Source organism: Dasypus novemcinctus, chromosome 9, assembly GCF_030445035.2.
Source record: "Dasypus novemcinctus isolate mDasNov1 chromosome 9, mDasNov1.1.hap2, whole genome shotgun sequence".
In the NCBI taxonomy this organism is placed as follows: Eukaryota; Metazoa; Chordata; class Mammalia; order Cingulata; family Dasypodidae; genus Dasypus; species Dasypus novemcinctus.
The window spans coordinates 129,698,877-129,768,653 of record NC_080681.1 but is presented as its reverse complement, the minus strand read 5'-3'; the positions used below and the strand labels follow the sequence as shown (position 1 = coordinate 129,768,653).

Below are 69,777 nucleotides of genomic sequence, written 5' to 3'. Positions count from 1 at the left end.
GTACGCTGGAGAAACCTCCCCCGGTACCCAGCTGTCCACGCACATCCCCTACCCAAGACCCACAGCCACGGGCTCCCACCACCCCGCTCGGGCCAGCGCCGTGGCAGGGCAGGCTTTGGGGGTCGGGCGCTCACATTTCAGTTCCGCCGCGTGGTTATCTTGGGGCACACCGTCTAACCTTCGTGAGTCTCAGCTTTTGGAAAACAATACTCAGAGACAGGTGATTTCCATGTATCAATACTCTCGACGGTACGTGGTAGTATCAGAGCGTTACCCCACACTGCCCCACACGCCCACGCCACGCGCAGCAGTCCCGCTCCCAGGGCCGAGCCGGCCTCCTCTCACGCCAGGAGAGGAGCAGGGGAGCAGGGGAGCAGGAGGCACATCTCCGTCCTGGCTTGTGCACCGGGCACTGGAGGCGCGGGGACATTGGCGATTTGCCGATCGCCCCGGCCTCTCCGGGGACGGGCCTCTGCGCCACAGTCAGGCCGGGCAGGCCTGGCCTGTATTCCTAGAACTAGAGGCCTCGGGAGGGCTGCTGGGGAGGCATCCAGTCCCAAGGGGCAGGCCTGGGGGCGGGAGGGCAGATCTGGGGAGCACAGACCCGAGGGGGAGAGCGGACACTCCCAGCGGCACCTGTGGCCCCGTTAGCCGCTTCCTCTTACGCTGAGGTGAGAAGTCTGGCACATGGAAGGGCCACAATCAAACCCCGTCGGGGGCACCGGGGCCAGCACCTGCTCCCAAGACCAAGTTACACAAGCCAGAGATCGCGTCCTCTGCTCAGGCGTCTCCCGGCCGGAGCCCATGGCTCTCTCGTCCTTTCTTTTCTGGTGGAAACTCGGGGTCCAGCCCCGGGCGGGGCAGCTGGGGTCTGGGTGAGCCCCTCTGGCCATCCGCTCTGGCCGTGAGCACACAAGCTGAGGCCAGACGAAGCCTGCGTGCCCGGGCCTGCGTCCCCCAGGGGCCCTGCCAAAGCCAGCCGGCGGCCAGCAGCCCCTGCCTCTGCTCTCACCGCTGCCAGCTGGCCCGTGGTGGAGGAACAGGCTCAAATCTCAAACGTGCGGTCAACTTCCTCTTGCCAGATTCTGCTCTGCCTAGAGTCTGCCTGGGTTGCTGGGGGCTTCTCAGGGGGTTCTGTGTGAAATTCCCACTCTGCCCCTCTGCGGGGCCTCCTCGGTGGGGGGTGGGCCCAGGGCACCACAGGCCCCCGTGTCCCCAGAGGAGCCCAGGGCCCAGACCTGTCCATGCAGGGGGCCTCACCGCCGGGGTGCAGCAGCTGGGGGGACGGGGTCCTGAGCAGATCAGCCTGCACAGGATCCCAGCCCCTCCCCAGCCCAACTGGGACTCCTCGGAATTTTCTGGACAGAGCCGGGGAAGGGGTCTGTGGGAAAGCGGCCCCTCTGCTCCCCGGGCCTCGGCTCTCCATTCGTAACGTGGGGTCAGCGTGGCCCCGAGGTTGTTTGACGGAGCGAACCCGTCCGAGCTCCCGGCTTCTGGAAACACCTGGTCGATACAGCCGCGGTTGTGTCGGGAGCTCCCGGGGCTGCCCTGTCCCCTGCGCAGACGCTCCGAGGGCTTTCGCTAAACCCCGGCCACCCGCCTCTGAGGCCCCGGGGCCGTGGGGGACAGCAGCAGGGGTCAGGGTGACCCACAGGGGAGATGCGTGGTCGTCGCTGGAGAACGATGGGGCCCGGCTTCTCTCCAACAGCCCGAGGCGGATGTCCGCTCCGATGTCCCTGCGTCCAGAGCCGCGCCTCCCGAAGGGCCGCAGTCAGGGCCCATGCAGTGGCTGAGCGCGGCACCCATGCCAACAGGGGCCGGGTCAGTCCACGAGCAGCTGGCTCCCGCCTCCTGCCTCGGCAAGTCACGCAGTGGAACCTACCTGCAGCCGGGGAGGGCCGGGCCGGACAGAGGGGGCTGCCCCTGGGAGCCAGCACCATCCACCGTGGGTCAGAGGCACCAGGGGTTCAAGCCACGCTGGGTGCATGCAAGTGCAGAGAAACAGGGTGCCGTCCCCCACAGGAGACCCCGCGGGCGGCTGGTTTAGCACAGGCTCAGGGGCTCCTGCACAGCGGCTCAGCCGCTTATCGTCTCAGCCCCTTATCAGAGGCGGGTCACGGCCATTTCCCCAAACGGCGTCCCAGCCGCTGACCAGGCAATCAGTGACCGCCCACCCTGGCGGCCCTGGATGAGGAAGGGAGGCCACTTCCCCAGGAGCCCAGAGCCGCCGGCCCCACGCCCCTCCTGCCCAAGCCTGCTGGCCTCCACCCCAAAACCCCTCCTCGACTTCCTCCCCTGCCGATCCCCGCTGGGTGTGAGGCTGGGGCTGCCAAGGAAGTGAGCAGCCCCCCAGGCAGGGACCCCCGCTCCCCCGTGCCTCACGCCACGCCCACCACGCAGGTGGGCTCCAGGGGGCAGGGGGGCAGACGGGCAGACAGACCTTCCCCTGCCCAGTGACAGAGCCAACGGTGCTAGCCTCGCCAGCCACCGAAGTCCCCCACAGCTGGGGGTCCTGGAGTCAAGTGGCCATATCAAGTTAGGGAAACGTGCCCCTCGCGGCCCCCAACATCCATCCCAGGCTGCTGGACACTGAGAGCAGATCCAGGCAGGGCAGCGCCCCCCTGCCTGCCCCCTTCCACACCAGCTCCCAGAAGGGCCATCACCGGGATGGGGACATACACCTGGAACCTTCCAGAAGGAGCTGGGCCTGGACGGGCTCTTCTGGACACTCACGTTTGCTGCAGGCTCCAGGCTGCCGGGCATCGCTGGCCTCCCAGCCTGTGTGTCCCCATGTCGCAGCTCCCAGAGGGCGCGGCAGCCCCCGACAGGGCACGTCACCAAGCCCAGCTCAGGGACCAGGCCGCGCTGACGGTCGGTGACTTCTGGCTGAACGAATGACAGGGCCCCCATCGGCCCACCCCGAACTCGGAACCAGCATCACCGACGAAGCCCCTAGGACCGTGTCTGGCACGGCGACGACACTGAACTCCACGTCATCTCAGGGCCAGGAGCTGGGGAAACAGGCCGCTTGCTGGCTGCCCTCCCACCCGGCCTGGGGTCTGCACCTGCAGGGACAGCTCCTGGGGCCAGCAGGGGACAGAGGACAGGAGGCACCTGCCCAGCAGGAGCACGGGGCCCCGCAGCCATGTGTGCATGTGAGTGTGTGAGTGTGCAAGTGTGAGCACGAGTGAGTGACTCTGGGAGTGGGGATTGTGGGTGTGTGCGCAGGTGTGTGTCTGGGTACACGTGTGCATGAGTGTGTGTCGTGTGTGCACACATAGGCTCATGGGTGAGTGTGCACGTGTGCATGAGTGTGCAAGTGTGAACACGAGTGTGTGACTCTGGGAGTGAGGATTGTGTGTGCACAGGTGTGTGTGGGTACACGTGTGCATGAGTGTGTCATGTGTGCACACAGGCTCATGGGTGTGTGCACGTGTGAACTACATGGGCACACGCGAGTGTACCATGATGTATGGTGAGCATGTGTATGTACATGTATTTGTGTGCGTGCAAGCTGACACGTGGCTGAGCTCCAGCGGGCAGGTGGGGCCACGTGCGTGAGCGTGCAAGATGGGCCTTGCACAGGTGGCCGTGTGAGAGCTCTGGCAGTGCCCGCCAGGCTGTGGCGTGTTGGGGGCGCAGCGCCAAGTGAGGGTCACCGTGAAGGTCACCGTGGGATCCCAACCCCATCCCCAGATATCCACGTGGCATCTGTGGCCGCCCTTGTGTCCAGAGGAGGGAGCACGAGCCCACAGGCCCAGCCCGCCAGCGCCACAGACTCCCACGCCGGCACCCCCGGCAAACGCGCAGCCAGAAAGGACGCAGCAGAAGGCGTGGCAGCGGCAGGAAAGCAGCGGCGAGCGCGGCTCTGAGGTTGCCCGCAGCGGCCCTGGGCTCTGGACCCAGGACAGCGGGTGAGGAAAGGTGGCCGACTGCTGGGCACTGGCCAGCCCCAGCCATGCCCCCGGGCCCCTGGCTGCAGGTACCACGGCCCAGGCCCCTGACCCCCGGCTGCGTCCAGCCCGGGCCCCCAGCCCCCCTGTCGGCCCCACCTGTGCAGGAGGCCAGGATGGGCCACACACGGCCCCCGGGGTCCTGTGGCAGCCCGGACCCTCCCCGGCCCCCGGTTCCCCTGAGAAGGCCGTGCGCCCTCCCCTCGCCGGCCCGGCCTTCCCTGGGCAGCAAACAGGCGGGAGCGGCCGGTACAGTCCAGGGAGGGGGCCCCGGAGAGGGGAGCTCTGCGGAGGGTGGCCCCGCGTCCCACTGGGGACGCCCACAGGAGTTTCCTGGGGCTGCCGGGGCAGGTCCCACGAGGCGGGGGCTTGAAATGGCAGCAAGGCGGCGCCCCCAGGGCTAGCGGCCCAAGTCCAGGGCCGAGGGCCAGCAGAGCCACGCTGCGCCCGAGGGTCCCAGGAGCCGCTCCTTCCTGCCTGCCCCACCCGGGGCCTCTCTCCAGTCTCGCCTCCGTGGCCACGGGGCCCTCTCCCCCAGGTCTGTCTCAGTGCCCAAACGTCCCTCATACCTGGGGCCAGGGCCCACCCCGCCCCCCGCCCCGTGGTGGCCTCACTGGGCCGGGTCCATCGCCAAGACCCTATTGCCCAGCAAGGGCACGTCCTGGGGTCTCGGGCTTGGGGCCTGAACTAGGTTTTGGGGGGCACAGCTCGGCCCACAGCACCTCCGAGGGGCTCTCCAGGGTCACGGCCAATGGCGCCTCTCCCCACCTCCCACCCTCCCAGGCACACAGGGCCTCCCAGGTCCAGTTCGCCCTCCATCGCAGCCCAGGACCCCTGGGATCCCCAAACACCTCGCACCAAGCCCCGCCCCTCCACCTGGGCCACCACACGTGCTCCCCCTTCACCCCGGGCAGGGCAGCACATCCCCCAGCGTACGAGGCTCAGCCAGCGCGGCTGCCACTGCCGGGAGCCAGAGACGGCTGGGCGCCCTCCTGGAGCCCACCTGCCCGTGCCTCGCGGCGGCCCCCGGGGTGACAGGGTAAGGATGCCCTAAGACCCCATGCATGGGAACTGGTTACCGCAGCCCTCGCCCCCCCCCACGCCTCCTGCCCACTGTCCATCCACTCCGGCCATGCCGGCTCCAACAGGGCTCGCGCGCGCCGCCCCGGGGGCTGCGCCTTGTTCCCCCTCCCGGGACCTCGCTGCAGACACGCATGCCCCCACCTCCCCCAGCCCCCACGCAGGCCAGAGGCCCTCCCCGCGCCCGCCCTTCCCGGCCTCTCCTCCCTCGGGGCGCAGTCCCAGCCGCACCCCAGGCGCACCGGGCTCCGGTGAGGTCCCGTGTCATCAGGCAACACCCGGGACCAGAGCCTGCTCTGCGCCGTCACCTTGCGGCCAGACACTCACGGCCATTTAGCCGCTCCTTGCCCAGGCAGGGGCCCACCTAGGGGCCCGCGCCGTCCTCAGGCTCCAGGCGGCTCGTTTCCAGGCCACGTCCAAGCAAGGGGGCTGCCGGGAGGCGGCGGAGCCGGCGCCGGCGCCGCAGCTGCCCTTGGGGCTGCACAGACACAGCCCGGGCTGGCTTCTCGCGGCCACGTGAGGCAGGTCCCGGGCTGGAAAGTCAGCGAAACGACACCCTGGAACTCCGGGGGACGTGGCTGGGCCCCCAGTCCCGTGAGCCCAGCCCTTGTGGCCGCGTGGCACTGACGGCCACGGCAGGTGGAGAACCAGCGCCTGGCAGGAACTGGCCTCTCTCCACGGGGCGGAGGTGGCGCCTTCGGTGGCGCCACGCCCGCGACCCCCCAAATCCCCGCACCCTGGGAGCCGTGTGGGGTGCAGGAGGCCCCACCCTCCATGCATGGGTGTCGGCAGCTCACGGGCAGCCCACCGCCCTCCCTCCCGCAGCCTGGCCTCTCTGGGCACCCCTTGGCTGCAGAGAGCCTGGGCTGGGCCAGGAGGTTGAGGAGAAACAAGGGAGCAGAGGGGGTGAGAAGGGGCCAAACCAGAAGACCCGGAAGGGGGCATCAGTCCTGCCTGGAGACCCCACCCCCATCACCACGCACAGGTGCAGGGAGGCGCTGGGGGCAGGGGAGCTCGGAGGACCCTCCACCCTGACCCCACAGGCAGCCCGAGGCCCTCCCCGGGCCAGGGGCTCTGGAGGCAGGGGTCAGGGACCAGGCCACCGCCAGGCCCGGGACCCCACCCAGGACAGGCGCCCGATGCGGCCTCGGAGCCCCCTCCCGCCCCATCCCCACCCTGTCACCAGCCGGCGGGTGGAAGACCCTCCAGACGCGCCGTGGCTCGAGGCAGACACGGCAAACCCTGCACGGCTGCAAGGGGAGGCTGGGTGTCCCCCAGGGGTCCTGGTAGGACCCTGCCGGCCAAGGCGGGGCCGGCTGACACCGCGGCCGAGGGCGCCAGCCGCCATCACCGTGGCCGACGAAGTGGGTGCCAGGCCCACTGCAGGCGCTTGTCCCACCGGCCTCGGCTCCTGGTGCCCCACGTCCCGCTGGGCCAGGACCGGCCCCCATCCCACCCGCTGTGCCCCCGGGGCCCAGTGAAGCCCCAGGGCCCGCCTGGGACGAGAACCTCAGGAGCAGGCCCCGGGCAGAGGGCCTGGCGGGGGGGCCGCGGCCCAGCACAATGGCTGCCGCTATGGCGCAGAGCCCACCCCCAAGGCAGGGCAGCTTCACGCCGCCACGGGGCCCTGGGGCTCGGGGAGGCCAAAGCCCGTGTCCAGCCTCCAGCCTTCCCCAAGCCACTGTCCACTGCTGGCTCGGACCCCCTGCCCTCCATCCTGACCCCACACTCACCTGCTCACCCACCTGCCCCTGTGCTCACCTGCCCCCCGGCCCACCTGCCCGAGCTCACCTGCCCCCCAGCCCACCTGTTCCTACACTCACCTGCCCCCCAGCCCACCTGTCCCTGTGCTCACCTGCCCCGGCCCACCTCTCCCCACACTCACCTGCTTACCCACCTGTCCCTGTGCTCACCTGTCCCCCGGCCCACCTGCCCCTGAGCTCACCTGCCCCCCAGCCCACCTGTCCCCACACTTACCTGCTCACCCACCTGTCCCTGTGCTCACCTGCCCCCGGCACCCCTGTCCCTGAGCTCACCTGCCCCCCAGCCCACCTGTCCCTGTGCTCACCTGCCCCGGCCCACCTCTCCCCACACTCACCTGCTTACCCACCTGTCCCTGTGCTCACCTGCCCCCCGGCCCACCTGCCCCTGAGCTCACCTGCCCCCCAGCCCACCTGTCCCCACACTTACCTGATCACCCACCTGCCCCCACACTCACCTGCTCACCCACCTGTCCCTGTGCTCACCTGCCACGGCCCACCTCTCCCCACACTCACCTGCTTACCCACCTGTCCCTGTGCTCACCTGCCCCCGGCACCCCTGTCCCTGAGCTCACCTGCCCCATAGCCCACCTGTCCCTGAGCTCAGCTGTCCTGTAGCCCACCTGTCCCTGTGCTCACCTGTCCCCCGGCCCACCTGTCCCTGTGCTCACCTGACTCCCAGCCCACCTGTCCCTGAGCTCATCTGCTCCCTGGCCTACCTGACCCTGCACTCACCTGCCCACGAGCCCACCTGTCCCTGTGCTCACAGGCCTCAGGCTCCTCCCCTAACACCCCGTGGCCTTGCCAGCTCCTTGGCCATGAGCCCGGTTCCTCTCAGAGGAGCCCCCCGTTGTGTCAGACCTCTCACTTAGGACCACCCCCACTAGACCCCTGAGCCTCACCCCTCTCCTGTACAGGAGGTAACAGCGTCATCGTAAAGACTAAACGGCCCAGAGCCTCACGCCCGGCGCCTGGTGCTCGCCCGCGTCACGCAGGCCCCCCGCCCGAGCGCCCACGCTGCAGGCGCGAAGGTGCTGGAGCAGGCAGGCCCCGCTGCCCAGCCCCCGGCCCTGGCAGAAAGGGTGAGAGCTGCCCGGCAGCCCATGGTGGTCCGAGGACCCGGGGGTCCCAGCCCGCCAGTGCAGGCAGCAGGGCAGCCGCCCCCGCCCTGGGCTCGGGCCCAACCCGAGTCGGCAGGAGACCCCTGACGGGGGGGTGGGCATGGCGGGAGGGCGGGTGGGAGAGGGGACCCCGGAGCAGGCACAGAGGCCTGAGACCCTGGTGCCAGCACGTGGCCAGGGGCCACCCTCGGGGGCCTTCCCGCCACAGGCCCTCGGGTGCCGCGGACACGCCCCCGCCCTTAGCAGAGCCCCACAGGTGGACCAGCACCAGGGGGTGCACCGCGCCTTCTCCTTATCATTTCAATGGCCTCAGCAACTGGAGTTCCTGACCGCGTGGACCCTGGAAATCCGTGTTACACAGAAAATACGGGCTTATTTCGCCAAAGCCTCGGAGGGGCATTCCCCGTTGGACGGGGCCCAGCCATGGCTCAGACCGATGGCGCCCTTCCCGCGGCCGACAGAGGGGGCGATGCCAACCAGATGGCAGCAGGCACTCACGGGAGAGGCAGCCCTTGGCGCCGGGCGGCTGGGTCCATCCGGGACAGCACCTGAGCACGGTCCGGGCCTCCGTGGCGTACACCTGCCTGAAGCCCATGTAGTAGATGGTTCTGGAAGAGAAGGAGGGAGGGACGCACTGACGGTCGTGGGGCCGCGCCGCCTCCCAGCGGGCAGGCCGAGGCCAGCAGTGGGGCTGCCCGAGGCCGCGCGGGGCAGACCTGCCCACACCCTGGTCCAGGCCCGTCTCGGGTGCCCGAGCTGGAGGGGCCAGAGCAGGTGACACTGTGCCAGCCTCTCTGCCCTCCCCTCCCCAGTGTGCCGGTGGCCTGGGGCTGCCACGGGGAATGGGCCCAGCACACGAGAGCCATGGCCCCTCCCGCCCACCCCAGGGAGCTGAGAGCCTCGCTGGGGGGACAGAGGCAACGGAGAGGACGCAGCAGGCGGGGGTCCCCGTGAAGCAGGCAGGTCATGAGTCCACGGGCTGGATCCTGCCCGGCCCAGCTCAGCTCTCCAGACAGGGCGGGACCCTCCCCCAGGCTGAAGGGTGGACAGAACCCTGCCCAGAGGGGGCAGCAGGGAGTAGCCAGCCGGGACCCCACGTGGCCCTGGGGAGATGGGGGAGGGCTGGAGAGGCACCTGTTCCTGCGGCGAAGGGCCTGCTGTTGGTCCCCTCCCCAAGTCAGGGCTGCCCCCAGGCCATGACGCAAGGCTGGGAGGAAGCCGGCTGCCGCGGGCCGCCCACTGGAGGCCACCCTGCCGCCTCCGGGGTACCCCGGCCCCCACCCCCTGGCAGCACAGCCCCCAGCGGGTGACCTGCTGGCATGGCCAGGCTGCCCTCCACTCGGCCACACCCCCACCCTCCGGCTCCTCGGTCCAGCTCCTCTTTGGCCTTCTTCTACTTCTTAAGAGAGTGGGTTGCAGCAGGCAAAGGATGCACTGGACAGTCACCCCTGCACCCTTCCAGGCCCTCTGGGAGCCGCCCTGACGCCCCTCCCTCCCCAGCCCTCCCGGAACCTCCACCTGCTCCCGTCAGCAGGGCCGCGGCTCCCTGCGCCACTCTGGGTGTTTGCGCTCACACCTGTGGCTTCCGGGAGCTTTGTGGACAGGAGGGGCAGCGCCTGCAGGTGAGTGCGGGTGGGGGGGAGATGGGGGGGACGGGAACAGCGGGACGCAGCGCCCTCGGCCCAGCAGGTGCAGCCCCCACCTGCAGGCAGGTGACCGGGGCCGACAGCCGTTGGGTCAAGGGCCCTCGAGCCCCTGGGAGCGGCGGGCGCCTGAGATGCCGTCGCCAGGTAACGCACCCGCCTCCGGGTGCCTCTGGGGGCCTGGGCCCGGAGGCACCCAGGGGAGCAGCGGTCGGCGGCAGGCCAGCTTCCGGAAGCCCGCGCACGCCCGCGCACGCCCAAAACTCCACTTTGGCTGGATTGACACCCCTCGTCGGGGGCCGAACTACAGCGGGCAGGGTAGACTAGGCCCTTCCGTCGTAATATTTACCCCTCGCAGGGCCAGGGCCACGCCGGGGGCTACTCCCAGTGCCCGGGGTCCAGGGGACAGGTGCCACCCGTCCCCCAGCAGCGGCCTCCACGTAGCGCCCCCCGCTGTGGCCTGCATCTGGGGTGCAGGGCTTGCTCACACCCACAGCTCCCTATACACGGCCCCCCACGGCCGTCCCCCGGGGCCTGGGCAGCACGTCCTGCAGCCAGCCCGGTCCAAGCCCACCGCGGCCTCTCCAGCCCCCAGGCGCTCGGCCGCCTCCCGAGGCTGACGGACCCTGTCGCATCCCACTGCTCCGCTGCCTGGAGCTCGGCCCAGCCCCGCGGGGCTGCCCACCGGCGGCAGTCGAGACCTTCGCCACGACGCTCTCTGACCCTTGCAACTCCCTTGACTGCGATGCCCTGACCTTCATGATGCCCTGACCTTCACCACGATGCCCTGACCTTCACCATGACACCCCGACCTTCACCACAATGCCCTGACCTTCACCATGGCTCCCCTGACTCTCACCGCAACACCCTGACCTTCACCATGACACCCTGACCTTTACCACGAAACCCCCAACCTTCACCGTGACGCCCCTGACTTTCACCACTAAGCCCCCGTCCTTCACAACGCTCTGACCTTCACATGACACCTTGACCTTCACCACAATGCCCTGACCTTCACCATGATGCCCTGACCTTCACCATGACGCCCTGACCTTCACCACGACTCCGACTTTCACCATGATACCCTGACCTCCACTGCGACACTCTGACCTTCACCACGATGTCCTTTGACCTTCACCACGACGCCCCCACACCCCACCTGGCGGCTGAAGGCACCATGGCAGCAGGGACCGCCCACCTCCCAGCTGGCCAGAGGCTGCCCCACAGCCACCCCGCTCCTGTCCAGGTGCGGCCCAAGCAGCCTCCGGCTGCCTCCAGAAGGAGCAGCAGCTGCTGGGGGGCCGTTTTGAGGGGTCCCAGTGGTGCCAGGCCTGGGCCGGACACCGCAGACATCCCCAAGCACCAAGGGCAGACCCCAAAAGGCATGTGGGGAGAACGGCACAGGGGCCTCGGGGCTGCTCAAGCCCCGACATGCGCCCCCATCGCAGGCCTGTCCTGGGCTCGGCACGGTGCCCCCGGCCACGGCCCACCTGGTGCCCCCAGTATGCTGCCACACGCGCCCAGGTGGTGAGCACCTCGGCTGGACGGAGCTGCGCTTCCCCTCTGCACCACCCCTGGACACACGCGTGGCCGCCCAGGGGGTCCACACCCGACACGGCCTCATGCCCCGAGGAACAGCAAAGCGCCGCCTGTTTCCTGCCACAGCCCCCCAAGGCGGGGGCCCGCAGCAGCCCCTCCTTCCCACCACATCACAACACGGGGACCCCGCCGGGGGGGGCCAGGCCTGGCCGGGCAGGGGCTGGGTGGGCACATGCCATAGAGCCCACGCCTGCGAGGAGAGGAGCGCAGCGGCACTGCCCACGCTGGATTTCAAAATAAAACATTGTGCAACGAAAGGCTTCGCGCGGGAACGAGGCCCGGGCCAGGCAGCACCAGCCTCCAGCCGGGGAGCCGGGGGGCCGAGCGCCGCGCGTGGGCCCCGCGTGGCCAGCGCCCCCCACGGGGACCCCTCCCGCCCCGCACCCGGCAGGCCCAGGGGCCAGCAGGAGAGCAGCAGGGAGGTGGGGGAGGCCGTCCTCAGACGGGGGCCCAGGTGGAGAGGCCGAGCCCGCATCGGACCCCCAAGCCGCCGCGCCTGCCCGGGCGTGAGCAGGGGCGCCCCCGCCCGCAGGGCCCCGGCACGTACCTCCTCTGGCGGCTGACGCACGCCGCCTGCCCGCCGCAGCCCGGCCTCCAGACGGGCACCGAGACGCTGACGGCCTGCGCGCAGGGCTGCCGGCGGCCCACCAGGGCCAGCTCCTGCTCGACGCACACGTGGGGCCTGGTGGGGACACGCACGGTCAGCTCCTCGGCCCCCGCCGCGGGCCCCCACCCCTCCCGCCACCTCTGGGGGCTCCAGGCCGGGGGGGCTCCGTGATGGGGGCTCCTCTGCCCACCCACCCAGGGCCACGTGCCACCCACAGCCGTGCCCTGATCCTGCCAAGACCCAGCACCCAGGGACCACGGCCCCCTCAACCGAAGGGCAAAGGGACGGCAGGGGTCGTGCAGGGGACCCTGGGGCCCCGACTCCTAAGCCAACTCCTCCCCACCCCTGGCCCGTTTTGGAGGTGACAGCACCAGGGGTGGGGGCCGTGCTGGGTGGGGGGACTCCAGGCAGGACCAGGGAGAAGGGAGAAGAGGGAGAAGAGAAAGAAGAGAGAGAGGAGAGAGGAGAAAGGAGAGACACTCCAGGGGGCACGGAGAGGGAGGGGCTAGGCGCTGAGCTGTGTCCCCTCGAGACTTGGGGAGCCCCAGCTCCTGGGGACGTCCTTGGGGGATAGCAGGGTGGGCTCCGCCCTGCCTTGGGGGAGTCCTTGGAGAAGGGCAGCCGGCCCAGAACAGAGTGGACAGCCACCAGCCCGGGAGCGCCCAGCACGGCTGGCCCCGCCGGCGGCGCCCGAGCCCGGTTGGCCTTTGTGCCCGCGTCACCCCCCACGGGCACCTGCAGCCCGCCCTGTGGGTTTCGGACTTGCCTGCCCACCACCGCGCGAGCCAATTCCTGAAAATAAATCTCGGTGCTTCGAGGGAGGCCCCTGATGCCAGGGAAATGGTAGTGGGAGGTGGAGGTGCTGCCCGGGGAACCCCCCCGGAGCCCCGGGGGCCCCCGGCACCCCTGCGCCCATACGGGGGAGGGTCTTGGACGGGGGAGGCCGCGCCCCCCACGGAGGGGCTGGTGGGTGTGACTTGGGAGCCCCCCCGGGCCACGCCAGCCAGCGGTTGCACACCCAGGCCCGGCTGCCAGGGCGCCACGCGGTCAGCGTCCACCCGCCGCAGGCTCCGGGCAGGTGGGAAAGGCCTCCTCAGGGAACCGTCAGGGAGGAACATTCCGGAACCAGGCCAGCGAGGCAGACACAGGCCCAGAGCGCCGGCCTCGGCCCTGATCTGGGGACGGGAGTGGTCGCCGGGGGGCGAATTTCAGCAGAGAAAGAGGCACCCGAGGTCTGGGCTGCGCCCCCCACGCGGCCAAGCTCGTGCCCGGACAGGGCGTGCACCCCACGCGTCTGCGCCCAGCCTGGGGGTGCCGCCCGCCTGGAAGTCCTGGCACCAGAGCCCCTCGACCTCCCTGGGGGAAGCCGGAGTCCTGGGCCGCCCCCTCCCCAGCCCCCCATCTGGGGTCTCCAGCGCCGCCAGGCAGTGTCGTGCTCCCTGGGTCCCCCCACCCCACCCCTCACCAGGCTGTGAGTCCACGACCCCAGAGAGCCAAGTTCAGGGCCAGCCCACCCAAAGCCCCCAGGCTCAGCGCTCATGTCCGGGCCCCACAAGGCTGGACCCCCGGCCCCTGCCCAGCCAGACGCCAGACGCCCACCGTATTTCCCTGTCCCTCGGGTTCCTGCAGGGGGGAAGCCCTCCGGCCAGCCCAAACCGGACCCCATCAGACCAGAGAGTCGGCGGGCAGCGCGGCATGGGCGCGCCTCCGAGGTGTGGGGATGGGGGGAAGGAGCCGTGTGGGCGGGGCAGGATGGGTGGGGCCACAGGGGGCAGGTGTGGCACCCATGGGTAGGCCTGGTGGCACAGTCGTGGCACGTGGAGATGCCCCTCATTGGAGAGCGCTTGGGCAGCCCAAACTTCGGCCTCGCTGCTGACCCCCAGCCTCGCGGGCTGCGCCCCCCACGCTCACGCCTCTTAAACACCCTCCCTCAATCGCCCTGGCGGGGTGTGCGGCTTCCGGGCCGCCCCCACTGCCGGGCACCCTGTTACCTTGGAAAGCAGAGAAGTCAGGTTGGGGGAGCCGGCACTGCACAGGCCGGCCCGTTTTGGAACTCGCTCCCTCGCGGGCCCCTGGTTCTCCAGCCGGGCCCGGCGGTCTCTCCCCAGTCTCGTGGGAACCACTCGTTCTCGGGCCCCTCGGCGGATTCGGGGGGTCTGGGTGGGCCCCGGTGTTGTTTAAACAAGCCCTCGGGGCGCATGCAATGCGGACACCCGCTGCACGGGGCAGAGGCCGCAGTGGGGCACGGCCCCCAGGGCGTCCCTGTATTTCCCACCAACCAGCTACAAACTTGGGGTCCCGCCACCCCCTCAGGTTCGATAATTCTCTGGGCCGCCTCACAGAGCTCAGGAAAACGTGCTCACGACCAGCTTCGTCTCAGCAGGAAAGGACACACGGAGGGAGAGGGGCACGGGCGGGCTGGGCGGCCTCTCCCACGGACTCGGGCACGTCCCCGCCCTGCGCCCCCGTGCAGGACCAGCGGGGGGTCTGTTTGGGGGTCTCGTTGCGTCGATGCGACGGATGGACTCTCCGCCCCCTCCCCACCCCGAAGGCCCCAGTGGCTGGTGCCGCGGGCACGGCCGCCCCACCTGAGCCACCATCCGCACGAACCACCAGGCGGGGTGGCCCGGGGCGGCGTGGGCACCTGGGGTGGCCAGGGGCGTTCTGGGTGCCGCACCCCAGCTTCAGCTGCACGCGGACCTCGGGCCCCACAGAACCACCTGGGCTGCGCCGCTTTGGCTCCGGAGCCTTCGCCATCCCTGCCTCACTTTCCAACCCTGCAGGGCGGAGGGGGGGGCCAGGGGCAGGCGCCCGGCTGGGGGCCTCTGAGCCCCCCGGGCTGCCAGGCCCTTCCTGCTCGAAGTACAGGACAGCCCAGGAAGGCAGCACGGGGATGGGTGCCCAGGCACCAATCGCCTGATGGGCCCGGGGTGGGCGGTGGAAGGCGGCGAGGCCCTGGGAGCCGCTTCCGCATCTGTAAAGTGGGGGTCAGCATGTGCCGCCCCGAATCGGGCCTGAGGGTGCCAGGGCCCAGCCCACAGGGAGTCCCTGTGCCCTGCCCGGGCGCTGCCAGCCCAGGGCCGGCCCACCCAGCACCCAGGGGTGCTGGGGCCTCAGGAGGTGACAGCCCTGGGCACCGGGGGAGGGGCAAATGGCCCACCCAGACGGCGTGTCCGAAAAGCACGCCGGGTCCCAGCCCAGGCCCGTGAAGGCCACCCTGTGTGGGGATGGGGCCCCTGGAGAGGCGGGAGTCAAGCGGGAGCCCCAATCCCATGACCGGGTCCTGACCAGAAGATGTCCGGCCACGGAGACACGGGGCGGCCATGAGAAAACAGGGAGGGCCACCTGCCGAGGCAGGAGGGCCGCAGGACGCGACAACCAGCGAGGGGCCAGGACCCACCCCCACGGGGCTGGGGGGACGCCCCCATCCCCACCGCGCCGACACCGGGGACTGGGGCTTCTTGGAGCTTCGGGCTTCCAGAACAGGAGACAACTCCCGTTGCTGCCAGACGCCCCGGGCACGGAGACGCCCCCCGGCCTTCCTCTCAGGCCCCGCCCGATACACAGCCCTGTGGCACACCGCTCAGGTCACTCCTCTGTCCCGGCCCCCCCGTTCCCCCCCGCCCCTGAGGCACTGAGTGACTGTCCCCAGTCCCCCACCTCCCCAAGAAACCCCCTCTCCCCCCGGCTCTCCCGGAGGCCTCCGGGCCACTGCGCAGCCGCCCTCGGGCCCCAGGTGCGGTCATCGTGGCCACGGAGCCACAGGCCACAAAGCCGCCCGGCGCCCGCTCCCCTGGCCACGGGAGGGGGGCTCCCTCGGGCAGCACAGCCTTTCCCACCACGTCCCTGAAAGGGCCCCCGGCTGGCCCCGAACCCCAGGGGTCCTTACGTCACCCCACGGTGCGGGAAGGGGGAAGGGGAGGCTTTCTCCTCTGGGAAGTTTCCGAATGTCACGGAGGCTGTGGGGGGCAGGAGGGCGGTGAGATGAGAACAAAGAGGAAACCTGGCCGCCCCCAAGCAGCTCCGGCAGGCACAAAACTCAAGCTCTTTCCTGGCCTTGGAAACCACAAGTCACGGGCTTTCCGAGCCCGGCCGCTGGACCCTGCTGCCCCCCGGGGGGAGCCAAATCCAAACTCCAAAGTGAAGGCAACGCCGCCGGGCGGTCACCCCAGTCCACCCAGCGTGGGGCGGTCTGCTCCCGAAGGCTGGGCTCGCAGAGCCTGGAGGCCCGGGGTGCCCACGAGAAGCGCCCCCCAGGTGTGGCTGCTGACGGGGCCCTGGACCCCGACGTCCACTTCCCGCCAGGAGCGGGGGTGGACCCGGAGTGGACACGAGGGAGGGGCCGGGGGCAGGGCGGCCGTGCCAGGAGGGGCCAGCGGGGGGGCTCCCGCACCTTACCTAAAGGTGTGCCCTCACGGGGACCCTGGCCCCACTTCTAGGTGGGGAAGCCGAGACTCTGGGGTCGGGGCCAGCCAGGTCCCTGCCCCGGGGCCCCCACGACACCGTGACCTGGACGCTTGAGGCCGTGTCTCCCAGACCCCAAGCGCCTCCCACCAGGCCGGGGGACAACAAACGGCCAGGTCACCTGTGCGGCACCAAGGGCACGTCCGGCTCACAGGGAAGAGCCCCCTCCCCTGCCCTCGCCCACCAGTGTGAGGGGGCCGCCGGGGGCCACGGGCCGCTCCGCGTGCCAGGCATGCTCCTGGCGGCCCGCAGCAGGTGGGCCACGGGGCTTCCTGGCCGGGTGGAGAGCAGTCTCGTCCGAGGGGCCAGACGAGTGAAGTACCAGGCTGCGCTGAGCCGAGAGGGGCCCAGCCCACGGGGGGGGGGGGGGGGGGCGGGTCGGGGTCAGCACAATCAGACCCAGAGCACCAGCCGAGCTCCTGGCGCTGCTGCCGGGTGTGGCCCGCCCGGAGAGGCCAAGGCCGTGCCCAGCACGGAAACTCCCCTCTGGGCCTCCCTGCCCCAGACCCCGTCTCCCGAGGCCCCGACTCTGGCGCTAACCCGGGGCCCCCTGTCTGAGGTCAGCAGCACTGCTTAAACCCCAAGGGCTCAGGAGCACCTGCCGGGCAGTCTGAGAACAGGAGCCCCCAAAACAAGGGCCACAGGCTCCCAGAAGCAGCTCCACTGCTGGGTGGCAGGTTCTCCGAGGAGGAGGAGGAGGAGAGGGTGGGGAGAGGAGGAGAGGGGAGGGGAAGGGGGGGGAAGGAGAGCAGGGTGTGGAAGGGGGAGGGGAAGCAGGGCAAGGGAGGAGAGGGGAGGGGAAAGGAGGGGAGGGCAGGAGAGGGGAGGACGGGGAGAGCGGGGGAGGGGAGGCTCTGGTCTGGCTGGAGCAGGGCCAGCAGCCGGAGGAGGCTGGCAATGTGGGCCCGCTGGGTGGGGGGCCATCCCCCCATTCCCACTGGTCCCAGCGGCGTTTCGACTTCTGGGTGCGCAGGAGGAGGTCGGGAAGGGGCCTCAGAGCAGGCCCCCAGGAGCTGGGAGGAGCCCAAGAAGGGCCGGGCACTTCGGGCACTTTTCACAAGTGCTCCAGGGCAGAGAGGCCTGCTGCCTGCCCCAGCATCACCGGGGGGTCCCAGGAGCCTCGGCTCTGGCAGGGACTTTGGCACGGGGCGCCCCACTGGGGCTTCGGGAAAGGGGGTACCCACGGGAACCCCACCAAGCACAAAGGCCAGGCTGCCTATGGCCCTGGGAGGGAGCCCCCCGAACCCAGAGACTCGGGTCCTTGGAAAAGGCCCCCAGGAAACCTCCCCTCTAGGAGTCCATCAAAACCGGGGATGGGGGGTTCCGGGGACCTGCTCCCCTCCCCCAGCTGAGCTGCGGCCACCACCTCGGCCACCAGATGCCATCGGGGTAGCCCTGGACGTCGGAGGCTGACAGTTGGGGTGGCGAGCAGGGCCACCAGGCGGGAGGCCCCTCCCAGCGCTGCGGAGGGGGCCCCCAGCAGCCCCCTGCCAGATGGGCCGGCTGGGCCACCAGCTTTCCTTTCAGGCGGGGTGGGCTGCCGGGCCGCAGAATCGGCTTTCAGCTCTGAATCCGGCCTGGCCGCCCCCTGACCCCGCTTCCTGCCGCCTAGACCGAAATTCCTTCTGTCTGCTGCAAGCGCCCGGCCGCGCGCGCTCGCCCAGAAACCAGCGCCTGCCGGGGCACCCCCGCAGGGCACCCCCGGCCCCGGCTGCCCTGAGAAGGAAGTGGAGCCGCGCGGCCCTCGCCCTCTCCAAGCCCCTCTCCCGGGTCCACCCCGCCCGGCCACGGCGCCCCCCGCCCCCTCCTTACAAAGTGCAGCCTCTGCCCCCCACCCCCACCCCGAGCTCACCCCCCGGGGCTCGGCCTCGGCCCGGGAGGAGGGGGCAGGGCCGGGGGGCGCGGGGCGCGCAGGACCCCCAGGGTCGCGCCGCCTCCCCGGCCCGGGCCCCCAGGGGGCTGCCGGCGCGCGCTACTCACATGCTGGGCCACAGCCGGGACGGGGCCCGGGGGGCGTCGGCGCCCGCAGGCAGCGCGGGGAGCAGCAGCGCCAGGGCCAGCGCCAGCGCGCGCCCGGGGGTCCTCGCCGCCGCCGCCGGGGCCATCGTGCTGCCCGCGCCCCCCGGCTCCCCCGCCGCCGCTGCCGCCGCCCCGCGAGCCAGGGCCGGGAAGGGGCCGGGCGCAGCCACAAGTGCGGGGACCCAGGGGCCGGCCGCCCGCACGCCCGCGCTCTCGGCCCGCGCGGGGAAGCCGCGGGCGCCCCGGCCCCGCCCCCACCCGCCCCGGCCCCGCCCCTGGCCCCGCCCCCACCAGGAGTCGGCGCCGACACGCCCCCATCCCGCCGCGGCCCCGCCCCCTGGTTCCGCTGGGACCGCCCCCTAGAGCCCCGCCCCCACGGCCATGGCCACGCCCCACCGCCAGGGTCCCCCTCCCTCCGGCCGTCCCTTGTCGCGAGCAGGAACCGCGCGCCCCGCACGCCTCGCAGCGGCCCCGAGGCTGCCGTGCACCGACCCCGGCCCCACTTCGGCACCACCGCATCCTGGGCAGAGGTTTTCCTATTTGTCCAGCGGCCAGGGGTCCGGTGGGCGCGGGGGTCGCACCCACCCAGGGGCGCGGCCCTGTGGCTCTGGAGACTTCCCTTCTCTCTACTGAACCCCGGCTTTGGATTGGAAGAGATGGCCTCTGGGAGGGGGCACCAGTGCCACCAGGAGGCACACCCCACCTCAGGCCCACACGCCCGGTGCTCCGTCATCGCCCTCACTGGGGAGCCTGGCGGGGTGCCTTCTGGGGACCCTCCCTCCCCACACTTCCCGTGGTCTGAGAAGGCTCTAGCCCCCCCACCCCTAACTCAGAGCAATGGCCCCCCGGTTGGAAGGGGCTTGGGGACAGGGGTTGCCGGCCGCGAGGCAGTGGCCGGCATGCTTCCCGTCTTTACTTCCAATCCCTGCTTCCAAACCAGAGGGTCAGCGCCGTGTGTTGGATGGAGGGGGCGTGAATGAATGAGTGAATGAATGAAAGCCTTTGAAAACCTCCCCTGCCAGCCACTGAACTCCACGCCATCCCGGGCGTGGCGTGGGCAGGAGGATGGCTCCTTGTTCCAGCAGAGTCTGATGGCTCTTGGGGCTGAGAAGGACCTTCCTCCGGGGAGGGGAGGGCCCAGGTTTTGTGGGGCCTAAAACGTAGCATTCTTTAAGGAAGGGAGAATAAAAATACGTTGTTTTGCTAATTTTACAAAACCGGTTCACTCCATGTACACATTTCTGGCCTCCCCACCCCCACCAGGAAGGACCCCTGAGCTCTGTCGTCCTTCCCCCGCGCCGGGCACTAAGCCAGCTGCCAGGTGGACAGTCCCCGGCACAGGTACCAGGTGGGCGGGTGCGGGAAGACAGCAGGCTCTTCTCGCCGGGGTCCCGGGGGGTCCGTGGTGTGGACGCCCGCCCCTATCAAGGTGGGGCCGGCCCTGGGAGGCGGTGTCTTCCCACCGCCTCCTCTGCGCACAGCACACAGCCCCCTCTGGAAGAGAAGCCCCCTCCCACTGACGGGGCAGGCGGCCCTGGCCCCTGGCCCACCCCCACCTCTCAGCCCCTGTCCTCCGCGCGGTGCGAAGCGGGATGACCGCACGGCGGCCGCGACATCCCACCCGCGTCCTGCCCGGGCAGCCAACGGGCCGCAGGTCGGTGTCCACTGCCCGCGTGGAAGGGGTTATCGCACGACCAGCAAGCTTTCTCGTAGAGCCTCCAAACCAGAGAGAACGCTCGTTGTCCACGTTCCTTCTCAGGTCAGCGGGGGACGCGGCGGGGGCGGGCGTTTTCCCCACTCGCAGGTGCAGTTTTAATATTGTGGAACCTTTCTGACTAAGTAAGTTTCTCATTTGGGGAGCAAAAAGGTGTATGGTTTTCCCACTCAGGAGTTCCCTCCATTGCTGAGAAAAATAAGTACTTAGCCTGGAAGTAGCCATTTCCTGCCGTTTTATTAAAATGCTCACATGCGCTGATTTCAGGGATCCACAGCGCCGCCTCGTGGAGGGGAGACCCGGCGCGTTGTTCCCTCCAGTTCCCCGGGCTCAGGGCCCGGGGGACCCCTCCCGCCCCCTCGAGCCCCCGTCCCTCTAAGTGCCCCAGAAGCTGAGCGCCGCCGGTTCTTCCCTCCTCCGCGCGAGGTCCGAGCTACTCGCTCCACGTCCCAGCAGGCGGTGAGGACGTAAGGAGCTGGTTCAGGCGTGGGCGTCGTGGTCGCTCGGGTAGGTTTTCGGTGGCCTGCTGGGGACCGAACAGCAAATACGCCCCCACTGCACCCACCAGGGCCACCGGGGGTCCTCCTCACGCTCCCCGGGAAGTTGGAAACCCCTGGCCCAGCTCCTTCCGGCCCGCGTGCGGCCTTGTTAGAAGCGCGTTAGCCGTGCTCGCGAACTGGAGGAGAGCTGGCAGGTCACGGGAGCCACACCTCCAGGGGGGCGAGGACCGGAACGAACGGAAGAGTCACTGCCTGGCGAGCGGGCAGGACGCGGCGTGGCCCACCGGCCGTGGCCTGCCCGGAGGGGCCGCCCGAGCTGAGGACAGAGGTGCTAACCACAGCTGGGGCTGGCTCGGGGGGGCTGCTCTGCTCACAGCCCTGGCCCAAAGCCCCCCGGGAAGCCCCGGGACACGCCACAGCTGGCGGCATCCTCGCTCGCCCTCCGGTCTCCCAGGGCTTGCCAGGCCCAGTGCGCCTTAGGTGGGGATGACAGAGCGTTTTGGGGTGCCCCGGCTCCAAATGGAGAGCACCCCTACTCAGGTCACAGGGTGCTGAAGTGAGGAGCCACGTGCTGGCCACAGGCCCCCTCCCACCCCCACCCCCCCTACGGCCTGAGCGGTACCCCCTTCTCGCCCTCCCCCCTTCCCAGCCCCCTCCCACCTTTCACCCCTCCCCCTTCTCACCCCCTCTCCCTTCTCATGCCCCCTTCTAGCCCCCCCTTCTCCCTTCTTGGCCCCTTCCCCCCTCCCTGTCCCCTCCCCATTTTAGCCCCCTCCCCCTTCTCATTCCCCCTCCTCACCTCCCCCCCTGCAGCAAAGGCCTCCGCCTGCAGCGCCCCGGCCCGCGAATGCTGCCGGGGTCCCCACCCGAGTCAGGCGGGGGGCCCCTCGGCTCTGGAGCCTCGGGCCGGCGCTCGAGGGGGCGGCGACTCCGCTCTCCCGTCTGGCAGGCGATCACAGGCCTGCACCAGGCGTCTTCAAAAGGCGCCGCTTCTCCATGTTTTCGTCTCATTCTCTGCTGGAAATTATGAAAATCATCTTAGACCCAAAGAAAAATGACAGGGTGGGAAGAAGGGGGCCTCCGCGTGGCTGGCAACTCGGGGTCGTTTCCAGGGCCAACCGCTCACCTCCGCGCCCGCGCTGGCCACTGACCACCAGCCGCCGCCGCCCTGCGCCCCCCTTCCGCCCGCTGGACCTGCAAGGGGGTCACCGGGAGGCGCCCACAGCGCTCCTCAAGACCCCCGAGCTGACGCCTCGGCCATCCCAGGTGACGCGGTGTCTTCGCCGACCTTCCGCCAAGCTGGGGCAGGACAGCCGCCGAGCCGGCTCCCACCCGGCCATTCTGGACCCTCGGGGCTGCACTGGGCCAGGGCCGCACGATCCGGCGTGTTTAACGACGTGGGCGCGTCTTCATCTCCTGCAAGCGTTGCCTCACAGAGGTGACGGTGGAATTCCAGTCCTTTCTGCTGCGAGCTGTGGGGCAAGGCCTCTGGAGCCAGCGAAGGGCTCCTGGAGGCCCCTCCCTGCCCCTCCCTGCCCCTTCCTGCCCCTCCCTGTCCCTCCCTGTCCCTCCCGGCCTGTCCCGGCCAGTCCTGGCGTTCGATTCCGAATTTCCTTGTTGGCCACGGACGAGAAGTGGAATCCAAGGCCCCATCGGTGGGAAAGGGCGAGGGGCCACCCTGGCCTGGTGGCCGCAAGGTGGGCGCGGACACGGGTTCTGGAGGAGCCGGCCCGGCTCCGGGACGCTCTGCCCTGACTGGCTGGTGCCTTGAGCTTTCGGGGCCTCAGTTTCCCCGTGGATGAGATGGAATCATGGAGGCCCAGCCCAGGGCCTGCTCAGCGCGCGAACAGCCCGTGTGCTCGCAGCAGGAGCCACAGCAGGCGCGGGAGGGTGGGAGCCCCGATGGCTGGGTCGACTTGCACGATGACTGTTTTAATGACTAAGTGGTAGCTGGGCAGACAGGCCTGGCGGCCCCGGCCCCTGCCCCCTCACCTCGACCCTCGCCTTTCCCCTGGGAGGCCGCGTTCGGCCTGGAGCGCGCTTCGAGCTGAGCCACGTCCTGAGCTCCTGGACTCGCCCTTATTTGGAGGCGGAATCCTTGAAAGTACTTGTAGTTCAGATGGGCCACACTGGAGCAGGGGGCCTGAGCCAAACGCCCGGGGTCCCTACAAGCAGAGGAAGTCTGGACACAGAGACAGAGGGGAAGAGAGGCCACAGATGGAGAAAGCCACGTGGTGGAGGCAGCCACGGATGGAGGTGGCCACGCGGTGGAGGCAGCCACGGGTGGAGGTGGCCACGCGGTGGAGGCGGCCACATGGTGGAGGCAGAGGTGGCGTGATGGGGGAGCACCATGGACTGCCACTCAACTGCCAGAAGCCAGGGGAGCAGCTTGGAATGGACTCTGCTGGCCGACACCACGACGTGGCCATCTCGTCTCCTGCTGGGGCCACGCGGCACAGGTCTGTGATTTTAGTCCCTGCTGGTGGTCGTTCGTTATGGTGGCCCAGGAAACGCTGACAAGGGGAGGGGGCATCAGCAGGGCTCCCTGGCCAGCCCGGGGCAGCAACGCCCCCAGCCCCTTCCGGGGCCACCACGGCAGCGGCTGTGCGGGGTCGGAGGTGTGGCTCCTCCGGGAGCTGAGTCCAGCAGACGCAGGACCCTGCTGCTGGACGAGCCCCGAGCGGCTCCCCCAGGGCGCCCTGCGCTTGGCGAGGAACCTGGGCACACAGCCGCGCATTCTGCTGCCATCCCGCCTCCTGCGCAGATCAGAGCTGGAGCCGGACGGGGCCCCAGCCCAGGCCACCTCCTTTCCGGGATCGCCTCACTCCCAACTCACCTGGCCACAGCCCGGCGCGCTCAGGTTGGAGGCAGCGGCGCCTCCTCCAGCTTGGGGACAGGCTGTGACGGAAAGGACCAGGATATCTTTCCATCTCTAAAAACTGCACGGCAGAAAAAAGAAAAAAAAAATAGCAAAAAAATGAAGAATTGAAACTGCACAAAAGATTGTAAATCTTTGGAAATGAATAGAAATGGTGAAAGCACATCAAAGTGCTTGTTTCTAGCAGTGCTAATATATGGTCTGACTGGTTGAAAGGGAAAGTCCAAGCTCTTTGTATGTTCCCGGAAGGAGAGCTAAAAAATGTAGCACGGGACTGTACGGCACAGTGAAGCCTCATGTGAGGTACGATAGGGGTGCTATTGCATATTCAAGACTGTTTTTCTTTGAAATTGAACAAATATACATTAGTGTTACAAGATGTTAATATCAGGCAAAAATACAACCAAAGCGAAACACGGACAGTGGTGTATAGTAATGTATTAATAATTTTCCATTTAAGAGTTTAAAAAAGGAATTAGCAGAAGGGGTTCACTGCCATGAGAGATAGCCCTTCTTTGGAGCTGGTGTTTCTGCGTGATGGAATTGGACTCAGAGGGGATCTCTTTTCACAAGACTTGCATGCTACTTTATTGGAATTGTAGTCGGTGCTGGGTTTAAGATATATGTAGGGGATTCGAATCTCTGGACTGATAATATGACACCCAGGCCCAGAGCCTCAACAGACTTCAGCTCCTACACTTTGATTTATTGGACTTACTCCACTCAGCTAACATGGAGTTGAAGAAGGTCAACCACCACAACATGGAGCCTAGAGTGTCTACAACTGGAAGCGGGAAGAGTGCATCCAGTACCCATGTGGAATCTAAGCCCTCACTTGACATAGGTGTGCAATGGACACAACCAATCCAATGTCCACAGAGAAAATGTGGAATGGGTGTGGGAACGGTAGCCATGGTGGCTGCTGGGTGTGGGGAACGGGAGGAAGAGATAAGATGTGGAGGCGTTTTCAGGACGTGGAGTTGTCCTGGATAGTGCTTCACGGACAATTACGGGACATTATAGATCCCCCCTGGGATCCCCCCCTGGGCCCACTGGATGGAACATGAGAGAGTCTGGGCTATGATGTGGACCATTGACTATGGGGTGCAGTGATGCTCAGAGATGAACTTACCAGGTGCAATGGATGTGTCATGATGATGGGAGAGAGTGTTGCTGTGGGGGGAGTGGGGGGCGGGGGCGGTGGGGTTGAATGGGACCTCATATTTTTCATAATGTAATTTAAAAAAATAAATAAATAAATAATTAAAAAAAAAAATAAAAATAAAAAAGGAATTATACTAAGTTAAAGAAACTAGCAAAAGGTACTATATATCATTTGACTCCATCTATACAAAATATAAATACAAAAAATTAGAAATATAAAAATGGAATAGCAGCTATGTACAGCAGGGGAAGCATAGAGAGAACTAGAAATGATTATTAAGGGGGAGAGCTTTACTTTTTTTGTTTATTATGGTTATTATTACTATTGGAATAATGAAAATGCTCTAATAACGATTGGGGTGATGGATGCACAGCTCTGTGATTATACCAAACACCACTGGTTGTAGACTTTGCATGGATCGTGTGCTTTATTAACAGTGTAGCAGAACAAAAAAAACAAAAACAGCGTAGCAATTTGATATTATTGATGGATTCCAAAAAGAAATAATGGATTATGTTTGTAAACTGGTCTTTTTCCTCTGGGCATATTAGATTCTATTGGATTCATGGGTTTTCTTGATTAAGTAATTACGTAAACCTCTTGTGCCAGTAGCGCGTTGAGTCCCCCCCCTTCACTCACAGATAAAAGGCATGGCAAAGCACAGAGTTAAGGGTTTTTGATGTTGGAGTTTTTACGTTGGAGTCTGATGCCGAAGCCTTAAGCTGGAGCCCCGGGAAGTCAGCACACAGAGGAAAGAGAAGCCAGGCCCGGGAAGAGAGGACCTGAACCAGGAGAAGAACACAAGGAATAGAGATGGCTCCTTAGACACGGCGGAAACCCCAAGGGGCAGATAGAGCCTCATAGTCTACAGCTGACCTTGTGGAGGAAACAGAGGCGCTGAGCCCAGAGGAGCCCAGGAAGCCTGAGCCCTCGCAGGCGTCGGCAGCCATCTTGCTCCAACACGTGGAAATAGACTTTGGAGAGGGAAGTAACTTATGCTTATGGCCTGGTATCTGTAAGCTCCTACCCCAGATAAATAAATACCCTTTGTAAAAACCAGCCAGTTCTGGTGTTTTGCATCAGCAGCGCTGTGGCTGACTACTACAAATGGTCTGGATGAGATTGCCGCTTCTTTCTAGTTCTCCACTGACCCGGCAACTGAAAGGCCGCACTTCCTGACCCCTGCGGCCATGTGACCAATTCTGGCCCCTGAGCTAGGAGCTCAGGTGAGTTCAGCGGAGCAGGGGGTTGCTGGTGTGAGGTCACCCTCTGGGCCTGGCCAGTGGGGCCTGGCGACGGTCAAGCTCTATCGGCACTGGCTCCAGGCGTGAGGGAGAAAATGGAAAAGTCACAAGAGCTGCTCCCCGGCTCTGCCCTGCTGAGAGCCGAGGCGCTTGGGGCCTGCCCACTTGGTCCCCGGCGCTGGCAGCGGTCCTTTGTCCGCTGGGAAGGACGCTTCTTGCTGAAGTGGCTCCACTTCCGCTGTGTCTGCCAACGCCAAAGCCCTTAGAACGGTGCCACTGGGGGCGCGCAGCAGCCCCTCGCCCGCAGCCCTGGCACGTGGGGCGCCGCCCAGGGTGAAGCTGCCACTGCGAGGGGGGGCTCAGCCCGCGCGGGGCAGGTGAGGGGCCACGCCACCCCCAGCCACAGAAGCCGTGGCCCAATTCCAGGGGAGAACTCCAGCAGCGGCTCCGGATCCCGCCCTCGGGGCTCGTTGGGCTTGTGCCCCAGAGATCCTGCTGCCCCGTGGGACAGATGTCAACAGGGCAGTACACGATGGCTTCCCGATGTGCATCTCCACCCCCCCACACAACCCCCACCCCACCCCCACCCCGCTCGGGAAGCCGCGGCCTTGGATCTCCAGGCCCAGCACAAACCCCGCCCTGCAGGGAGAAGGGAGCAGAGCCAAGCTGCCACCTGCCGAGCGGAATGGAGACAAGCTCGCAAAGGCCTGCGATGAAGAGGACAAGACAGCCCCAGGCTGGGAGAAAACAGGCGCGCAGCCCACGCCCGCAGAGGCCTCGTGTCCACAGCACACCAAGGACTCCCCAGACCCAGTAATAGCAAGCAACGTGGCTAAAAACGGGCAAAAGAGCTTAATGGGCGCCTCTCCAAAGAAGATACAGGGCTGGCAAACAAGCACGTGACAAGGCGCTCCCCTCACGTGTCACGAGGGAAATGCAAATTAATGAGGCCGCACTGCACACCGCTGGCACGGCTGAAATCCAAAACACCGACGGCACCAAATGCCAGCGAGGGCGCGGCCGCGGGAGCGCGCGGCCACGGCTGGCGGGAGGGCGGAGTGGCACGGCCCCCCTGGCAGACGGCCTGGCAGCCTCTCACAAGGCTAAGCAGAAGCGTACATACCACCAGCAGTCGTGCCCCGAGGTCTTTACCAAAGAACTTCAAAGTGCAAGTCCACGCAAAGACCTCCCCCGCGTGTTCAGGTCGCCAAAATTTGTAAGTAAGCTCGATGTGGTGAGCAGGCTGACGGATGAACAAACTGCGGCGCATGCAGACAACAGGGTATTAGTCAGCGAGAAAGAAGGCAGGGGGCGACGGCAGATGCAGGCTGCCGAGCGAGAGGGCCCGTCTGCGGAGGCTGCCGAGCGTGGGGTTCCAGCCCGCTGACGTTCTGGAAAAGGCACGACGATGCAACCTGTAAACGACACGATGCTACAACCAGTAAACGACAGCGATGACCACAGGTCCGCGCGGGTGGCGGCGAGAGGGCAGGGGCACAGGACCTTTTCAGGGTGGCGAGACGTGACACATTTCTCAAAACCCAGAGAGCCTGCAGGACACCTAGAGTGACCCGGGATGGAAACTACGGCCTCCAGCCACAGACACTGTCCCGATAGGGGCTCATCAGTTGTCACAGGTGCACCACATTAGTGCAAGATGGGGGGATGTTTGGAAACTACTTTCTGTGTAATTTTCCTGTGAATCTCAAACTGCTCTAAAAAAGCTTATTATATATTTTTTAAAATGCTCTGGGAAATAAGCAACTCCAACCCATGGGCCACCGAGCTGGGGGCCTCCAGAAGCCAGTCCCTCTGCCAACTGCCTCCCCCACCTCCTGTCAGGCCTCAGAGCAGGGCCTTTGTGGGTAACCAGAGACAGCATGAAGAAAACTTCAGCAGGGGAGTCAGGCGAACTCACATTTATCACGTCTGCAGAGGTGAGGAGCCAAGGCCAGTCCAAAGTGTCTCAGACCCGACTCCCCGGCCTGCAGTTTCACTCTTGTTTAAATACCCAAGTTACTACTTAGCATTTGCTTTGATTATACATTCGTTTTTATGCATATGGATGAACACACATAGCTGGTTCTATAAATGTATGATTAGCATGTTCAGGAAATCACGCTTGCACACACATTGCATGATCAAGAAAGGGGCGGATAACTCCACCCCCGGGTGGGAATTTTACTATGTTAATTAAACAAGTTGAAGTGAGGACAGCAAGGGGCTGCTTCTGCACAGGTCTGGCCAACTGGTTGAAGCTGGTTTCCATACTTCATTGCCTCAACAGGATATTCTTGACCACCAAAAGCAGAATTTGGCCCAAAAAGAGGGTTGCATTTCATTGCCTTCTGATTTACAGACAATTCTTTTCTTTGTGTCCTAGCAACAGGGAGAGAAACAGGTGACTTTCAGGTATTCGGTCATCCCACCTCGTCACTCCTCCAAGGCGCGCGTGGAGGGCAGTGTCTCAGCTGAGCGCTTTTGTTGCTCGTTCACCACCCACGCGGCGCTGCGGGTTTATCTAGAACAGGCCCCCTCCTCTTCTGTCCTCTTGCCACTTCCCCAGCATCTGGGCTCTCGCCAGGCCTGTGCCTGCCGGCGGCCGGGGACCCAACGCTCCTCCCATTTCTTGGTCCTGCACCTTCGGTCCAAAGCTCTTCTTCCCACTTGTTAGGGGAAGGCTCTGGTTCTGGGCTCCGGGGTCGTGGCTATGTCACATAAAGGAGTTCAAGGCCACGCTGTAGGGTAGGCGAGGGAGGACAGGGTTTATTAAGAAACGAGAAAAGGGACGGTACACGCGCGGGGCACGGGCGTTTCTACGCTAACCTGCCTCACACTCAGGGTGCATCCGCTCCTAAGACTCAACCGATGCCACCGTCTGGAACGTTCCGTGAACTCCCCTCTTCTGGCACCCCCCTCATGACTGCAGATTCCAGGCTGCCAGGGATTTCTCTTACGCTCCTTCAGCCCCCTCTCGCTCTGGGGGGCACTGCTGTCTCAGCCAGCGGGGAGCCTGCTGCTTGCCGTCCGGGGTGTGATGCTGCTGGTGCCGGCGGAAGGCTCTGGTTCTGGCTTCTAGGGTCTTGGCTCATGTCACGTAAAAGAATTTAAGGCCACGCCATAGGGTAGGCAAGGGAGTAGAGTTTATTAAGAAAAAAGAAGACTAGAAATAAGCACACAGCCTGGACACAGGAGTGCGCGTGCACAGGGCGAGATGCGGCTTGGGCCCCGTGGGGCCCTTTATGCCCTCTCCTCGCCCCCCTGCCTAGAGTTGGGGGGCCCAGCTGTCTCCTGTTCTGACAGGTCGCCTCACTTCTGCACCTGCTGGCTCTCAGAGGCCAGTGAGGAGGCCTGATGTTGGGAGATATCTGGGGTTCCCCTTCACCCTGGAAAGGGTTCCAGATGGGACCTCGTGGCCAGGGGCTCACTGGGGGCTTTCTGGCTTTGTCAGTAGCAGCAGGTTTCCGGGCGGAGTCTCACAGCCACGCTCTCTACTGCCATGTTCTCTGCCCGCCACGTTCCCTGCGGGGTCCCAGAGCCTTCCCTCTTTCCCGATACTAACCTGCCTCACTGGGAGACCCCCCACGCTCTCTCACACTCCATGAGGCCCCGACTGCTCTTTCTGGGGCTGCCATGTAACCGAAGGTTAAGAATTAACAAATAATTATGATTACTGAAACATTAGATAGATGATTTTTAAATGAGCCAAAAGGGTTAATATCTGAAAATACTGAAACTGGCTAGACTGACTTCACCCTGTGCATGTGGTGACTTCCAACTGAAAAACCTGCCATTTTAATGATTACTCCAGACGGCTCGGCCTTTGTATATGGACATTTCTATTGAAAGCGTGACCATGCAACCGTCCTGTTATCCGCATGAAAAACCTTATAAGTGACCTTTGTTTTCATAGCCCCCTCTCCCAGGTGCCTTGATCTCTGACAATGGCTGTAACTTTGTAACTCACCCTCCCCCCATCCCCATTCTGTCTCAGCCCCTTAATGTTCATTAGTGAAAGAAACTCTGCAAACCCCACCCCAATTACTCATTAGCATCCTGATGTTTCAAAATACTAGAATTTCAGTAAATTGGGGAGGCAGTTTTGGGCCATGAAGCTTACTGTGCTCTTTTGCTTGTGAAACAAAATAAATTCCGTTTTTTTTTTTTTTCTTTTGTTAAGTTTTTTCTAATTTTCTTTTTTATTAAAGATACATAGATCACACAAGATGTTACATTAAAAAATATGAGATTCCCACATCAACAACCTCTTTCATCATTGTGGCACATTCACTGCATTTGGTGAATACATTTTGGAGCACTGCTGCACAGCATGGATTATAGTTTACATTGTAGTTTACTCTCTCTCCCAGTCCATTCAGTGGGTTATGGCAGGATATATAATGTCCTGCATCTGTCCCTGCAGTATCACTCAGGACAATGCCAAGTCCCCAAAATGCCCCACATCACATCTCTTCCTCCCTCTCCCTGCCCTCAGCAACTCCCATGGCCACTGCCTCCACATCAGTGATAGTTTCTTCCATTGCTAGAGTCGCAATAATTCTATAGAACACCAATAAGTCCACTCTAATCCATATTTTATTCCTCCCTCCTGAGGACACTGAGACGGCGATGTCCACTCCACCTCTAAATCGAGAAGGGGCCTGGATCCCACATGGCTGATGGGTGGGATATAAACTCCCTTTTAACCCGTGTCTCAGGAACTGGCTTTGAAGACTCATCGGGAGGAAAGAACAGGCTTTTGCTTGGTATCACTTGCTCAGGGTAGGCCTGTGCTTGCGGCAGCCCCGAGCCAGGCGGTAACATCTCGCCCTCCAGGCCAGAGCCCCAGCTTGCTCCCAGGCTGCCCGGGAGCGCCGGGCTCCCAGGCTCAGGGGCCTCTCCCGTGACTGCGTGGGCGGCACCCATCCCGGCACATGCCTGCCCCTGTGGGGCCGGGGGCAGGGAACGGCACTCAGGGGAGTCGCCTGGGAACCAGGAATCTCGGTCTCCTGGCAGCACCATGAACCAGGCCGGCTGACCCGCGCGCTTGGAGGGGGCAAAATCGCAGCCCCTTCGCTGTGCTTGCCACACACTCCCACTAGGGCCTCAGCTCAGCGTCCTCCTCGTCCTCCCCACAGCCCCCCAGAGCCGCCGCACTCCAGACCAGTACGGCCTGGTTTCCCCGGGCCGCCAGCTGCTGAAGACGCCGCGGGGGCAGCCTCCCCGCGGCCGCGCCGCTCGCCCGCTTCCCGGCGCTGCCCTGAGCCAGGTCCCGAGGCAAAAACTTCCAGTTCACCCCGGCCCCAGATCCCACTCCGCAGCGTCCCTCAGGCTCCCCGGCGACCCCGGCTCCCGCGGGCGCTCGGCTGCGCCCAGGAGCCGCTCGGCGTCTCCTCGGCAACGCCCCGGGCCGACCCGCCTAACCCCGCCCCCTGCCCCCTCGCATAAACAGGAAGTGGACCTGAGCGCGGGGCCGCTTCCGGCGCGATAAGGGGCGGGGAGATTGTGAATGGCAGCGGAGTGGAGCCAATTGCGAAAGTCGCTCGGGAAAGAGCCAGTCATGAGGGGAGGAGGGCGGAACCTAGGGCGGGGCCTGGGGCGGGGCTGGCGCCGCGCGGCCAATCGCGGCGGCCGGGGGTGCGGGCGGGGCCGGGCGCCGGGGGCGGGACCCGAGCGGGGCTGCGGCCGGGCGGGGGTCGGCGATGCTGCAGCTGCGGGACTCGGTGGACTCGGCGGGCGCGAGCCCCACGGCGCTGCTGGCGGCCGGCGAGGAGGGCGCGGCGGGCGGCGGCCGCGCGGGGGCGGGGGGGGCCGCTGCGCCAGACCCTGTGGCCGCTCAGCGTCCACGACCCCACGCGCCGCGCCCGCGTCAAGGAGTACTTCGTGTTCCGGGTGCGGGGGCGCGGGGCGCTGGGGCTCGGCCTCCCTGGTGGGGTGCGGGGGCGCGGGGCGCGGGGGCTCGGCCTCCCTGGTGGGGTGCGGGGGCGCGGGGCCCGGGGCCCCGGCCTCCCTGGTGGGGTGCGGGGGCGCGGGGCCCGGGGCCCCGGCCTCCCTGGTGGGGTGCGGGGGTGCGGGGCCCCGGCCTCCCTGGTGGGGTGCGGGGGCGCTGGGGCTCGGCCTCCCTGGTGGGGTGCGGGGGCGCGGGGCGCAGGGGCCCGGCCTCCCTGGTGGGGTGCGGGGGCGCGGGGCGCGGGGGCCCGGCCTCCCTGGTGGGGTGCGGGGGCGCGGGGCGCGGGGGCCTGGCCTCCCTGGTGGGGTGCGGGGGTGCGGGGGCGCGGGGCGCGGGGGCCCGGCCTCCCTGGTGGGGTGCGGGGGCGCGGGGCGCGGGGGCCCGGCCTCCCTTGTGGGGGGCGTGGGGCCCGGCCTCCTTGGTGGGGGGCGTGGGGCGCGGGTCGCGGGGGCCGACGCGGAGGGTTCGCGGGCGGCGCTGACTCCGACCCCGCGCCGCAGCCCGGGACCATCGAGCAGGCGGTGGAGGAGATCCGCGCGGCGGTGCGGCCCGTGGAGGACGACGAGATCCAGGGCGTGTGGCTGCTCACGGAGTAAGCGGGGAGGCCCCTGGCTGGAGGCGGTGGCCGGGCAGACCCCGGCGCCGCGGAACGCCCAGGCTTCCCCTCGGCGTGGCCCCGCTGCCCTTCCTGATGGACCTTGGCCCAAGGGCGGGGCCCTGGGGTGGCTGACCCAGGACCGCTGTCCTTAGTGTGGTCCAAAGACCTGAGACCCTTCCCGTTTGCACGCAGGGTCGACCACTGGAACAACGAGAAGGAGCGGCTGGTGCTGGTCACCGACCAGTCCCTGCTCATCTGTAAATACGACTTCATCAACCTTCAGTGCCAGCAGGTGGTGAGAATAGGGCTGAATGCGGTGGACACCATCTCCTACGGAGAATTCCAGTTTCCAGCGAGATCACTGAACAAGTAAGTCTGTTCCAAGGACCCAGCACCCGCGAACTTGAGGGCTGAAGACGACTTTGCAATTCTTGTGCCAGCCCCCTTTACCAGGCAGGCCCCCGGGTGCTCTCCCTGTGCCGGCCATTACACAGCGTTCTGTAGAGGCAAAGGGAGGCGACCTCAGAACACAGCATGAGGTCTCGCAGACCTGGTGCCAGGGACCTCTGGGCAAGTGAGTGCATTAGAAGGAACTTGGCACCGAGTGCAGCAACGAGGCCTTTGGTAAAATGATTGACACAGATTCCAGGAATCATTCTGGGGAGCCCTGCTTGTACATTCTTCAGACAAGGGTCACACTCCCCATTTTATCCCAGGCCAGGAAAGACACGGCATCCATCAAGGCGGTTTTTGCTCAGGTTAATTTTTAGAAGAAACAAGTAGGGCAGCTCTTAAAATTTGTATATCTTGCAAAAGAACGTTTTGTGACTGCCTTTCAAGAATTGATTCTCCTGCTTTAGAATTTCCTGAAATTTAAGAAATCTACATGTTAATGTAGTCAAGTGAATTAAACAATATATTTTACAGTTTTTCCAGTACAGATTTGGTAGGGAATTCAGGAAGCTAAGAGGCGCTGGAGAAATTAAGCCAACTTTAATAATACATTAAGGAAAAGAATGTAAAGTTATAAAAATGTCACTTATTTAGCTAGATTGTCTATAATATATTCTCTATATTATTTGTTAGATGTTACCAGCTTGTAAAGACTGAGTTCAGTTTAACCAAAACAAGGTCTTAGCGTGTCAGATTTGAAAGCAGGTGTGGGGCTTCTTAGCACTCACCCGCAGTGAGCTGCTGCTGTGGAATGCCATCGGTCTTTTTTTTTAAATGGACCCCTTCTTTGGATCACGCTCTTTAACTGCCGAGGCTGCTTTTAAAATGCCTCGTTTTTCCTCCGCTGTCAGGCGAGCAGGCGTGGGGATTCGAGTCCAGTGGGACAAGCAGAGCCGCCCCTCCTTCCTCAGCCGATGGAACCCCTGGTCCACCAGCATGCCCTACGCGACTTTCACTGAACACCCCATGGCGGATGCGGACGAGAAGACTGCGTCCTTGTGCCAAGTAAGAGCACACGCAACAAAAGCACCATCTGGAACTGTTTTAACAGAATGTCTTGTATCTGTGCTGTCCAATGTGGTAGCCTCAAGCCACACTAGTCAGTGAAACTGAAAAACTAAATTTAAAAAAAATGTAATTTCAACAGGTCCGTGTGGCTGGTGACTACTGAGCTAGGTAGCTCTAGAGCAAGGGTTCTTAACCTTTTTTGTTCCATGGACCCCTTTGTCAGGTGAAAACCACGAACCCCTTCTCAGAACGTAGTAGCAGATCGTTTTACAACATTCAACATCACAGGTCAGAGAAAATAAAGTTGATTTTTCTCCGTTTAAGCTCATGGACCCCCTGAAATCTTTGGGTCCTGGTTAAGAACCCTGGCTCTCAAGCCTGGCCTCTGCTGGTCATTCTTGGAAGAAGGGCCTGGAAGGGCCTCAGGGATGGCAGCTGCCCCCTGGGCCCAGGCTCGATGGAGGCCACTCAGGCTTGTGCTCACCTGAGAGGCAGGCTGGCTGGGTGCCTGAGATCCAGGTCTAGCCCGATGGCCAGGCCCAGCCTGGGGCCCTGGCTTGTCCCTAGCTTGGCAGACCTGGTAAGGACTGACTAGGTTACAGAGCAGAACCCGTGGCGTCTACAGGCAGCGGGTGCTCGGGGCAGAGCTGTGGGCACAGGCGAGTGCAGTGGTGAGATCTGGTGCATCTGTGAGCCGCGTGAAGGTTGGTGGAGGGCGCCAGGGTGCAGCTGGGCAGGCCTTTGCTACAGGCGAGGGCAAAGGGGCTCGGCAAGTATGTGTGGCGTCTGGGGGGGATGCAGGTGTCTGAGCGAAGTTTTCATGGCAGTGGGTGGCTCCTTGTGCTTGAAGGTTAGAGCTCAGTGTTCTCTTTTCCCAGTTGGAAAGCTTCAAGGCTCTGTTGATTCAAGCCGTCAAAAAAGCCCAGAAAGACCATCCTCTGCCAGGGAGAGCCACTGGCGTGCTGACCTTGGAGTGCCCCCTGTTCATCGAGACCTACGTGGGGCTGGCGTCCTTCATCAACAACGAAGCCAAGCTGGGCTACGCCATGACCAGGGGCAGGATCGGCTTCTAGGCGGCGGCCTGCGGGCAGGGGCTGGGGGCCGTGGCCTGCAGGGACCTGAGTGCTTAGGCTAGTAAAGTGATCGTCCCGTCGCAGGCTTTGGTTGTCTGATGGCCACTAGTCACCGCCAGGCTGGAGGGCCACCTCCCGCGAGGGCACTCAGTACATCAGTGGCTTTTTGTGGTTCTCCCTGCCCAGGCACCGCAGCCTTTTGCGTCCACGTGCTCCCTCGTGGCACACACCTGAGCTCCCAGCTGTGCATCTCCAGCATCTCCAGTGCCTGTAGCTGCAAATGTTGATACTTGGTGTCAGATTTTGTATTTCAAAATGTAACCCCTTTCTTTAAACGCTAAATGCAAATGCAGCCTGTGCCTCCTCAGCTTCTGGGCAAACAGTTCTTTTGTAAATATATGTTTGACCTGAGATCACTGTTTTCCTAAAATTAATCTAAATTTAGTATTAATTCTTCTGGCATCTTTCCCAGGCCCAAAAAGTTTTACAGAAGGATGATTTTAAGAAATTTTATTACTTTTAAAGTCACCTTGATAATTCTTCACACAGAATTTTGACAACTGTTATGTATTTTTAATTTATACAATTGTATTTCTATTTTAAAAGAGTTGGTAAGTTAGCTCTACGATGCCGCACTTGCAGGAAACCACGTTAGCCTCCTGACTCGGCCACCTGGTTGGTTGTTCGCTTATGTAGCGCTGAGGCTGTGGTGACATCTGCACCAAGCATGCCCGAGTGTCAGGGAGCTTCCGGGAGCTTCAGGGGCCTGCGAAGACCTGCCGGGGGTCCCACCTGCCCAGAGCGCCTTCCTGCGGCCATGCGCAGCTTGCTTGCTTGACTGGAAGCGTTTGTTGCTAAACTTTAAACTCCGGCTGCCTGTGGTCCCTCCAGTGTCCCCTCCAGTGTAGCTTTCTGCCGGCTGGCGTGGCCAGGCAGGGGGGCAGGGCCTGCAGCGAAGGCCACCTGCAGGGCTGCCCGGGTCTGCACCTTTGCCTTGTCCGTGTGGACGTTGTTCCTCTTGAAGGCATTAATGCGGCTGCGCCAACCGAGGCGGCCGCGTATCCCATGAGTGAAGATGAAAGCGGGAGCTGCTGCTTGGAGGAGCTCTGCAGCCCTGCCAGCTTGCTGTGCAGCGCAGGCACAGGTCTTCAGTCAGCAGAGTGGCACTTACCTGGGGCTTTCTTTGTGAAAAGACAGCTGTCCAGCCTTTTGAGGCTGAGGGCCAGGCTTGGAATCCCAGTGTGCCCACCTGCTGGAAGCACCTGCGTTGAGAGTGGTGGAGATCTAGGAGCTCCCTGCAAGGCCAGCAGAGCTGGGTGGATGCTTGTGCACCCACTCTCCAAGCCGGAGGGTCGGGCCCTGGGAGGGCAGGGTCAAGCCCAGTGCCTCTCGCTTCACCCAGTAGTGTTCTTGAGCTGGCTCACATGCCTGTGGTCAGCTGAGGCCCGGGGGCTCTCTGCAAAGCCAAGGTGCGTGCTAAGGAAGCCAGGCGGCTCAGGGGCCCTGCCCGCCCTCAGGGCTCTGACCGAGTTCCTGTCAACACTCATCCCCCTGGCATGGTCAGGGGCACACTGAATGGGGGCACATCTGGACGCCTTTCCACTCTCCCTTAATGCATATGATTTGGAGGCATCACGGGTAACAGCCTGCAGGTGTCTGTTAGCTAGGCAAGTCCAGGACCAGCAGTGCCCTCCTGACTGCCAGGAGCCGCCCCCATTGTCCTGTGTGGCTCTGCCATGAGGCGCTCTGGGCCCCTTCCTCGTGTCCACCCATGGGGAGGCTGGAGGTGTCCATCACACCCAAACCTGTTCTGTGGGAAGCCGTCGCCTAAGCATTTGGTGACCATGAAGAGACGATCCAGAGCAAAACCCAGGTATCAGCTGACAGACAGAAGGGGCTTGGCCATGTGGTCCATTTTCCCTAACACGGGAAACCAGAGACTTCAACCTAATCTACAAAACGCTCCTGTGACCCAAACCGCTCAGAAAAACACCCACACTTTTAAGACTAGCAAATGTTTATTTTAAATAATAAAATCGAAGTTTCATATCATACATATTTACAAAAATGCCTTGTCATAGAAAAATGAAATCAAATACTTTAATTTGGAGCAACCCAGCCAGAGAACTCCCCCGGGTGAGCCCCATTTCCCCAGACACCCACAGAGGCGTCTGCTGTGACAGCAGCGCAACCCCCCTCAGGCCCTCAGCTGCAGTCGCTGGCCACTAGCCGGGCTGTTGCCCTCCTCAGTCTCCAGGTAGCAGAGGCAGAAGTGGTCCTTACTGAGGAGGATGATGGAGTCTCCACTTAAATGCCAGCACAGGGAAAGCACCTGGAAGTCACCTGGAGAAAGACGAGTGGCCAGAGAGCTGGAGCAGCGATGGCAGGACGCAGCCCTGCCCTGTGGCGAGCACACAGGCCTCGGTGCCTGCCAACCCCAGAGCCAGACAAGAGCCCGAGGCCTGCAGCTCGGAGAGGCGCCTTCCTGTCCTGCCACGTTCCTTCACCAAATGTTTACAAGCTGATGGGCATCCCAGGGACCTAGGGGGCTGTTCTCTCGAGTTCACAAGAGGTGCTGAGAGCAAGCCTCGGGTCACCCTGAGGGTTTGGGGCTTCGCCTCGCTGGGCACCGCCCCAGGCCAGGATAAACACGTGCCCGTGGCAGAACGCAGAGCCGGCCACCCCTGCTCACCTTCCGCCGGCACCTGCACCGACACGCAGCCCACAGGGGACCACAGGTAGACCTTGCCGCCTCCCGTGCAGATAGCCAGGCGGGGCTGCTGCGGGTCCCACTGGAACGCGCGCACCGGGGACAGCTGCTCCAGCACCACGAACAGCCGGAGCTTCTGCACATCCCACACCCAGACGGCATTCGGCACGTTGTCTGGTGGAGGAAGAGACGCCATGCGTGGCTGCCCCGTCCTTCGCTTCCAATCCTCCCCCACCCCTGCATTCTGGTATTTCCCGCTGCCCAGGACGAGCATAGCAAATCCCGCAGGCCCGTTTTCTCCAGTCCCTGCAGCTGTGATGCCTTTGTAGATGATCACCTAGTGTTCTTTACCAGGGCACAGCAAACTGAAGGGCCAGAGAGCAAAGATTTACGCTCCGCTGGCTACAAAATGGCCCTTTAAAAATGTAAAAACCATTTTAGCTTGTGCCAGCACAGTCCACAGGTATAGCTGGCCTCACCTGCTTCCTTCCTGAGTAAAGCCAAAGCAGCGAGCAGGCTCAAGGGCCCTTAAGCATGGCGGCTGCCTGCCGCCACCATGACAGGCCCCTCTGGAGAGGCGCATCTGTGGGCAGAATGCTGCTACCACGGGAACCCGTTGATGGACGCTCTCCCAGCCGCCTGCGCACCTGGGCGCCCAGGGGCAGCAACGGGATGGAGTGCCCGGGCACTATGGTGGCACTGACCGTTTCGTGTCGCCAGGAAGTAGTTGTCAGGACTGAAAGCCAACAGGCCCACGCCGATTTTAGGATTAGCTCGGTCCGCGACAGGTTTCAGTGTCTGCAGAGGAACTGGTCCTGAGGCGATCTCGTCTGCAACATCCAAGGGAAAGAGCAGGGTGGGAGCTCTGCGCTCGCTGTGCACATCGACAGCCCCCTGCCAGGCGTGGCCGGGAGAGGCCACGTGGCAGGGGCAGCCGCCGACCAGCTCGCCTGCTGAACTGAGTGCAAGAAATTACAGCACAGGCAACGTTCTCTCCAACTAAGGGAAACTGGGAAGGTGGCGCTGTGGCGAGAGCCCCCAGCCTGATGGCTGCTAGGGCGCCACGGCTCAGCCTCTTGGCCTTTTTTCCACCCACTTCCAGCATCTGATTTTACAACTACCTTCAATCTGCCCTCAATACTCATTTTAGACTTAGATGTAGAAAGAACACGGTGAGAGCGGAGCTCTAAAGGTGGTAAACTGTAATTTAAATCCTAGGGCCCAGCTGCTGTCCCCAAAGTTTCTTTCATCTCAAAACTCACCTGCCCGACACCCCCATGGCCCTGGGGGCAGGTTATTTAAGCTGGTTTTACAGAGGAGGAAACTGAGTTGCAAGTGACCTGCCCCAGGTCACACAGCCCGGTGCAAAGGCTCAAGGTGGAGCCCTTTACCAACAGCTGCCTTCTGATGCCCTCTCTTTGGCTCACCCCAGGAAATATTAGCACTCATTTAAGAGTAACGCCTTGAGAACATGAGCCTGCAAATTTGGATTGTTAGGGCTTCTATTCAACCAGCACAAACAGTGCCCAGATGGTGACATCCAGATGAAGAGCCTGGAGAAGCTGCTAGTTGGGAGGTCTTACAGGAAAGGAAGAGTGTATTTCTTATAATGAGAGGAAAATGCCCCTTCCGTGCCTGTCCCGGAGGACGCCCCAGTGCTGCTTACACTTGGTCTCTGCGGGGGCGAGGGGGCGGGGGAGGCGGCCCGGCCCCAGCTTCTGGCTCTTCTCCGCCTCCTTGTACACGATCTGAAAGACACGCGCCACCGCAGGCTTACAAGAGGCACCAAGCTGGGAGGGAGCGCAGCAGATGGTGCTTGGTGGCCGACCGGAGGCAGGACGCGACTGCGCCGCTGCCACTCACTCAGCCTCGCCCAGTGCTCGAGGCCCCCACAGCGCCCTCCTCTCAAGGGATGTTTGCTGCAGTTTCCACTGAAGAGCCTCTTCAAGAAATAAGGTGACAGACTCATGGTAACTCCATGTTTTCATCTTCCCTGACACCGTTTAGCTCTCTAGAGTATAACACATAATAGCTGTTTTACATTGAGAAACTATGTTAAAAAAATTAGGACTCCAAGACCTAGTTCAAAATCTTGACTTCCCGCCCACTCCCCCTCCGAGGAGACCTCGGCGGGAAGGGGCGCTGCTCCCGGCAGCCCCTCCGCGCTCGTGGGGTGGTGCAGGGGGTGGGCAGAAAGGCCGCGCAGGGCGGGCTGAGGGCGCCAAGGCCAGCCCGCAGGCCAAGGGGAGGCCGTGGTGACTCACCTGCGTTCTCCAGAAGGAACCACGGAACCTGACCTACACATTGCAATCGCCACTCTGGCCACCCTGCAGCGGGCGCACTCGCCCTCTGTGGCTCTCCCCTGCTCTCCTGGTCCTCTCACAGGACCTTCGCACAGACTGTGCCCTCTGCCTGAAAAACGGCCTCTCTGAGCTGGCCGCACAGCTCACTCCACTCGGCGGGGAGCCTTCCCAGCTCCCTCACCTGAGCGGTACATGCACCCCCACCCCACACTTCCCACCCAGGATCCCATCTCAGGACACGTGTCTGTGCTCATTTCCTTTGTGGGCTGCTGCCTCTGATGAGAGGCTGAGTCCAGGAGGGCCGGGACTGCTGGCCTGTCCCCTGCCATCTCCCCAGCACCTGCAACAGGGCCTGGCGCACGGCAGGCCTCCATCGATGTCTGCGGGACGACTGGGGGCATGTTCCCACCTCTTCTGTTCGACGGCAGCCCTTCCCTGACCACCGACTGAAATGCCCACCAACTCCCGCCCTGGCGCTCCCTGCCCCTTCCCTGGTGAGGGTGCCTCTTCCAGGCCACAGGCCAGAGACTCTGCTCTTCTCTGGCTGTAACCAGAGCACAGCACCCGGCAGGACAGGGATGCTCGGCCAGTGGGTGCGGGGCCGGGGGGTGGTGGGGGCAGGAAGGCCCTGGTGTAACCTGGAGGGAGCAAGAACGCTGCACTGGACAGAGCCACGAATGCAACACCGGATGGGAGGGGAATGCAGTAAGAGCAGGCAGGGCAAGGGCGTGGAGAAACAGATCAGAAGACTACAAGGAGAGTATGACATTGAAAGCAGGACGTTAGCAAAAGCTTATGGTGATTTAAGTACCTGCCAAATAATGTTATCACAATAAATAATGCCAAGTGAAAAAGCAGTTTCCTACCCTCCTCCACAAATATTGCTCAAAGAGAAACATGAAATTCCAAACTCACTATCTTGGGGTTGTTAACGGTTGCAGGATGCTCAAACTCGGTGATCACTGTCCAGGTCACGTGATTGAGAATGCGCACCTGGTTAGGGAGATACCACGAGGCTGAGCGTAGCCATGGCTGCACCGCACGGGGGCCAATTCTCAGCCTGGCAGTGCTGTGTCCTTACCTTCCCGTCATAACTTCCAATTGCCAGGAACTGACTGCTGGGGCTCCAGGCCACGGACTTGATGCCCAGAGACCACTCGTAGGCAGTGTAGGAGGAGAGCAGCCGGCCGTCCAGGGAGTACAGCAGGATCTTGTACTGCAGACAAGACAGTCTGCAGTTACTCACGGGCCAAGTGAACTTGACAGGCCAGCAGCCACCTCACAGCAGAGACACATGCACACACCGCGGGGTCAGAAGGAAGCACAGGCAGGGAGACCGTCCTGGTCCACGGTCAGGGAAGATGTGAGATTACCAGCACTGCGCTCCTAATAGTACATCGTAACTGAAAAGCAAAGTGATGCCAGTTGTGAGAGAAGAAACCGTAAGCTGTCAATCTGATGACTTGCTGATACAGATTTTGTGACTCAACACTTGGGATAAAGCTAATCAAACTGCAGCACACAAAGAAAAACACTCAGTAAATAAGCTGCAGGTTGAAGTTCTTAGAAGAGCACGTGCTGCAATAGCCGGAAGTGGAAGCAACCCAAGTGTCCATCAACAGATGAGTGGATAAGCACCATATGGTACATATCCATGCAATGGAACATTAATCACAATTATTCATAAAGAGGAATGACAGACCTTGATTGAAGACAGCATGTTGTGTGAAATCAGACAAAAAAGGACAAAAACATGATCTCACTTACATAAAATATCTAGAATATCCCAATTCAAAGTCAGAAATTAGAAAACAGGTTACCGGGAGCAGGGGTGGGGCACGGGGCACTGCTGCTTAACTGGAAGGTGATGTGCGTGATGGAAAAGTTTTGGTTGTGACAGTGGTGATGGCAGTACACTGAAATATAATTACCACCAGTGACCTGTATATTTGAAAGTGGTTCAAGTGACTAATTTTATTAGGTTGGTGCAAAAGGTATTGCCATTTTGCATTATTGAAATTTGCCATTTGAATACTGGCATACATGCTTAAATGTGGTTATGTTATACATCACTTTAATGTGCATTTCTTGCTTTATGTTTTTGGTTAATGACAATACTTGCTGTTTATATTTATTTTAGACTATGGAAATGATGGTAGACAAAAAAGCAAATTCAAGCAATTTTCTTATTTGAGTTCAAAATGGGTCATTAAGGCAGCAGAGACAACTTGCAACGTTAACAATGCATTTGGCCAGGAACTGCTAATGAAAGTACCATGCAGTGGTGGTTCAAGAAGTTTTGCAAAGGAGACGAGAGCCTTGAAGATGAGGAGTGTATGGCCGGCCACCGGAATTTGACAACGACCAATTAAGAGCAATCATTGAAGAACTCAACATTGACCATTTTACAGTCATTCGGATTTTGAAGCAAACTGGAAACGGGAAAAGCTCGGTAAGTGGATGCCTCATGAGCTGATCAAAAATTTTAAAAATTGTCATTGTGAAGTGTTTTCTTTTTTTCTAAGCAACAACACCATTTCTTGGCTGAATTGTGATGTGCGATGAAAAGTGGTTTTCATATGACAACCGGTGATGACCAGTTCAGTGGTTGGACCGAGAAGCTCTAGAGCAGTTCCCAAAGCCAAACCTGGATCAAAAAAAGGTCATGGGAAAAAAAAAGTAAAAAGCCCATTCTCTCTGCCCCTCATCATTAGCTGTTAATCAGACTATTTTATTTTCTGATTTCGAGTTACTCCTTATTTTGTTCCTCTTCTTTTCTTTGTACTTTTTCTCTTTTCATCTTCCTTTCCCTTTCCTCCAGCTTCCCTTTCTCCTTCCTCTCCCACCTCCACTGTTTCTTCACCATTTTCCTTATTCTTCCCCAGGATGTGAATTCCCTGCCAGGTCTGAAGAAGGGAAACTCCTTGTGGGAGGACTCGATTGTCACACCGACAGGCCGGCGCTGGAAGACCACTGCAGAGCTTCAGGCCTATCTCGGAAGCGGTCAGGGACCGGGAGACTCAGCGGTCCAGGGGTTCTGGCTTCATCACTTCACCCACCCAGAGCACGCCCACCTCAGAGGCCATGCGGGCCATGAACGGAGAGCCCCTGGATGGCCGCCAGATCTGTGTGGGCCATGCGGGCCAGTCAGCCTGGGAACCAGAGGGGTGCCTTTGGGGGTCAGGGGCGTGGTCGCACCTACTCTAGAGGGGGTGGGACCAGGGATACGGGAGCAGCCGGTGTGCCAGTCGGCCTGGAGGATATGCGTATGGACAGGGAAGGTCCAGAGACTACGGTGGCAGAAACCAGTGTGGTTACGACAGCTACTCTGGAGAGAATTAGGGACAATTACAACAACTGAGATGAGGCACGCACACATAATGTACACACACAAGGAATAAAAATTCTTTTGACCCAGTATCATCCTTCCAAATGGCCGTATTTATTAAGATATTTGGAACTGCAGGAAAAAAAAGGTCCTGGTCACTATTGGGTGGTCTGCTGCCGGTCTGCTCCACTACAGCCTTCTGAAACCCAGTGCAACCATTACACCTGAGAAGTATGCTCAGCAAATTGATGAGATGCACCAAGACTGCAACGTCTGCAGCCAGCATTGGTCAACGGAAAGGGCCCAATTCTTCTCCGTGAAAATAACTGACCGCACGTCGCGCAACCAACGCCTCCAAAGTTGAACAAATTGGGCTACGAAGTCTTGCCTCACCCACCATAGTCACCTGACCTCTCTCGCCAACTGACTACCACTTCTTCAAGCATCTCGACAACTTTTTGCAGGGAAAATGCTTCCACAACCAGCAGGATGCAGAAAATGCTTTCCAAGAGTTCACTGAATCCCAAAGCACAGATTTTCATGCTACAGGAATATACAAACTTATTTCTCATTGGCAAAACTGTGTTGATTCTTATTTTGATTAATAAAGATGTGTTTGAGTCTAGTCATAATGATTTAAAACTCACGGTCCAAAACCGCAATTCCTTTTGCACCAACCTAACAGGTTATATGTATGTTATTAGACGAGAATCCTACTCTAACGTAAACCCTAATGTAAACTATGGACCACAGCTTACATATTTGTAATAATATTGTCTCATAAACTGTAACCAAGGTACCACACTAAAGCAAAGTGTTAATATTAAGGAAAAGTATGTGTGTGTGGGGGGGGAGTAGTATGTGGGAACTCTGCACTTAACTGCATGCTTTTCTGTAAACCTACAACTGCTCTTAAAAAAAAAAAAAAGCAAGCATGTGTTGACTTGGTAACTTTCATACCTCCAGACAGGTGTCCCACACGGCCAGCACGCAGCCATTCGGTGCCCACTCAATCCCTGCGAGATCCTGGGTATCTGTATCAAAGTGCTTCCACATAAGGGGAAAAAACAGACAGACATGAGACAGTGTTTTCTTTACCAGATAGCTGCATTTACTTTAGAACGGCTGTATTTAATACACTCACGGTCCAGTTTCCTTACGTGCAGACAAAACCATTCCAACGCTCCCCTACCCCTGCCTTGAAAAGCCCTGCTAAACGTGGAAGCACCCCCCCAGCACACATCCAGAGGCAGTGCTGGGGGGCCCCCTGGAGCGCCCCCTGCCCCCTGGCCAGGCCGGACTTTCCTGGGCCCGTGCTCCAGCCCTTCTCTTGCCTACCATGCTGCTCTCCCCTTTTCCTGCCTGGTCCAGCTCAGACAAGCTCCCTTCCGAGGACACTGCCCTGGACCCCAGGTGATGAGGGGCCCAGTCTAAGCGCTGAAGCATCCCTGGGTTTGCGTGTGCTGCTCTGAGGCTACACCTGCCAGGTAAGCAGGGCTCTGCTCTCCGGGACCCTCAGCACCTTCGGGGTCTGGCCAAGCAGGCGCTCAGTCCAGGTGAAATTCAACTTCACTATTCCTTCTACTGGAGCATTCATGCATGCAAAGCCCAGATCAAACTAGTCAGAAAAGGGAAAATGGCTCAAATTTCACGGCATATTGACTTTTTTTAAAATTAGAAAAACTGTACGTTTACAGAAAAACCATGCAGAAAGTGCAGGGCCTCCCACACCCGGTCTTCCTGTTAACACTCTGTATTATTGTGAGATGTTATAAATGATGAGACAGTACTACTGTATTTACTGTTAATTATAGTGCAGCGCTGACATGAACAGAGCTCACTGGATAGTCCTGGCAACATACATACAACCTAAAACTTGCCCTTTTAACCACATTCAAACATACTAAATCACAGTCCCAATGCTGTGCTGCCATCACCGCCACCCGCTACCAGAATTCTTCCATCACCCCAACCCCGAACCACTGGAGCAGTAACTCCCCACCCCCACCTGCAGCCCTGGTAGCCTTTCCTCCAGCTCCTGCTCACTGAATTTCCTTATTCCAGTGGTGTCCAACAGTTAAAGAGCCGCACACACGCTGCCCTCCCAGCTGCACAGCACTTATCCCGCGAGTGCATGAGGTGTGCGTGGCTGTGCACAGGGCCCCAGCCCTCTGGGAACGAGCAGTGGTGCGGCTCCACATCACAGCCAAGGCCCCTGGCCCTGAGCCTGTCCGTTCTTCCCTCCCCCTGTCGATGGGGCCCCTTTACTCCCAGCTGGGAGAGAGGGCTCACCCTCAGCAGCTGCCAGTCACTGCAGACGAAGATGCTGACGCAGTCCCTGCAGTCCCGCCGCTCCGCCAGCGCCACGTAGCGGCCGTCCCTGGTGAAGGCCACGCCTGGCGAGAAGAGCGCAGTCAAGGGACAGCCGAGGAGGGGCAGGATGGCAGGGACTTCGAGGAGGAAGAAAGCAGAGGCCAAGAGAGCGCAGCATAGCATGGGCCCAGCAGCACAGGTGTCCAAAGGGGACCCCGCCATGGCTACAGGGGCCTTGCACTGCCAGCGCAGGGAGGCCGGGGGCCTCGCACACGCAGGATGACCAACTCGCAGGGAAATCTGTGCAGAATCACCAGTTTAATCTCTGAGAGATCAAAAAATATTACTGCAAAATGCAGGACCTTATGAATTATCCTATTTTTAGAAAAATGACAGGAAATTCAGAGATTTTTGGTAATCATCTAAGTCAGTTGCGTACTTTTGAATTTTATTATTTGGCAGAAATAAATTTAAGACATTTTGGAAATAAACTCTCATGAAAACTGTCAATCTCTATTTTCCAGTTCTATATCAGCTGGAAAGGCTCTAGACCTAATTTCCTATTTCATGAAATCAAAAGAACTCAAATCATATTACATGATAATTACTATTGTTTCTACTCAAGAAACAGTACATTATCTGGAAATAGAATAATATTTACACTATAAAAATGAAGAAAAAAAAGTAAAAGTATACAATTGCATTTTCTTCCAATGCAACTTTTGAATTCTGATGGCAACCATGAAAAATGGAAAAAATCATTCAAATTATGTAGTAGTTTTGATTATTAAATGAAAAAACTGTATTAGTGTAATTTCACAATTCTAAGCTACCACCAACTATCCTAGACTGCCCTGTTAAATCTCACTGGTGGCCTGCTATGTCCAGGCTGACCCCTTTTCTCCCGATGGCGCAAAAGGTCTTGGAGCAGCTGCTCCGTGCCACCCACATGGACAGGCCACCACTTCCTGTCCACCAAGAGGTTACAGATGTACCCAGAGCAGAGCTGGAGATGTGACCCTAGAGGTCAATGCTGGCAGTGGGGTCTCTGGATCAACATCGCCGGAGGAATTTAAATATTTGATTCTCTAACAGAGGTGGCCAAATGACATGGAATCACATCCTTCCTTGACACCACTGGAGGATATCCTCATCACAGTCATTGTGATTGTTATTCATTTAGAAATATGGATGGAAATATTTAGATTAAGTATTACGAGGTCTGGAATATACTCTAAAATTATCTGAGTGGGGGGATTATATAAAGAAAAAGACTATGAGTCACAAAATTGTTGAAGCCATTTTTGTATATGTTTGAAATTTTCCACGAAAGAAGGTTAAAGAAGACCACACTGAAATTGCTGTAGATGGTCTCATGCACTCACCCTGCTGACACGCTTTAGGGTATTTGATGTAAGATACAGATTTTGTACATAAGGACCAGACAGTTATCCGCAGCTGTAGGGGAAAAAGAGAAAAAGGAGAGGAAACGGCATAGAGTTACCATCAGTAGAAAGCCCATCTCAAAGACATATATCAGATCATCAATAGTCAAGCAATATATTCAGTGCTGAGGTGGAAATAGTTGTTCCACAGATGTTTTCCATCTTAAGAAGTATATACAAATAATACTTTACTGTTACTGAAGTAATTTAATACTCTTGGTATTCTGTTTCCATTCCTAACATTATTTAACAAAATGTTAGTAACTATAAATTAAATTTAGCTGGCCCTTTCAAAGTCATCACAATTTGCATATAATAATAAATATAAAAGTACTAGCTCGTCAAAGGAAAATCTTCCCACAATGCTGTCTTGTGTTTACAAGTGGATATGCTGCTCTGCAGATTCGTCTTGGGCTCCTCCCCTGCGGCACCAGGCGGCCTGCAAGCCGGACCTTCAGCAAGGAGACGAGGAGGCTCTCTGTTAAACCCAGAAACGGCCAATCACTCCACCCCGCAGACTGGCTGCTGCTCTCCCCACACCCGGCGCCAGGCTTGGCACAAGGGTCTCTGGAGTCACCATCGTAGTGTGCTCTCCCTGCTTTCTCCCCCTTCCCTCATGTGGGTAGTTCAGAGCTGGCCAGGACTGCTGGGAGCCCATAGGGAGTCAGAGTCCCAACGAGAGGCTACTGAGAGTCGGCTGGAAGCCCAAACGCTGACCCATCCTGCCCCATCAAAAAGGCACATTATTAAAGGAATTCATGCATTTTCTAGCTCTTAAAAATAAATTGCAGGGAAGCGGATTTGGCTCAATGGATAGAGGATCTGCCTACCACATGGGAGGTCCAAGGTTCAAACCCAGGGTCTCCTGGCCCGTGTGGTGAGCTGGCCTACATGCAGTGCTGATGCGCATGAGAAGTGCCGTGCCACGCAGGGGTGTCCCCTGCGTAGGGGAGCCCCATGTGCAAGGAGTGCACCCTGTAAGGAGAGCCACCCAGCGTGAAAAAAGTGCAGCCTGCCCGGGAGTGGCGCTGCACACACGGAGAGCTGATGCAGCAAGATGACACAACAAAAAGAGACACAGATTCCCAGTGCTGCAGACAAAAATACAAGCAGACACAGAAGAACACACAGCAAATGGACACAGAGAGCAGACAACTGGGGGGAAGGGAGGGCAGGGAAGGGGAGAGAAATAAAAATAAACAAATAAATAAATTGCAGGAAGCAGCCATGATTCAACGGGTAGAGCTTCTGTCTACCACACAGGAGGCCCAGGGTTTGACACCCAGGGCCTCCTAGTCTGTGTGGCAAGCCGGCCCACACGGTGTGCTGCCGCACGCATGGAGTGTTGCCCGCACAGGGGTGCCCCCCGTAGGAGTGCACCCCGCGCAGGAATGCCCCTCGTGCAAGGAGTACCCCCCATGCAGGGAGAGCTCTCCCATGCAGGAGTGCAGCTCACTCAGGACTGGTGCTGCCCACAGGGAGAGCTGACACAGCAAGATGATGCAACAAAAAAGAGACACAGAGAAGAGACAATATGAGACGCAACAAACCAGGGAGCCGAGGTGACCTGCAGGAGAATGATCGCCTCTCCCCCATTCTGGAGGGATGGGTTCCTAGAGCCACCTAATGAGAATACAACAGACACAGAACACACAGCAAAGGGACACAGAGAGCAGACGGGGGGGGGGGGGGGGGGGCGGCCGGGGGAGACCTTATTAAAATAAAATAAATTGCCAAATTGTGTGTTGTTTGGGGGGAGGATACACAGGAACTCTGTACTTTTTGCATGGTTTTTCTGTAGTCTACAAGCCACGCTAAAAGAATTTTTCTAAAATAAAACAAACTGTTGGCACCAAAGACTTTCTATCAAAACACCTCATGTTTGCCAAATTTCATGCATTTATGAGATCTATTCATACAACCAAATTTACCAGATTTAAAACATTAACAAATAGTCTAAATTAATTCCCTTTTTCACATTCAAAACTGTTTATTAATTTGGAATTATGAAACAGAACATTTTTGTCACCTCACCTATACTTTAAATGGGGCTGTGAATTCTCTCTCAATAAAGCAATTTTTGAAAAACAGGCTTTCTGGATGTAGACTGTTAAGTTTTCTCTTATCCCATTGTTCTTTCAAATATTTCAGTTAAAAAATATACCATTAAAATAAAAATAAAAAGAATAAAAAACAAAACAGAGCAAAACAACACATCACTATTCTTCTGACTAACGCTCAGGAGCGTGGCCTCAGGCCCAGGGACCTTTCCTTCACCTGATCAGAGTAAACATACAGCCACTCACCACCTGGCTGCTGCCCCCAACCAGAACCAAAGTGCAGGTGTCTGGGGTCGGAGCCCACGGCCCTAAGGGGCCCGAAGGAGCTGGCTTTGCCTATGACTCCTCTACGTTCATCTCATTTATTCTGCCAATTGTAGGTAGCCCTCTCCAAGTTAGAGCCCATTTAGTGATACCAGAACAATCTACCCTAAACTACATCCTAGGTGGAAGAAACTGTGGGCTTCTGAAACATTCTGAGGAAATCAATAAAAAGTGAAGGAGGCTGAAACTGGAAAAAATTTAGGTGAATATTTAATTCATAGTTCTACACCCAGAAGTGCTACTGATAAAAGCACATCAATTCTAGCACGTCTGAACAACTATGCCGTAAGACGCTCAAGTGGGTAAGTGCTGGTTCTCTGGCCTGAAGACCGGCACGCCCTGACAGTGCTGAGCAGGGCGCGGATGCGCTGCGGAGCCCGAACGCTCGGCCTTTGCTCCCTGCGCTGGCCTGGCACCTGTTCACTGGAGGGCTCCCAGCTACGGCAGGAGTCGCAGGGCACGGAGTCACCTTCGACGAATGGCACATGGTTGGAGCGTCACTTACGTGGAACTCAGTTGTGTTAAGAATGTGGCGTCCGTCCGGGCTCCAACAGGAAGCCACCAGCCCTGCAGAGCCCTCGTCTATTTTGCAGTGCCACTCTGGCTGTTCCAAAGACCAGACCTAGGTCATAAAAGAGAGAAACGAAGGACTGCAAACCGATTAGTACACACACCAAGCAACGGCTTCAAAGACGTGAGGAGCAACTGCCCCCCAACACAGGACATCCCAGAAGCACTTCACCAAGAGGACTGCTGCTAAGTGCTGCTGCCAGAGTAAGGCGGGCCTCGTCGCGAGGTGACTTTGTTGTTGTTTCTAAAAGTGCTTACTTGCTTTGCTGTCCCTGGACCTCACTTAGCTAAGCTTCAGGTCAATGACAACACACTCCATCTTGACCCTGCCCAATCAAGATGGCGGAGTGAGACACTTAAGGGCTCCATCCCACCCCCCACCCCCAGAAGCTGTCAATGACCAACAAAGACTGGCACAAACATCTTTCTCAAAACTACAAAAAAACTGTTAAAGGACTACTGTAACAAGGCGAGCATCGAATCAAGAAAAAGGTGGAATGGTTCCAGGATGACGGCATCAGAGTAGGCCAGGCAGGGCGCAGGTCTCTTGCAAAACAGGGGGAAAAGGGCAAAAGTTGTTCGAGGGTACCGCTTTGGGGATCTGCAGACCAGGAGCATGCTACAGTCCTGGAGGGACTGGGGAAAGACAGAGAAGAAAAGGCCAAAAGGAAAACCGTGCGTTGATGCCCCCACAGCTGGGAACGCCAGCACCCCCCACCCTCGAGGTGAACAGCCTTGGTAAAAACTGTGGCTGAGGCAATCCTCCAGGTGCAACAGCAAGAACCAGGAAGGAAGGAGGGCCCAACAGTGGGCTCTTGATACTAATGGCTACACTTTTGAGCCTATACACCTGCAATAAGAACAAGGCCTAGAGTAGCATTGTGCCTGGGGGTTTCCTCCTGACAGCCTTCATGTTACTCAAATGTGGCCACTCTCACAGCCAAACTCAGCGTGTAGATGTGATGCATTCCCCCCAGCGTGGGACCCGACACCCGGGGATGAGCCTCCCTGGCACCGAGGGATTACTACCACATACCAGCTGAAGAAGCAACTAGAAAATGACCTTGAATTAAAGATTCAATGCGGAACAGCAGAATATACCTGTCTACATATAATAACATGACTTCGGGAAGTGGTTTGACCTAATGTAAGGGGGAAATGGAAAGGAGAAATGAGATTATAAGGCTGTGAGTCTCTAAAAAAGAGTCTGGAGGTTGTCACAAGGAATACCCCTATGTACAACTGAACAGAGTCTAAGAGACAGATAAGGTAGATACAACCCCAGGTATTGGTTCTTTTGAGTCTGCGTGATGGAATTGGACTCAGAGGGGATCTCTTTTCACAAGACTTGCATGCTACTTTATTGGAATTGTAGTTGGTGCTGGGTTTGAGATATATGTAGGGGATTTGAATCTCTGGACTGATAATATGACACCCAGGCCCAGAGCCTCAACAGACTTCAGCTCCTACACTTTGACTTATTGGACTTACTCCACTCAGCTAACATGGAGTTGAAGAAGGTCAACCACCACAACATGGAGCCTAGAGTGTCAACAACTAGAAGCGGGAGGAGTGCATCCAGTACCCATGTGGAATCTAAGCCCTCACTTGACATAGGTGTGCAATGGACACAACCAATCCAATGTCCACAGAGAAAATGTGGAATGGGTGTGGGAACGGTAGCCATGGGGGCTGCTGGGTGTGGGGAACGGGAGGAAGAGATGAGATGTGGAGGCGTTTTCGGGACGTGGAGTTGTCCTGGATAGTGCTTCACGGACAATTACGGGACACTGTAGATCCCCCCAGGGCCCACTGGATGGAACGTGAGAGAGTCTGGGCTATGATGTGGACCATTGACTATGGGGTGCAGTGATGCTCAGAGATGAACTTACCAGGTGCAATGGATGTGTCATGATGATGGGAGAGAGTGTTGCTGTGGGGGGAGTGGGGGGCGGGGGTGGTGGGGTTGAATGGGACCTCATATTTTTTTTAATGTAAATTAAAAAATAAATAAATAATTAAAAAACAAAACAAAACAAAAAAAAACTGTGGCTGAGCGGCCAACAGCGAGGGGAAGGGACAGATTCCTCCCTAGGAAAGGGGATGGCATGGCTGAGGGCTGAGTGTAACCACCACGGCTCGGCTCGCTAGTTCAGAAGAGCTTGTTAGTGGAAACTGAGGGGCTCGCCTCCACACGCGGGTCTTCCGGGGCGCCACCTGCTGGTCAGCGGGAGAATAAAGGAGGACAAGGCTGTCCCTCCTGATTCTTTCCCAGGCACTGAAGATCCTGTCTGTGCCCCTCGGGGGCCCCTGCCTGCGTTGATAACTTAAACAGGGCATTCTTAAAGTTTTAGGAAAAAATGGACCAAAAACCAAAGAAGAGCTGTGAAACACAACCACTAGACAAGCGAAAGAAACTGACCACATAAAATCACCAACACAACCAGAGGCCTAGGATATAGGAAAAAATTAAAACCCACTCTAAGAAACAGGATATTATGGCCCAGCCAAAGGAACAAACCAATAGTCCTATTGAGATGCAGAATTGAAGAAAACTTATCAATGATGTTCACACAAATCTGCTAAATCAATTTAAGGAATTGAACGTAAATATGACTAGAGGTAAAGGATATTAAGAAGACACCATGCGCGCATAAAGAACAATGTAAAAGCTTGAAAAGAAATGTAACAGAGCGTATGGGAATGAAAGATACAACGGATGAGATTGAAAATACATCAGAGGCATTAAAAGCATATTTGAATTGGCTGAGGACAGAATAAGTGAATTGAAGAACAGATCATCTGAACTTGAAAAGACTGGAGAACAGAGAAAATAATTAAATTAATTAAGGGGTTAAAAAACAGGGAAACGGACTTTGGCCCAGTGGTTAGGCGTCCGTCTACCATATGGGAGGTCCGCGGTTCAAACCCCGGGCCTCCCTGACCTGTGTGGAGCTGGCCCATGCGCAGTGCTGATGCGCACAAGGAGTGCCGTGCCACGCAGGGGTGTCCCCCGTGCCCCACGCGCAAGGAGTGCGCCCGTAAGGAGAGCCGCCCAGCGTGAGAAAAATGCAGCCTGCCCCGGAGTAGCACCACACACACGGAGCGCTGACGCAGCAACATAATGCAATAAAAAGAGATACAGACTCCCGGTGCCACTGACAAGAATACAAGCAGACAAAGAAGAACACACAGTGAATGGACACAGAGAGCAGACAACTGGGGGGGGGAGGGGGAGAGAAATAAATAAAAATAAATAAAACTTAAAAAAAAATTATGTGATACAATGAAGGCAGTGCTGAGAGGGAAATTTATAGCCCTCAATGCTTACATTAAAGAAGAAAAAACAGCTCAAACCAAAAACCCTAACAGCACACCTGGAGGAACTAAAAAATAAAAGCACACTAATCCCAAAGCAAGCAAAAGGAAAGAAATAATAAAAATTAGAGCAGAAATAAATGACATGGAGAATATAAGAACACTGGAGAGAATCAACAAAACCAAAAGTTGATTTTTTAAGACCAATAAAATTGACAAACCCTTAGCTAGACTAACAAAGATAAAAAAGAGAGAAGGTGTAAAAATAAAATCACAACTGAGAAGGTAGCCATTACCACTGACCCAGCAGAAATAAGAGATCATGAAAGTATACTATGAACAACTGTATGCCAACAAACTAGACAACGTTGAGGCAATGAAGAAATTTCCAGAAACACAGGAACAGTGACCCTAGAAGAGAAGACCTCGACAAACCACTCACAAGCTCCTTAAACTGAAAAGCCAGGACTAGACTGCTTTACAGGTGATTTCTACTCATCATTTAAGGATCTAATACCAATCGTGCTCAAAGTCTTCCAAAAAAATTTAACAGGAGGAAAAGCTACCAAACTCATTATATGAAGCCAACATCACCCTAACACCAAAGTCAAATAAAGATACTACAATTAAAAAATATTATAGACCAATTTCGCTGAATTAATATATATGCAAAAACCTTCAAATACCTGCTGGCTACACTTTCTTTCACGCTGGGCGGCTCTCCTTACACTGAGCACTCCTTGCGCGTGGGGCTCCCCTACGCCAGGGACACCCCTGCGTGGCGCGGCACTCCTTGCGCGCATCAGCACTGCACATGGGCCAGCTCCACATGGGTCAAGGAGGCCCGGGGTTTGAACCGTGGACCTCCCAGGTGGTAGACGGACACCCTAACCACTGGGCCAAGTCCGTTTCCCTAAAGTTTATTTTTACTTATCTCCCCTCCCCCCATTCCCCCAGCTGTCTGCTCTCTGTGTCCATTCGCTGTGTGTTCTTCTGTGTCCGCTTGTATTCTTGTCTGTGGCACTGGGAATGTGTCTCTTTTCATTGTGTCATCTTGCTGTGTCAGCTCTGTGTGTGTGTGCGGCAGGCTGGACTTTCTTTCCCGTGGGGCGGTTCTCCTTACAGGGCGCACTACTTGCGTGTGGGGCTCCCCTACACCAAGGGTACTCCTGAGCGGCAGGGCAATCCTTGCGCACGTCAGCACTGCACGTGGGCCAGCTCACCACATGGGTCAGGAGGCCCTGAGTTTGAACCCTGGCCCTCCCATGTGGTAGGCAGACACTCTATCCTTTGAGCCAAGTCCGCTTTTCAATCAAGTGGGTTTTATACCAGGTATGCAAAGGTGGTGCAACATTAGAATATCAACCAGTGTAATACACATTAATAAAATGAATATGAAAAATCACATGATCACTTCAGTTGATGCAGAAAAGGTATTGACGATATATAACATCCTTTCTTGATATATGATAAAATGCATATATGAAAAATCCACAGCTAACTTTGTACTCAGTGGTGAAAGACAGAATGCTGTCCCACTGAGATCGGGAACAAGGCAATGATGTACTATGTCACCACTGGTATTCAATATCATGCCAGAAATCCCAGTGAGAGCAATTAGGAAATAAAAGCACCCAAAAAGGAAAGAAAGAAGTAAAACTTTTGGTATTACTGATGATCTGATTCTATACCTAGAAAACCCTGAAAAATCCACTCACAGAAAAAAAAACTATTAGAATTAAGAAAAGACTTCAGCATGGCGGGATACAAGATCAATAAACAAAAATCAATAGCATTTCTATACACTACTAGTGAGTAAACTGAGGAAGAAATCAGAAAACAAAAATTCCATTTACAATACCAACTAAAAGATCAAATATTTAGGAGTAAACTTAACCAAGGGCATAAAGGGCCTATATTCAGAAAACTACATAACATTGCTAAAAGAAACCAAAGACAACCTAAATAAATGGAAGGACAGTCTGTGTTCACAAACTGGATGACTAAGTTATCACTGAGGTGTCAATTCTAACCAAACTGATTTAAAGATCCAATGCAATCCCAATAAAAGTTCCAACAGTCTTTTTTCACAGAATTGGAAAATCTGATTATCAAATTTATCTGGAAGGGTAAGGGTCCCAAATAACCAAAAATAATTTTAAAAAGAACAAAGTTGGAGGACTCTTACTTCTTGACCTTAAAGCCTATTAACCAGTGGTTAAAACAGCATGGTACTGACCGGCATAAAGACAGACAGACTGACTAAAGGAATTGAACTGAGAGTTCAGAAATAGACTCTCACATCTATGGTCAAGTGATTTTTCCTAAGACTGTCCAAACAGTCTATTCAACTCGATATTCATATCCAAAAGAAAGAGAACCCCCATCTTAGGCCTTATACAAAAATTAACTCAGAGTGGATCCAAGACCTAAATATAAAAGTTAGAACCATAAAATAGAAGAAAATAGCTTCAATATCCTGTGCTTGGTAGTGGTTTCATGGACCTTATACCCAAACCATGAGCAATGAAGAAAAAAATAGGGAAACGAAGATCAAAACTACAGTGAGATAACCATTTTACACCTTACTGGATTGCCATTATGACAAAAATAGAAAACTACATGTGCTGGAGAGGATGTGGAGAAAAAGGAGCACCTCTTCACTCTTGGTGGGAGTGTAAAATGGTGCAGCCTTTGTGGAAGACAGTTTAGCAGTTCCTCAGGAAGCTAAATGTATGATCTCTATGATCCAGCAATCCTACTCCTAGAAATATATTCAGAAGAACTGAAAGCAAGGATGTAGACATTTTGCATTCACAGCAGCATTATTCACAATTGCTACAAGATGGAAACAACCGAAGTGCCCATCAACTGATGTGGTAATATACTTAATGTGGTATATACTTAAGACGGAGTATGATTCAGCTGTAAGAAGAAACCAGGTTGCATGTGACAATATGGATGAACCTTGAGGACGTTATGTTGAGTGAAATAAGCCAGATAATAATTTCACTAATATGAACTAAATACAGTAAATAAACTAATGGAATTAAACTACAGAGTATAGACTAGTAGGAGATAGAATGTGGGTGGAGAAGGGGGAGCTGATGTTGAATGTACAAAGAATGTTTAATAAGGTTGATTGTAAATATACGGAAGTAGATAGAGTTGATGGGAACACATTATAATAAGTATAATACACTGCTGATTTATAAATGTGATAGTGGCTGAAAGGGGTAGACTAGGGAGGCTAATGTTAACTGAAAGACAGCTAGAGGATAATAGGGACTGTATAAATGGTGATTTTGGTGGTAAATGAGGATTGTGGTTAATATCATAAATAATATAAATAATGTAAGTAGAATGTTCTATTACAAGGTGTTAAGACTATGGTGTGAAAAATACAACTAATGTAACGTATAAACTGTACTTAACAGCAACTGTATTATCTTATAGCAAAGGCAAAGAAGGTACTGTATCAATTCTAAAGGTCAAATAAATATGAAAGAAGCAAAAGAATATGGGATTCAGTTTTATGAGATGTGAATACAATCATGTTTTTTTCATGTTCTCATTAGGAAGGAGACTTTGGTCATGTCATTTAACCAATCTGTGCTCATTTATTCATCTTTCTGAACACTGGAGAAACAACCAAGTTAAATGTGCCTGGACAGGATTTTTTAAAAGTAATGTTCCCATAATTCACTAAACTGCCCTCTGTCTTTTATTTTTCGAAGTTGAAATAAAGTTTATTAATGTTGAAAAAAAAAAAGAAAGAAAGAAAAAGACAACTTAAAATTGCAGGATCTTGCAGTGCCCGGCTGCCCCTTCCCCTTACTGCTCGGCGCAGAGCCACGTGCACTCACAGTGTGGGTCCCTGGTCCCGGTTCTGGAGGGAGCAGAGTGGCCCTGGCGCACATGCTGTCTGGCCCAGGCTGCCTGGGTGGCCTGAGGGACTCGCTGTCCCAGAACTTCCTCTGCAAGGAGAAGGCGGCTGAGGTTAATGACATAATAAAATCTTGCCCACAGAAGGCTGTGGGAGACCAGGCAAGTACCTGCCTGGGGCCAGGGACTGCTGGCTATAGGACAGGCAGGGCAGTGCCTGGGACATGAGGGCTCTGCTTCCTGGGGAAGAGGGGCATTCAGAACTGCATCAGCGGGTATTCCCAGTCTCAGCCAGGTGGTCCCTGTGGTCCGGCCTGGAGCTCATCTGCAAACTCACTGTGTGGATAAGCCCTCAAGGACAGCACTCCCACAGGGCAATCCGGAAAGACCGGGAAAGGGGTTCTCCTTTTTTTTTGGTAGCTCCTGACACTCAAAGAAACCTCTGTCAAAATACTAGCTGGATATAGTTGAAGGAACAGATGCCTCAGAGTCTAAATGCCAGTGATAATACATTAAAATACCATAATGTCCAGGTTTAACAAGATTACAAAACATACAAAGAAAACAGGAAGTGATGCCCCAGGTAGAGGAGAAAATCAAAGCCTTAGAAACCATCACTGAAGAGGGACTGACCTGGGACATTCCAGACAAAGACTTGTAAAAAATGGTCCTGAACGTGTCCAAAGAGCAAATGGAAAACATGGACAAAGAGCTAAAGGAAATCAGAAAAATGACAGATGAACACAAACAGAATATAAAGAGAGAGATGAAAACCATGGAAAGGAGCTAAACAGAGCTGAAGATCACAGGAAAGGAAATGAAAAGTTCCCTGGAGGAGTTCAACAGCAGATTCGAGCTGGCAGAAGAAAGACTCAGAGAACTCAACGACAAGACACTTGAAATTATTCAGTCAGAGGAGCATGACAACAGAAAAAATGAAGAAAAGTGAAGAGCCTGAGGAGCCTGTGGGACATCATCAAGGGCCCCAGCAGACACACTGCGGAAGTCCCAAAAGGAGAGAAAGGGGCAGAGACACTCTCCAAGAAATAATGGCTGAAAACTTCCCAAATTTAACCAAAGACATGAATATACACATCCAAGTCCCTCAATGAACTCCAAATAGGATAACCCCAAATAGATCCAGGCCATGGCATATTATAATCAACGTGTCAAATGCTAAAGAGAAAGAGAAAATTCCGAAAGCCCCAAGACAGAAACAACCTGTCAAATAGAAGGGAACCTCAATAAGATAAAGTGGTGCTTTCTCATCACGAAAGGCGAGAAGAGAAGGCAGTAGGGTAACACATTATACTTGATCTTAGCCAAAAGGCCGAGAAGAGATGGAATAACACATTTAAAGTGCTGAAAGCAAAAAATGCACCAACCAAGAATTCTGAGTTGAGCAAAACTGTGTTTCAAAATTGAGGGAGAGATTAAGATATATGCTCTCACTAAACCAACCCCACAAGAAGATGCTAAAGGGTGTTCTGCAGGTTGAAGGAAAGGACAACAGACAATGGATTGAAGCTGCATGAAGAAATAAGGATCTGGTGGCCATGAGTGAATATAAATGCCAGTACTACTGCATCTTCGGTTTGTAACTCCACTTTTACTTCCTGTAAGATTTAAAAGGCAAGTGCGTAACACGTAAGGCTCAGCCAGTGGTTTTGGACTCAAAACATATAAACGCGTAACGTGAGAAGAACTACATAAAGGTGAGGGGAAGGAGCAAGGAACACAGAGTGTGTGCACACTTTTGAAGTCAAGTTGGCATCAAGGCAAACCTGGGTTTTCCAGATTCAGGGTGTTAAATTTAAGCCCCAGGGTAACTACAAAGAAAAAATCAGAATATGCAAGCTCAGAGACAGAAAGTAGAGTGCAGGCTGCCAGGGGCACGGGCAGCAGGTAGTTAATGATGAAAATGGGTTAGGGTTTCTGTCTGGGGAGATGGGAAACGTTTAGGAGTGAAGGTGGTGAGGGTCCTGCACACTGTCAGCGTGAATAACTCCACTGAACAATACACTTGGGAGTGGCTGGGATGGCAAAGCTTATATTGAATGTACGTTTCCAAAATTACAAAATAAAAGAGAAGAAAGAGCAATTAAAGAGACAATGACACTTAAATGCAATACACTATCCTAGATGGGATCTAGCAAGGGAGGTAAAATGCTCAAAGAGACATTACTGGGACGAATGAAAAAACTGGAATACAGACTGTAAGCTTTACATCATGGTTAAATTTCTTGAACTTGGTAACTGCAATGAAGTGACTACATAAGGGAGTATCCTTGTTCTTAGGAAGTGTTCATGGCAGTATTGAGTGCTCAAGAAGCATGATGCATACAACCTACAGTGGAGTGCTCAGAAAACAGAATGACAGATTGCTAAACAGACAGACAGGATACTATGGCAAATGCTGCAAAATGTTATAATTAATGGATTTGGGTATGGGGGGGGTAGGGACACTTTGGAGTTCTCTGTATGGGGCTTATATTACTTTTGTAACTGTCCTATAAGTATCAAAGTCTTTCAAAATAAAGTTTGGGGAAGGAGGAGGGTCGACAACAAGCCACTACATATTAGTACTTCCTAGAACACATAATGCTAATGCCTAAATTGCTAGAAGGCTACCTGTAAACACTTCCTGTTCTTGAATTACACTTATAGACTAAGAATATTTTTGTATTTCCTCACTTAGAAAGCACTTAGTTAAACTAGAACAGAACTATTATAATTTTAAAGGAAAACTGCTTTTGAAATGCATTGCCTTTTTCCCCTTAAACTCCCTAGTATCCAAGTCTTCCTCTGCAGTGACTTCCTGGGAGGGCTTCCTAAGTCAAGGCATGGCAGAGGGGCACTGACCTGCACCAGCCCGCGCCTGAACATGGCACACAGGATGAAGAGGGAGTCTGCTGACCATTCTATGTGCTGGATCTGGTCCAGGCACGTGTACAGCTGCAGGATCTGAAGAGTGTTCACATCTCGGACCACTAAGCGGTACTGGACACACGAAGCCTAAAAGTGAAAATATTACACTTGATGTTCTGTATTCTAGAGTAATCAAGCATTTACAATGTCAACAAAACACTCCCATAATCAGCCATCTGTTTCCTTCTCAGTGTTTAGGCATATTTTACATCTAGATGATTTCATATTTGTCAAATGTATAATCCATTCTAAAATAAAGATGATTTAATAAAAAGATAAAGTTGAAGTAAACTAGCTTTTGAAATTGTTGTACTCCAGTATTAAAGTATTTTTAAACTGTTTAAATAATTTTCTACTCCTTAGTTTTATGTTAAAAACTCAAGTAGGAAACTGCACTGAACAAAAGCTCTACTTGTGAGCTAATAACCAATCTTCTCCCAGTTTTGTCACTTTTTGACAATGTCTGTAAATGTATAAAGGATAAGAGCAGAGGTCCCACAATGACCAATGAGGGCACCCAGGAAAGCAACAAGGCTCCTTTTGTCTAGCGCCTAACGCAGAGCCAAGCCAGCAGGTGAATATCTATCCTATAAATCCCGCAAATTCAAGGAACCCCATAACGTTCACTTACCTCCATTAACTTATTCCTGATATTAAATATGAAAATGAAAAAATGCTAATACTATTTTCTTAAATATAGTTCTACTGTGTTCAGAGTTGTTAGTAAATGTCCAGATCTAAGCAAATAATATGTCTGAATCTACCCACCTGCTGAAAAAATATTTTATCACAGTTAAAAAACCAAGAACTGATTTTTTCAATGTTAGCTGCTTCATTTTTGTAGTTATCAAAGTCAAATTAGATTACTGGTCTGTGTTTTATGAATTTCCATTAATAAGGAAAAAAAAAGTCACATTACTTTTCCATGGAAAAGGGAAGGATGATTGCAGATTAGAACAAATACTATCACAGTACTATCTGTTCACACTGTAGCTTTGAACTCTAATCAGTTACGACAGATTCTTTATGAAATGGAATATTTTTACTAACACTTATAAAGATACCAAATTTGTTTTAAGATATTAAAAACAGCAACTTTACCCAGGGTTTAGGGCAGAGCTCTCAAAAACATGATTACAATAACAGATTAACACGTTTTTCATAATATTTTGGTTAGGGGGCAAAACCGAGAAGGCACCAAAATTGAACAAATACAACTTTTCCCCTTTACGCACTGCAATTTCCACCAAGGATTTTAAAAAGTCCAAACAACTTATTTATTGAGGTGGGGTGAGAAGAGGGACTCTGAAAAGGAGTACGTCAAGGTTTCTGAGGTTGCTTAAAGCTAGTGACGTTGTGTTTTACGGCTGAAGGCTAGTTTTCCGTGCTTTCGAATAATACTCCCATAAAGCAGCAATGTAACCTGAGTTGCATCTCGAAGACCTCAGCAAAGCTCACAGGAACGCTAATAACGGCCGGAGCCGAAAAGGAACCCTAAGCCGCCGGCTCCTCCAGGGCAGGGGGCTTCGCGGTTCCGAGGACGGCGGATGAAGGAAAGGCGCTGTCTTCAAGGCTGGTTTTCCTGTCTGATGGCTTCCGGTGCCCAGGGCGCCCCCTCCCCACGACGCGCAGGAGACCCCCTGCTCGCGAGGGTGTATCTCGCACCCCGAGCTCCACGCACGTGAGAGACCCGGCCTCGAGGCCGGCTCCCCTCTGCCCGCAGGGTCAGCACGGCGGTCATTTCACCCCCCACGCGGCGGGCGGGGGCGCCGGGCGTGGGGGGGGGGGGCCCGGGAGGAACCGCTGCTCCGCCCGCCCCGTCAGGACCGCGAGCCCAGCGCCCCGCGCGCTCCCTCGGCGCGCCCCCGCACTCCGACCCCCTCCCGCGGCGGCCGCGGCGGCCCCGGCTCGCTCCGGCTGCGGGCCGGGGGGCTCCGGGGCCTGCTCGCCCCTCCGCGGCCGCTCACCAGGTACTTGCCGTCCGGGGAGAACCGGCTCAACAGGCCCGACAGCCTGAAGAGCTCGGAGAAGTTCATGGCCGCCGGGGCTCCGGAGGCCGCGCGGGGCCGAGCCCGCGCCCCTCGCCCGAAAGCCCGCGCTGCGACCCCCGCCGCGCCCGCTCGACGCCGCCGCCGCCGCCAACCGCCGCGGGCCGGAAGCCGCGGCCGGAAGCCAGGGCAGGGCGGGATCGGGCCGCAGCCTATCAGCGCCGCGGGCGGCCGCGCGGCATTGTGGGGCTTGTAGTTCTCGGGCCGCGGCGCCGCCGGCTGGGGAGGAGCCCGCCCAGGTTTCTTCCCACCCGGGAAGGCAGAATCTGAAGCCGAGGGATTCCCGGCGGCGGGGCACCTCCAGCAGGGGTTTCAGACAAAAGACTGGGCGCCCTGTTCAATCTGAATTTCACATAAACGACGCTTATTTTTTTAGAAGTGTAAACACATACAAATACAAATATACATTTATGCATAAGTGCACATAAACCCACACACGGTATATAGTGCACATGCACATACATACTGCACGTAACATGTGCAATACATCAGCTATTACGTGTGTTTTATATTTTAATATATAATCGCATTGCTTATGCTAACTATATACGATTTCTGTCCTTTTTGTTATAATATGCAGTGCACGTGGCACCATATGTACAGCATGTGCCTTGATTTTCGGCTACACCTGGCGACGCGGTCCCCAGCGTCACCCTCACGCCGCGCCCGACTGTTATCTATTCCCACCAGGGAGGAAACGAAATTCAGGCTGACTCCGCGGGGTGAGCGTGAAAATCGCGCGCGGGCGGCTCTGCGGGCCCGTGGGAAACGAGCCCCGCCTGGGGGCTCCGCTTGCCTGCCTCATCTCGCTCCCGGGAGGCCCGTTCGTCTCGCCGGTTCCGGGACGCGCGGCTCCCTAAGCCCCGACGGCGCCCTCGGCTGCGCGGCCCTCCCCACGCCGTCCCAGCGGGCGAGGACCCCACATGCCTCCCCGACCCCGCGGACGCACCGCGTCCTCTCCCACCGAACGCCCGGGAGCGTGAATGCGTGCGCCCTGCTCGGGCACGCGGGCTTTCCGGTCCCCACCCAGCCCCAAGCCCCTGTGTGGGACCCGCCCTGCGCCCACCCCGGCACCGAGCTGGCGGTGCGCGCGAGGGGCCCAAGCCCGCCGCCAGGTGGTGAGGTGCGGCCCCGCGCGCGGGGAGACCCGGGTCCGCGCAGGCCAGGCTCGCGCGCGAAGGCCACTGGGGGAGGCTTCGGTTCGGAGCCGCTACTGGGGTCCCTGAGTACCAGGGCACAGAGCACCGCAGAGCGCCCGCCGCCGATGGCCGCTCGGAACCGGCCCTGCAGACCTGAGTACTCGGCCACGGACCCCGCAACGCGGCCTGCCCTGCCGGGGGGACCGGCCCGCCGAGCCACGGGTGTCGCCGGCCTTAAAGGAGCCCCGGCCGGACCCCAGGCCTACGCGCGCTGACAGCAGTTCCGGACACACGTGTGGCCCGGGACACCGCTCGCACACCCGCGCAAACACGCAGAAGGGTCCGGCGCCCGGAGCGGAGGCGCGGCGGGAGCGGGAGCGGGAGCAGGGCGCGGGCGGAGCCGGGGCGTTCGCGTCACCGCGCCCCTCTCTTGGGGCATCGGGAAGCACTTTCGGCCCAGGAAGCGCGATGGGGCCGAGAGTGTCGCGCTCGGGAGGGGCCCGCGGGATCCGCCACTCCGGGCGGGGGTGGGCGGGCCGGAGTGGGTGGCGGGGCCCCCTTGGCCTCAGCGCCGCGGGGGCCGCGGGACCCGAAAAGCTTCTCTGTCCCCCGGGACCGCGCCGCGCACTCCTGTGGACCCGAGAGGAGGGCGCCCTACGCGGCTCGGGGACCCCGGGATTCAGCGCGGCTCTCAAGGCCAGGCGCCCCGCCCGAGCGTCTGGGGCGGCGGGCGGGGGAGCGGGCGCCTGTGCCCGGCCCCCGCGCACCCGCAGGCGGGTGACACAGGTCGCGGTCCCGCCGGCGGGAAGGGCCTGGCGCCAGACCCACGTCCACCGCGGGGCCCAGAGGCGCGGGCGGGAGGCGGCCCGGGCCCCCGGCTCGGACGCGGCAGCTGGGGAGGCGGGGCGGGAGGAGGGTCCCGCGCGGCGGGGGCGCCCAGGCCTCGGTCCTCCTCCCGCCGCCCGCGGGGCCCGCGCCGCCTTCCCGCCCGCCGGGCTGCGAAAGGCGCTCTGGCCGCGGCCGCCCCCTCCCCGCCGCGCCTCCCTCCCCGCCCATATAACCCGCCTAGCGGCCCCGCGCCCGCCCTGCCTCCCGCCCGCGGCCGCCCCGAGCGCACCTGCCGCCCGCACCCGCCGTCGCGGCCACCGAGGGGGGACGCGGGCGGCCCCGGGGCGGGAGCCGAGGCCCGCGAACGCGGCGCGAAGCCGGGGCCAGCGCAGGGCGGCCGGGGCGCCGAGGCCCGGGGCTCCGACGGCACCAGGTAGGCTGCGAGGGGGGCCGGGCGGGCTGCGGGCTGCGGGCTGCGGTCGGGGCGCGGTTCGGCTCGGCCTGCGGCTGCGGGAGCGCAGGAGCAGGCGCGCGAGCTCGCGGCTCCGCAGTCGGGGTGGGGTGGGGGCGGGGGAAGACGCGGACGCAGCTGGGAGAGAGGGTGACGCAGGGGCCCGCCGGGTCGGACCGGCCCTGGGGCCTGGAGCTGGGAGCAGGGAGCGGGCGGGACGCGCGCCCGCGAGGAGGTGCGGGGTCCTCCAGCCGCGCGGGCAGCCTTGTGGGCAGCAGCAGCCGCGTGCGCCTCGGGGAGGCCGCCTTCCTGCTGACTGCTCTCCCCCAGGGGCGGCTCGGGAGGTGATCCCGGGGCAGGCCCGGTTGGTTGTGCGGGGGCAGGTGGAAGCTGAGGCGCCGGCAAGCTCCTCCCTCCGCGCCCTCTCCCTCGGCACCCGCGGGGGCTGCAGCAATCGTGGGGCTGGCGTTCCCACCCCCTGGACCCCGGGCGGGGAGAGCCGGCTGGGGCCACGACGGCTCAGCCCAACCCAGGGCACTGGTTACTAAGGCAGTTGTTTGCTAGGGTCTCCGGGGGGGCCCTCCCTGGCGGCGCCAGGTTTGTCAGGGACCGCCAGCCTGTGTCCAGAGTCTGTTCACGGAGATGGACCACCTGGCAGAGGATGGAGGGGGCAGGTGCAGCCTCCCGGGGGCCTGGAGGCAGGTCCACCTCCTGCTGCCGCCCTCCCTGCCCTGTGTCACTTTTCTCTGAGCCGTTTGGGAGCTACCCTTGCTTCTTGCTCAGCTTATATTTTGCCTGCCAGGAGCCAGATGTGTACACAGGGGGTGCTGGGGGCTGCCCAAATAGGTGACTGACAGGTAGAGTCCCTGGAGCCAGCCAGGGTGCAGGAAGAAGGGGTAGTGGACTGCCCGGCAGAGGTCACTTGGTCCCCAGTGTCGTGGTGCCCGCAGACTAAGTAAGTGGGCATTTGGGAGCTATTCCTGCTGGTGAAGGGGGATGGACACAGTGCTGGGGTTTTTTGTCATTGCTGTGGTTGCTGTTTGTTTGTTTAGCCTTAATGATGAGCTTTGGGGGAAACTGAGGAAATTGAAACAAAATGCACCCCTTTGATGTGTGGCAGCCTTTACTAAAGCTGGGCCTCAAATCTTCAGCTTTGTTCCATAAAATATAAAAACGCTTGCACCGAGAACAAAAGGACAGGGTGTTCGAATTTTGTAGCAGATGAATTTGTGGATTAGGTGTGTCATTTGCAAAATAGACTGTCGGGTACCAGAAGCTGCCACGGTGGGGCTGCTCATTGGTCCCAGCCAGAGCCAAGTGCGGGTGTGCCAGTGTGGGGGTCCCCCATGGGCCGCAGCTGAGGTTTGTGGGAAGGCCCTGTCCGTTTAGCCTGGTCTTGCGTTCCGGCTCCGAAGGCTATAGGGGATAGGGTAGCTGTCTCCACATTCTGCAGGACAGCCCCATGGAAATGCTAGTCTGGCGGAGGGGTTAACTGGGTCGGTGTGGCAGTCAGAATGTTGGGGTTCAAATCCCCTCATCTTCACTTCCTGGCCATAGACTTTGATCAAGTTACTTTGCCATCAGAGCCTCAGTTTACCTATCTGCAAAGAATGGGTACTAACAGTCCCTGCCTCTGAGGACTGGGGAAAGAGAACAGTGGGGAAAAAAAAGGTGCCGTCTCTAAAGTGCTGGAGACGTGTTTGGCATCTGAGCCGTGCACAAAATGGTGCCCCCTGGAGGGGCGCCCAGCAGCCCTGCGGGGAAGGCACAGCTCCCTGGTAAAAGTGGCCTCCCCAGCAGGGAGCGGTTGGACCCAGTGACCTCCACTGAGTATTTATTTATAGAGCACGCCCCACTCAAGAATGGATTTGTAACTTTGAACACGTAAACAAACGCAGTCCACGTAGAGATGAAAAGGAGAAACTGAGGACTTAGAGGTAGGAGAGAGGAATACCCCAGAAGCAGCAGAGGTCCCATACCCAAGGATGGCACGGACTCCACGACTCCCAGCACTCAGAGTGGCATGGTTTCCATGGGTCGATGAGAAGAAGCTCCACGTTCGTCTACACTCGAGGCAGATTCAAGGGGAGTTTGTCACCCGCATTCTTGTAGAAATGACGCTGCACAGGTTGTAGATGCCGGGCTTGCCAAACATCTGAACCAGTCTTCAAAACATCTGAACAATGTGCATTTCTTCTAAGGAGAGGCCATTAAAAGGGAAGATGTCTTTATTTTCCATTTGATTGAGGAACTTCTATGGGAGGGCTAAGTTGATATTGTAAAATACGTTATTTTCTGATGATTTTTTCTAATATAGCAAAAAAGAAAAAGAAACCGAAATGAGTATTTAAATAACCCTCAATTCCCTTTCTGTGCAAATGTTCTATTTCGACCTGAACGTGCTTCATTCCTGTGGTTGGGTTTATCCCCAGGACCTTTAGTGACAGTTTGTCTCTCTGAAGCGCCACCACATCTTGCCCAGATTTCTGGGACAAACATGTAAAATACACGAGGAACTAGCAGCATCCTCTTGTGAGTGACAGAAACATACAATATCTTCTTTGCAAGTTTGTTGTTTCAAGTAGATGAAATGGCTCTTGGGAAATCCTTTCTTTGTGGGTTCTGCAGTGGATATCTGATGTTCTGCTTATGGCAGACTCCCCCCGGCCATCGGGGTGCAAGATAAAGGCAACTATCCCTGAGTCAGCCCGCTGGGCTGTTCACGGGGCGTCACTGGCTTCCTGCTGGCCCCCCTCGGTGGTAGGCACACCTTTCCTAACTACATGCTGTCTTGTCAAAAGTGTTTTCTTTTCCTGGACATGCTGCCCCAAATCAGAGACCCAGGGTCGAAAAAATTTGCAGTCGACAATTGTCTGTTGATCATCGCCTGCAATAATTAGCATGCATTCGGCGGCGGCTGTGAGCTGGTCCTTGGCTGCATGCGCTACATAGTTCTGTTTTTGTAAATCCTTACAGCAGCACATTGGGGCGGGTACTAATATTGTACCTGTTTACAGATGAGGAAACTGAGGCTTCAAGAGGTTACACACTTGCCCACGTTTCCCCAGCCGGAGCAAGGCCCCAGCTCTGAACTGCCGAGCAGTGTCCTCACCTGGGCTGGGCATGAGGACGAGGCTCGGTCCCCAGGCCCTGGGCTCCATGGAAAGTCCGGGCAGAAGGGTCCTTGGAGACCACCCGAGCCAGCGGGAGAGAATTCAGGGGAGCTGTGAACTTGGATGGGGGAAACCGCATCTTTATTTGTATTAACTTCAGAGTAGATCCCTGCATTTCCTGCGATGACGAGCCACAGTCCTAGCCCGCCATGGTGTTTTAATTTCGCACGACAGCTGCTGCAGGTATCTCCGAATTCATTTACACCAGCCGCTAGGCTGAAGCTGCCGTAGTTATTACACCTGCTACGCGTTCTTATCAGGTACTGCCTTAATAAAGAAGCCGTCTATGTTACTGTATCGCAAACACGGTGTTTAATATTACAATAACCATATGCGCTTTAAAACCTGGGGTTCACTGCCATGACAGATGGCCCTTCTTTGGAGCTGGTGTTTCTGCATGATGGAATTGGACTCAGAGGGGATCTCTTTTCACAAGACTTGCATGCTACTTTATTGGAATTGTAGTTGGTGCTGGGTTTAAGATATATGTAGGGGATTTGAATCTCTGGACTGATAATATGACACCCAGGCCCAGAGCCTCAACAGACTTCAGCTCCTACACTTTGATTTATTGGACTTACTCCACTCAGCTAACATGGAGTTGAAGAAGGTCAACCACCACAACATGGAGCCTAGAGTGTCTACAACTAGAAGCGGGAGGAGTGCATCCAGTACCCATGTGGAATCTAAGCCCTCACTTGACATAGGTGTGCAATGGACACAACCAATCCAATGTCCACAGAGAAAATGTGGAATGGGTGTGGGAACGGTAGCCATGGGGGCTGCTGGGTGTGGGAAACGGGAGGAAGAGATGAGATGTGGAGGCGTTTTCGGGACGTGGAGTTGTCCTGGATAGTGCTTCACGGACAATTACGGGACACTGTAGATCCCCCCAGGGCCCACTGGATGGAACGTGAGAGAGTCTGGGCTATGATGTGGACCATTGACTATGGGGTGCAGTGATGCTCAGAGATGAACTTACCAGGTGCAATGGATGTGTCATGATGATGGGAGAGAGTGTTGCTGTGGGGGGAGTGGGGGGCGGGGGCGGTGGGGTTGAATGGGACCTCATATTTTTTTTAATGTAATTAAAAAATAATAATAAATAAATAATTAAAAAAAAAAAAACCTGGTGCATTTTAAACATTGTAGTAGTGTGTTACACTTGGAAACAATGTGTGTTTGAAAATTCTTCCCGGAAGAGGTCCATGTGGCTCCCCCGGGGGGGGGGGGGGGCGGCCCTGCCCCCAGCCACGCCCTCTTCAAAAGGGAAGCCAGACCCTTCAAGCACGGCCCTGAGCGCCGGGGGGAGGGGGTGGCTCCTCGCCCCTGAGGGCCTCTTCCCATTCACAGTCCCTGCACCCTGGCAGACAGAGCGTCCCCCAAAACTCCGAGCCTCGGGGTTGCTTTCTGAGGTGCCGTGCTGTCTCACGCGGGCTTTGTGAACTTCCACCCTGGCTTACCGTGGCCAGGGCCGAAAAGTGCAGAAGGTGACGGGGCAGCCTTCAGCCTCATCTTCAGGTATTTGCAAAATAGATTCCGGATTCAGGTGTGGCTCTATGAGCAAGTGAATATGCAGATAGAGGGTGTATTATTGGTTATGTTTGTTTTTTGTCTTTTTAAATTTCTCTCCCCTTCCCTGCCCCACCGCCCCTGCCCAGTTGTCTGCTCTCTGTGTCCATTCACTGTGTGCTCTTCTCTGTCGGCTTGCGTTCTTGTCAGTGGCATGGCGAATCTGTGTCTCTTTTTGTTGCGTCATCTTGCTGCATCAGCTCTCCACGTGTGCAGCGCCACTCCTGGGCAGGCTGCACTTTTTTCACGAGGGGTGACTCTCCTTGCGGGGCGCACTCCTTGCGCATGGGACTCCCCTATGCGGGGGACAACCCTGCGTGGCGCGGCTCTCCCTGTGAGCATCAGCACTGCGCATGGACCAGCTCCACACGGGTCAGGAGGCCCTGGGTTTGAACCCTGGACCTCCCATGTGGTTGGCGGACACTTTATGCACTGAGCCAAATCTGCTTCCCTGTATTATCGGTTTTGATGAGTATATGAACCTCGTGTTAGATGATGCAGAAGGGAGTCATTCTAAAACAAAGTCAAGAAAACACCTGGGTGGGATCATGCC

The 69,777-nt window shown here is 58.0% G+C and overlaps 2 protein-coding genes and 1 pseudogene across 2 annotated transcripts; 2 read left to right on the top strand and 1 right to left on the bottom strand.

Annotated features, from left to right (window-relative positions):
• The first annotated feature begins 31,434 nt into the window (after positions 1-31,434).
• Positions 31,435-35,240, top strand: TPRG1L (tumor protein p63 regulated 1 like). Its single transcript, XM_058304591.2, is given in 6 exon segments — positions 31,435-31,551; positions 31,553-31,639; positions 32,198-32,289; positions 32,488-32,664; positions 33,600-33,753; positions 34,635-35,240. Coding segments are annotated over 6 exon segments (807 nt in total). The 5' UTR covers positions 31,435-31,449; the 3' UTR covers positions 34,830-35,240.
• A 1,588-nt stretch (positions 35,241-36,828) lies between these two features.
• Positions 36,829-62,148, bottom strand: WRAP73 (WD repeat containing, antisense to TP73). Its single transcript, XM_004474612.5, has 12 exons — positions 61,981-62,148; positions 59,948-60,100; positions 49,818-49,934; positions 46,869-46,941; positions 45,463-45,566; positions 44,131-44,217; positions 40,924-41,058; positions 40,758-40,835; positions 39,206-39,287; positions 38,244-38,369; positions 37,522-37,713; positions 36,829-37,172 (listed from the first exon to the last, which is right to left on the bottom strand). Exons 1-12 carry the CDS (start codon positions 62,047-62,049, stop codon positions 37,027-37,029), a joined length of 1,362 nt encoding a protein of 453 aa, XP_004474669.1. The 5' UTR covers positions 62,050-62,148; the 3' UTR covers positions 36,829-37,026.
• Positions 42,119-44,029, top strand: LOC139439598 (RNA-binding protein 3 pseudogene; annotated as a pseudogene).
• Positions 62,149-69,777: the final 7,629 nt, after the last annotated feature.

What these genes read in the sequence shown, in the direction of transcription:
- WRAP73 (XM_004474612.5), bottom strand. Translation starts at nt 62,049, where the DNA reads ATGAACTTCTCCGAGCTCTTCAGGCTGTCGGGCCTGTTGAGCCGGTTC. An exon ending in GTGACTGGCAGCTGCTGAGG is followed by an intron (nt 44,218 to 45,462) that starts GTGAGCCCTCTC and finishes CTTATGTGGAAG; the next exon opens with CACTTTGATACAGATACCCA. An exon ending in GGTGCAGGTGCCGGCGGAAG is followed by an intron (nt 37,173 to 37,521) that starts GTGAGCAGGGGT and finishes GTCTTTCTCCAG; the next exon opens with GTGACTTCCAGGTGCTTTCC.